Genomic DNA, 72089 nt, shown 5'->3' on the forward strand with positions numbered 1-72089 from the left:
TAAAATTGAGAAGTATATAGTACGAGTGTTTACCGAGGGATCAAATACATCACCAACCAAAGTTCTAGGCCAGGCGACAAAGGACTTAAATGCCTCTTCCATAGTGAAGAACTCATTTGTAGGCACAGGAAGAACGACATCTGGTATGACAACTTCATCCACCATGACCTTGACCTCATCTTCTGCAAGCTGTACACCATGCACTACAGTGGCTGTCTCATAAACTGTACCACGAGCCACTAGCATGGTCCCAGTATCAGAGAGAATATATAACTGACATGGACGAGTGTCATCCATGTCGTCCCCTAGGGCACCGGCAGCTGAGCAACTTCCTCTACCGCTTCTACCTGTCAAATTAAATGTTAGGTTATACAAAAAGTAAATTAATAAACAAAAATCATTAAGTTTACTTGTAGGGGGCAAAACATCTTTCGCTACAGGAGATGGCGGAGGACGATTGTCATAATCTTCATAACTATTCTATTTGTGTGATTCTTAACCGATTAGACTTTATCTTTAATTTTTATCTTTTTATTTCTTTTCATCTTTCTATCTTATTTTTTTTATCTTTCTATATTTTCATCTTTCTATCTTCTTATTTATTTTATTTTATTTTATTTTATTTTATTTTTTCCTTTTTTATCCTTTTATATTTCTATCTTTCTATCTTTTCATCCTTTCATCTTTTTATCTTTTTCTCTTTTTATTTTTTTTTTATCTTTTTATCTTTTTCTCTTTTTATTTTTTCTTTTTATCTTTTTATCTTTTTCTCTTTTTCTCTTTTTATTTTTTTTATCTTTTTATTTCTTTATCTTTTTCTCTTTTTATTTTTTTTATCTTTTTATTTTTTTCTGTTTATCTTTTTATTTTTATTTTTATTTATTTATTTATTTTTTATCTTTTTATCTTTTGATTTTTTTTATTTTTTCTTTCTATCTTTTTATCCTTCTATCTTTCTTCTATCTTTTTATTTTTTTTCTATCCTTCTATCTTTCTATTTTTTTTTATTCTTTTATCTTTCTATTTTTTTACTTTTTTATCTGTTTGTGCTAATTGGGTGCTCTAGTGTAGTGTTCTTTAGTATTTGCAAGATCAAATTCGAAAATCTGTACTAGGAGCACATTATCATCAAGAGAAGAAGCACAACATCTACTGATGGATGCCAGGTAATGGAGTATCTATTGAAGGATACTATGCTATCAGACACTTACTGATGAGTGCTGATGAAAAGGATTAGCATCTACTGATGGATGCTAGGTGATTAAGAGTATCTACTGAAGGATACTATGTTTGTATACACCTACTGATGGGTGTTGGTGATAAAGATATGCGTCTACTGAAGGATGCGGGAGGATTTTGGGTCAGGCTCGTGATGTTAAACAAGCGCTTATTGGGAGGCAACCCAATTTCTGACTTTTTCTTTTGGATTTGAATTTACTTTGCAGGAATGACAGCATCTACTGATGGATGCTGCTATGATAAGGGTGATGAATGATAGAGTCTACTGATGGATGCTACTAAAGGCATCTACTGATGGATGTTGATGATAAGGATTCGCATCTACTGATGGATGCTGGAAGATTCAGATGAGAGCATCTACTGATGGATGCTGCAGGATGAGGATTTTTTTTTGTTTAATTGAATTTTTTTTTTGTTTATGTACTTGGTTTCATGAATTGTGCTGCAATGGTTGGTATGATGTGGTAAATTGTTTGAGATGAGTAATATTCTTGTGTTTGCTCTATTGTTCTATGATGCATGTTGAGTTAATGATTGTTGAGGCTTTTTAAGCATAGATGGTGGTTGCTCATAGTTTTGTTAAAAAACATATGCATGATTAATATGTTGGGCAAGATGTTTATCAAATATTGGAACTTGAGTTAACCTGTGAGAGATTAGACTCCAGAGTTTTTGATTGCTTTGGAAGCATGATTGAACCACTTGCTTGCTTGTTACAAATGATCAGGGCCATGTTTTTCTTCTCCCTTAGAGCCAATGTTTATAGGTGAACCCAATAAAGATCAATGTTTTCTCTAACCTTTGCACCTTGAGCCTAAATTTGAAAAGTGGAAAAACCCTTTTTGACATCCTTACCTTGAGTTAAGTAGAGTATGTTTTGTAGTAATGGAAAATGGTTCAAGCTTAGGGTGAGAAACCGGAAAGAACTTTGTGAAATTCATTAAAAAGCATTGGGCAAAAGCAAAAAGAAAAAGAAAAAGAAAAGAGAAGAAAAGAAAGAAAAGAAAAGGTTGAGCTCAATGAAAGGAAAGTTGGGAATAAGTTGAAGATTTGGTTCTCACATACAAGGAGAAAGAGAGTTAATTGTTAATATGAATGAATGAATTGTGCACTCTCTTAACTCAAGGATTTTCTTGCCTAGAAAAACCAATTTTTTTCTTAGCCCAGCCTCAATACAAGCCTTGAAAAGTCCTTGTGAGGATAACTTGCTTGTGAGTGTGTTTGATATGTGGTTAAATGAAAGGCAAAGTTGATTCATGTGAGATTGTTATAGTAGAGTGTAAGAGTGTCACCTCACTATACACTTTTGAGTGCTTGAGTAAAATACTTTTGAGTGCTTGAGTGAAACACTATCTTTGGTGAGGAATAGTTCCATGCACTTATGATAACATTCTTGCTTAGTTGTTGATGAGGCTTGCATCTGTTGCATATGTCTTAATTATGTGAGCACCATAGTTGAAGCTTGATTGGCTAAAGCATCATTATATCTTGACTTATCTTTCTATGATGAGCATTCATGAGTGATTTACCTGTCCTAAGAGAAAAAATGCTTTTTAGTGTGCTAGACCATTGTAGTATCATTATTTCATTTAAGCCAGGTTTTGTTTTGCTTGAGGACAAGCAAAGTTCTAAGTTTGGGGTTGTGATAACAGTTGAAAAACTGTTACTTTTATACTTAAAATTGATATCAAAAACAACCTTTATGACTAGAAACTAGCTTGGAATCATACTTTTGCTTATGTTTTTGGAAATAAGAGAGTTGGACAGGTTTTATGCTTAATTTCCTTGTTTTTACAGGTTTTTGAGATGAATTTGATGAAGAAGTGAAGTGGGACAAGAAAAGGACACAAAAAGTGAAAAAGAAGAGAAGCCGCAAGTACCGCTCAGCGCCAATTACCGCTGAGCGGCGCTTTCAAGGACCCGTTGGCACTGTTGAGGGGTAAAAATGCAGTTGAGGGGCAAAATAGAAGAAACGTACTTGCCGCTGAGCGGTAATTACCGCTGAGCGCCACTTTATTGGGCTTTGGGCCAATTTTCTGTAATTTTTATGATTTGTTTTGAGCTTGGACCCGTTTTCTATTATTCTTATGGGCTTGGGCTTAATTTTCTATAATATTTAGGAGTCTATATAAGGCTTTAGTCTTCCTAGGGTTAGTATCTTTTAATGGCTTAAGCACAAAAACACACTTTTCACCCCTTGGGAGTAGATTTGGGGATGGTGACGGCTCTCCTCTTCTCTCTCGGGTTTTTCTATCCCTTTCATTCTTTCATTCCATTATTCATCTAGTTCTTCCAAGACAATGGAGGGTTAAGCCTTATTGTTGTTGGGAAAGATGTAACCTTCTTAAACTCTTATGTATTGAATTTGTTCTTCAAGATCTTTTATAAGATACATGCTTTCTTTCATTAATTGTTAGGGTTTTCCTCTTTGCTCAAAGCATGCATTGTTTAATTCATTCGATGTCATGATTATTGATTTTGTCGATATGGACACATACAGGGAAATCTAGAACTGGGAAATTCTCCCAAAAGCAGTATTGCCTATACATAGGGATATGAGGGTTGGTTGCCTTTAAGCTTTTGTGCTTCAGAATTAATTATTATGGATGCTAGGAATTGTATGAACTCAAAATTAAGGATAGGCTTTCTTCACCGAGACATCGGGTTTAAGGTAATTTAGAGAGTGGCATTAACATTAATGAAAAGAAAGACAATTTCATAAATGCATGAGAGTAAATTAGGTTAAATCTAAACCCCAACAACAATATCATCAACTTCATCCATTCTTTCTTGTGTTTAACCTCAATTGATCAAATTGCATTCATGCATTCATGTTTATTTTATTGCATTTGCATTCAAAATCCCAAAAATATGTTCTTTAGAGTCTTAATGAGTTGAGTAATCACATAACTGCTTAGTGTCATGAGTCTCTTGGGAAAATGATACTTGGTCTTACCATGTTTTATTACTTGATACAATTCGGTTACACTTGTCGAGGGTTAACAAGTTTTTGACTCCGTTTTCGGGGATTGAAGATGTATTCATCAATATGGACGCGAGGAAGACCCAAAGAACTGTCGTACGCCTATGCCAGTCCCAGCAGCACGCACCTGTCTTGGGTGCTCAGCTCGTCTAATAGTTGTGGCAAGAATATCCTAACGTCCTTCTTGTGTGAATTGACCTTGGGAGCTATGCTCAACCAAGGAGTCCTGTCACATAAAAAAACTTCAAAATCATTTGAAATATCTATGTAATATATATAACAAAAATAATGTAAAAATATGAGAAATGATATCTTACAATTCTTTCAGATATCTCTCTAGCAGAGTCGGAAGTGTAGGAGCCCGATGGTCTTATACGGGCTAACTTCCACTTCTCATGCCGAGATGGTGGTGAAGGAGGAGGAGGAGGGTCACCACCCTCAGAAAGTGGAAGTCTACTATCTGACTTCTGCTTCATCATTTTTTCCTCAAGCTTCCTATATCCACCGCGAGACAGTAGGTGTGGATTTTTATTCTAAGCACTTAGTCCCTATGCTTTTGACCTTTTTTTCTGTGACAAAATGAAACAATTGTCATAAAAAAGAATTATGAATGATGAATTGAATGATTTTACACACTTACCTGCCACGCCTCGGATGAACGAAGCTCTACAAACTAACGCCATGTTTCTTCGTCAATTGCTGAATATTTGGAACATGGAGTTTCATTACTTTTTGGTCCAAATATATATTTGGACGTCAATTTTGTCTTAAACCCTCGAAATCTTTCTGCAGTTGCAGATAAACAAACACCTATTCCTTAAGCTCTCAACATTTGGCATATCAAATGTCATCTGCAACAAAGAAAGTAATAACCTTATATCAATACAAATTTATCAATATAATGAATCTAGAATTTGGAGCAATATTGCTTAACTTACCAATAGATCTTGCCAGATGAGAGTCCGATCAGCCTCAGATACATAGTCAAAGGATGGAGTAAGTATAGAGATACGATCACGTGCTAGTACTCCAAGGTAAGATCTAAATACATCTACATTTGGGCTAGATGCAACTCTAGTGACCACGTCAATAATGACAGGTGTCCTCTCACCTGCATTTCTTCTAAGTATAAGCTGTCATAACCTCGTCGCTCCTCTCGTCCGTCTAGAAGTGGTGTGGATTTCATCGCCTGACGAATGAGGTGACTCAGCCATATATCTGTCACAATAAATAAGATGAAAGATTAATAAAACACTTATAAAATAACATATATTATTTAACAAAAGCCATAAATATTTACACAAACATGAAATTCATACATAATCATATGGATTGGTCATATATATATTCCCTCATTGTGATCTTCTCGTATTGCTTGTATATCATCAATTAGAGGGTCGTCATCCAAATTTATTGTCGTTTTAAATGGATGGTTGTCAGCAATATGAAGATTACTTAGATTCTCTTCTTTATCTTCAATTTGTCTTTTTCCTTGGAGAGCAACATACCAATGGTCAGACGTAGGATCTTTGACATAATTAGTAATGCACAACAACAATATATTCAAGCAAATTAGTAATTACATATGCAACATGTAATACATTCTACCAAATAATATATTGAAGCAAGACTAAATAAAGTCATTTCAATTAACTTTAGGGTTTAGGTACTTTACTTTATTTCACTTGTTTATATCATTTTCTCAAACCTTATTTGAATATTGTTTAGCTTATAATCTTATCATCAAATATCAATAGCAAATATATCAATTTCACAACAACAATTATCAAACAAATATCCATCTTAATCACCAAAAAATAATAAAAGTTATAATATGACTAATTAACAACAACAGCATATCCATCAATTTCACAAGAACAATTATCAAACACATATCCATCAATTTCACAATAGTTATCAAACACATATCAATCTAATGACCAATATATCAATCTTCAACCAATTATTATCAAACACAGCAAAAACATAATGAACCAACCTCAATGCAGGCTGCAAGATTGAAGCAGCGGTGGAGGAAGCTGCGGCGGCAAAAGAGTAGGAGCGATGAAGGGTGTGGAGACAGCACGGCGGGAAGAGCCAAGGAGGACCGTGCACGGCGACGGGCCAAAGCAGCGAGGGCAGAGATTACACTCCTTGTGCGAGAAAAAGGCAATGAGAACAAGGGCAAGGACGTCTTCACAGCGTAAAGATGAGGCAGCGGCGGCAAGGCAGCAACAACGATTGGAGCTATTCTGTGACAAGAGGAACCGCGAGCACACTGTAGCAACGGCGACAGAGTAGCGCCCCTGTAGTGGTGGCAATGGAGGCAGTGGAGGTTTTGGATGCAGCGACGATTGCTAGCTGAGGAAGGAAGAAAAACAGTGCGCGTATAACTTCTTTGAGATATGTAAATATGGAAGGCATAATGCCTCGGTTACGTAATTAACCGAGGTAATAACATAAGTACTGCCTCGGTTATTCATACCAATCGATGCCTAAACTGAACATATACGCCTCGGGTCTCCGAGAAACTGAAGCATAATACCTTCACCAGTCATTTCACTTGATTAACAGCATAAGAGTCAGTCCACGTGGAAGCTTTCTGCCTCGGTTGTCAGTGGAACTGAGGCAGTATATTAATTTCAGAATATTAATTTCAGAAAGCCTGTTTTGCATGTCAGAAGTTATAGAGCATTCTACCTCGGTTAACTCAACAACCGAGGCAGTAGGCTTATTTTAAATTAGCTATCATTCCAAATATCAATTGGAGGTGGGAAGTTTCAGACCATTCAGCATCGGTTGGGCGTTTAAACCGAGGTAATACAGATGTTATGCTTCGGTTCATGTTGAACCGATGCCTATAAGTTCACTGAAATTCCAAAAAGGCCACCGCGTTTTCATATGCTTCGGTTTTGATAAAATCGCTGCCTATAGGGCGCGTTCGTAAACAGTTTTTTTACTAGTGTCAAGCTCTATTCTTCAACTTCTAGGGTTCTATCTTTCATTCTTTCACTGTTTTTCATCTAGTTTCACCATGTCTATGGTGAACTAAACCTCCATTGTTGTTGGGGAACCGATGTAATCCTTTGCAACTCTCATGTATTGAATTGATTATATATTTCCTATGCTTTGCTTCATTAATTGTTAGGGTTTTTCTTCTATACTCTATGCATGCTTTGTTTAACTCATTCAATTGCATGATCATTGATGTTATTTATATGGACACATATAGATACATCTAGAACTGAGGAAATTCTCCCAAGAGCAATATTACCTAGACATAGGGATAGGAGGATTGGTTGCCTTTAAGCTTTTGTGCGAATGTAATGCATGAATAATTACTAGGGAGACAAGACACTGTAAACTAGTGATTAGGAGTAGGCTTTCTTCACCGAGACATCGGGTTTAAGGTAAATTAGAAAGTGACATTAACATTAATGAATAAAGATGAATTCATGAATACATTAGAGTGGATAGGATGAATCAGAAATCCCAACAACATCATCATTTTCCATCTTTTACATCAATGTATTTTGCTTCTTTCGATCCAATTGATCAACACATGCATTCATATTTATTTTTCAGTATTTGCATCTAAACTTACAAGATTTCGTTTACAAGTCTAATTTAATCCATAAATCACATAACTGTTTAGGCCGTGAGTCCTTTGGGAAACGATACTTGGTCTTACCATTTTATTATTACTTGATACGATTCGGTACACTTGTCGAGTGTTAACAATCTACACCTTCTGGATTGCCTGTTGCATTAGCTCCTCCATTAGCTCCTTCATCAGCCACTTCCCCGCTCAGTTCTATCGTGATATCTGCCTCAAATTCTTCATCTGGACTCTCTTTCAAAGGCACCAGTTCCCCTTGGTATATATCTTTCATAACATCAAAATCAACCCTCTCAATGGACATGTTGAGAACGTAAGGGATTTGCCGCATTGCCTTTTCGAAGCCTCGGATGTGTTCTTCATAAATGGCTTTATGCATTTCTTCGATCTGTAAGTCCCGGGCTTGGAATTTGGTAGCAATTGAATCCCTTTCATGCCTAACCCGGCGGCTAGCTTCACCAAGATTTTGGTTGAAGGTAACCAGTTCCTGCATTTGTTCTTCTAATTTTACAACCGTTTCTTCCAGCTCTTGGTTTCGGCTCTTAAGACCACGGGTAGTTTCTTGAGCATCCCCAATTATGCGTTCAGCATCTGCCAGCAACTGGGATGACTCAGCCTACTTCTCGTCACATTTAGCGTGGGCAGCAATCGCTTCTTGAAGTCTCAGCCTTAAACTTACATTTTTGTCCATAGCATTGTTTAACTGACTGCGTAACTTACCTCTATTAGAGGCATAAGAAAGATTCCAATTAGCAAGAGCTGCTCGGCAAGATAATTCAAGGGCAGAGTCAGCTAGTTGTTGATTAGACATGTTCTCTACTACGCCAAGTTAAATTTTATTTTATGCCCCAGAAGAAAGGTCGAACTCCAAATCCCATCAGGAAGTGGCCGTGGAGAGGAGGCGGTTTTCTTGCCTTTTTTCTGAGTAACAACTTTCTCAGCTTCCCGACTGCTCTTCCTTTTTCTATCTATCGGGTTTGTAGCAGGAATGGTGTTGACAGGCACAACTTCTGTAACAACTAGCTCGGGGGTAGGCTCAAGGGTTGTTCGAGTAGGAGTTGTGGTTGCCCTGGTAGTAATTGAATCCCTTTCATGCCTAACCCGGCGGCTAGCTTCACCAAGATTTTGGTTGAAGGTAACCAGTTCCTGCATTTGTTGCTACGCGCCATGGAGCCCCATGAGTGGCAGAGGTACTCGGCGGTTGCTTTGATGATTCTCCTGGGCCAAATTTTTCTATTGCATCCTTCTTCGGCTTTTGAGCTGCCATCACACCTGAAAAGTAGCATGAAATTTAGCTCAGTTATAACCAGGTCAAAAGCAAAGTAACAACTAAGACATATCATACTGAAAACCTCAGCATTGAAGTCGTCCCATGCAAGGTGTAGTTTATCAGTTTCCAGGAAGGGAGCTGGCGAGGCAAGCTATCAAGGGTGTTGAGCATTTCCAATTCCGCCGGGGTCATTTTTGATCGGGCCCAAGAGGTTATCTTAATGGGATCTTGGGTTCAATAAAGAGGAAATTTTGGTTGACCGTTCTCAGCAAATAAATATTGGCGACCCAAGTCGGTGATTTCTACCTTGAAAAAAAAATTTATCTTTGAAACCTTTGAAAGACGAGAAAAAAAAAGCTAAAATAAGGAATTCCCTTGTTCAGTAGTGATACCCATCCTCGTTTGGCAATTGGCCGGGTGCGAAAATAATGTAAGAAAGTAGCAGGGGTGGGCGTTAAATCGGACACTTGGTATATTATTGCGAGCGCCTGTATATACGCCCAGTATTTGGATGAAGTTGTTAAGGTGCTATATTCAACGCTCTCAACACGCCCATTTGAAAATTGCTAAATGGTAGTCGTACAAACATTTTATGAAAATGATAAACATAGGTAAAAAAGAATTCATTGGTATGGCTACCCTTTCCGTGGAAAACTCGTTCGTTTCCTTTATAGGTTATTAACCTAATCAATGGACAAAAATCTAGGGTTTTTATTATACAGTTACGCTCAGCCCAATCCTTGAAATGTACTGTAGTGGTAAAGTAAGTAGCAAATTCACTAACGTCGTGGGACGCCCACTCGTAGCCAGCAATACTAGGAGGGTTTCCCTAGAAGCCTCTTCCTCTTCAGGGCCCTCGACCATGACGTTACCATAGATGAAAGCCCTCTCACCACTAAACAGCGTGTCTTTTGTTTCCTCTTGCTCATTGGGTTTATTGTAGGAAGACGATGACTTGGGCACCACCGTAGGTGATGCACCATCATTGTTGCCTCGCCTTCCCCTTCCACCGACTCTTTGGGTGAAGATAAGTTTACAGTAGTCATTATTACCTTTTACTATGGATAAATCGAACGTTGTGCTATGAACTTATCATTATAAAAGTGAAATGTCGTAATGGGCCTACCATATTTAAAGGCACTAAATCGCGAATTGAAAACCCTTCTTAGTCGTAGGATGAAGCTTCATCCAATGGATTAGTTTGGACGACTCTGTAACTTCCAACAGCACGGGAAACAACAATGTTCATCCAACGGTGCACCATTCTCATCCAACACGTTTAAATTTTTGCCTACGCTATTTTCTTGGGTGTGCGAACACATGAATTTTTAAAGGGTGACGAGGCTAACAGGCGAAATAGTTAAAGCTACTATAAGTCTTGTCGCCAACTATAGTCGTCTGGGACTTGGGGGCAGGTGTATAGTATGATCTAGGATCTGGACAGTATGCCAGGTGATCAAGCAGTGCCGACGGTAAACACATTTTGTCAACCGAACGGTGTTGGTAGGATAGCTAGCACCGTTCGTTATATTGGCTTCATATTATAAACTAAACAGGAAAAAAGGGCTTATGGGCCTATGTAGTGTTGGGCTGCAATTGGGCCAACACAGACATTAGTATTATTGGGCTAATATTAGCTTAAAGTCCATTATAAACTCTATAAATAGAGAGGTAAACTATAGAGGTAAGTTTAGCTTGATTGAATTTTGATACTTAATTGTGGATAAAGTTCATTAATTAAAATTTGACTTGAGCATCGGAGTGCCTTTAACAGGTATCACCGCTTGGCTTGTACTGGAAGAAGACGGACCAAGTGATTCAAAAGAAAGGAAGAAGAGAACGTGACAACGGGAAGGTATGTTTCTCGGTCCTACTCACAGAGATAAAATGATTTTTTTATAATTATTTGGTTAAATTGAAAATTAAATGAATATAAAATATTTTGTTATAGCTAGAATATGTTTTTGCACATTATGTATTAGAAATTTTTGCTACACTATTATGATTTAAAAATTAGTTTTAATATACATGTTTACCTGATTTTCATCTCTACCTGTGTTATTGTTTATTTCACAAACATTACCATGGCAAAAGAAATGATTAAAGATAATTTGGTAAATATGTTGAAAGGTATGGAGAATTTATTGAATACTGTTATAACTTTAGCTCGTGAAGATATTGCACGCCTAAACAACTGAAAAATTGAATTAATATTAAGGTTGAATGTTTCGGTAGGTCCCTATTTTCGTCCAGAATCTCAAATAGGTCCCCTACTTGTTCGGTGTCTCAATTGGGTCCTTATTTTTGTAAAACTGAAACAAATAGAGGTCTTCCATCAAATTGGACAAAAAACGTTTAAGATGGTGTTACGTGGCATGCTGAGGGTATTGTTTAATCTGACATGGCATTAAAAATGTGTGAAGTGTATTTTGTATGAAAAAATGGAGTGCAAAGAGGGAAAATCAAATTTAATTAAGGGCAAAGTGGGCAAACCAAATTAAATTAAGTGCAGCCCTTTCTCTGCCATTGACAAATCTAAATCAGATTGGGAAAAAAAGCGAACAAGCAAAATATTCCCAAGTTTCAAGTCACAGTGCACAAGTGGTTCTGGTTTTGTCTGGTTTACGAAAAGGAGCCCAGTTGCAATCTTTGCAACAATTCAGAATCTCAGCTACCAAGGAAGAGCTTTTTTGTTGCCCCTCCAAAGAAGGCAATCTCTGCAGCAATTTTGAATCTCGTGTTTTCCACACCTCCTACTGAAATTGTGCTTGTCCATGAGCTGCATCTGGTTTCAATATCTTCACTGCAACTGGTGTGTGATCTAGTTCACATTTGTAGACTGGCCCATAACCACCTTCACCGACCTTGAGAGAGTTTGAAAATAAATTTGTTGCTTCTTCTATTTCCTCTATAGTATAATTTTGTACCTGGCGGGACAATGTGAAAACATATTTGTAGTCTTCTTCTTATGCCTAGATTCTACAGTCATTCTCTTTCGTGCTTTCAACTCTGCAATTTTTTGAGATGTTTGTGTTGCTTCCATGGTAGCTACACATTTTGCTTTCTCCTTCTCAACCATTGACAATGGTGATAAGATAGAATATTTTGGACAAAAATGAAGATAGGTTAGTTAGAAAAAAAACTGTTGTCAAAAAAATGTTGTCAAAGTATAATTATCCAAAAATATTTAGACAAGTTAACACAGAGATGCATCATACCAGGTCAATTATTGAGAAGAGACAACGTGTATGGGGAATAGTCAGATAGATCTAGACCAAAAATTAAGCAGAATGGGTTGGGTCGAAGATTAAGGCAGATTAAGTTTGACGGTGGAGACTGGTTGACCCAAAATGAATGTTTGACGGTTAAGACTAAAGGTGCTTTAAACATTTAGGGTTTCTTAGGGACTTGGCAATGTTGAGAGAGGATTCTTTTGGTTCTTGGTTCTTTGATTCTTATCAAAGATTAACATCTTTGTCGCAAATATTTAATTTAGGGTTTCTTAGGTGCCTTAAACATTTATACCTATATTGTGGCTTTTCCATCTTTGTCTTATGAACCATAAGTAAAATTTAAAAAAGTCGAGACGGACGGGAAAGGTCATCAAAGAGATTTGTCAGAATTCTTGGAACAACAAAAATTTTCTTAGGGACCAACGATATGGTAACAAAAATAAATTGTATTTTTCTTATCAAAGATTAACATCTTTGTGGCGAATATTTCTTTTAGGGTTTCTTAGGTGCCTTAAACATTTATACCTATATATAAGGACACCAAATACATATGTAGACATTTTGGAAGTCATAAATTTGCATTTGCAATGTTGAGAGAGGATTCTTTTTGTTCTTGGTTCTCTGATTCTTATCAAAGATTAACATCTTTGTGGCAAATATTTCTGTTAGGGTTGCTTAATTAGGTGCCTTAAACATTTATACCTATACTGTGGAGTTTTCATCTTTGTCTTATGATATAAAAAAATACTATGAATAACATTATTAGGAAAATACTATGAATAACATTATTTGCATTTCTTAATTTATAACGCTTTGAATAGATTCTTTATTACTTAGAATCGATTATATTAACTTAGCAAAATTGAGAGTGAAATTATATGAATATAGAGGGGCACATCAAACTTTTTAACTTCAAGCCCACCAAATCTCACCTTCTTCGCAGGTGATTCAAAAGTAGACAATTTCTAGGGAGCAGGACGTCATTTGTTTTTAAATGAATCAAACAAAATTTATTCAATGATGTTTGAACGTTGAATTCGGTGGGGGCTTCCACGTTCATAGAAGAAGGTGAAGTGTGGCAGTTACTAAGCATAATTACACGATGTACGTCATCAGTTCATCTATAAATATAGCATGCATTTCACATAATCCTTGCCTCCTGTTTCCGTATTGAACATATTATGATTCATGTTTTTTATCTCCTTTGCATTTTCTTTTCCTTAGATATCTAAACATGACTGTTCTTTAAATTGCAATTTGCTCTATTGAATGTCAAAGTGCCTCATTCATGTCTCAGTTCATATGAAGGTGGCCTTTGATATTCAAGTGAACAAAATGCTTTTTTGTTCTTCCACTTTCCAATGCTGAAGTTCTAGTGCCTTATTTTAAGCTAATGTTCTTCACCTAGGAACCCTCGCGTTTCCAATCGAACAAAAATGATCTTTTTTTTTCTCCCACGAACCCTAATACGAAGCCTCAATCTTCTTTCTCCAATCTAATTTCGATTTCTCAATTGCAGAGAAAGGGTTGCACATAATTTAATTTGTTTTGCCCTCTTTTCCCTTAATTAAATTTGATTTTCCCTCTTTGCACTCCAATTTTTAATGACATGTCAGATTAAACAATACCCTCAGCATGCCACGTAACGCCATCTTAAACGTCGTTTGTCCAATTTGACGGAAGACCTCTGTGTGTTTCAATTTTACAAAAATAAGGATCTAATTGAGACACCAAACAAGTAAGGGATCTATTTGAGATTCTGAACGAAAATAGGAACCTACTAAAACATTAAACCTAATATTAAAAGTCTCACGTTATATAGAAATAAGACTAATTTAAAATACATAAGTACAAATCTTATTTTACAAGTTTTGTGAGATTAAGTTCATTTAAATTTCACTTCTTATCATACTTTCAAAGCCAAATTAAAATTTATTTTAACAATATTTGTTGTTTATTTGTTGGTTAAGAACCGAGCAACCTTGGAAGCAAAAGAAGTGATTCGAATGCACAACTAAAACTGAGCTTAATCTTCTCTAGTAAAAGCAAAACATGAAATACCAATATCCTTCCTTCAAGGATTCAATTGCGCAATTATGCAAGCTACTAATCTCTTTTATGCTCTTTTCAGTATCTATTTTTGTGTTTATTTTCATCTTTTGTTTCCATCTTTGTGAACTTTGTGTTTTTTGAAGGAGATTGTCACTATGACTTGGTTACAAAGAGGTTTTGGTGATGCATAGTAAATGCAAAATTAAGTAATGATATTAGAGAGAGATTTTTTTTTTCACGTATATCGCAATCTAAAATAAGGAAAATGGTAATAATTATTCCAACACACTTGATTAAGGAATCGCAAGTAAAAATGTAATATCCTTTCTTCTATGATTTCTAATGCAACTTGACTAATAATTTTATTATCGATCGATTCCTTTACAAGTGTTTTTAAAGGTAGTGGTAAGTAAGGCTTATTAAATAGCTACATTTGACCTTTATGATAGATATTATACTTACAACCCATTTTACAAAGCATTTCTACAAAAAAAAAAAATAATATATTATATTAGGCTAGCACATTTAATCAAAATAATTTATATCTTATATATTTGATCAACACATGTTAGATGCTTTCTCCGGATTTAATCTTTAGTAAAAAATTATTATTATTATTATATATATATATATATATATATATATATATATATATATATATATATATATTTGAAATCAGTGTCGGATTATTCAAATATTCAAGTGACATTTTGTGTTCTTATAAGAAGATTTTCTGGTTAGGACAATAATTCTCCATAATTTCTTAAAGGTTTAATACCCAATTTTGTCCCCAGTTTGGTTGGCAAATCTCAATTTAGTCCCTCATTAGCAAAGTGTTTGAAATGAGTCCTTACTTGTAAATTTGTGAGTCAAATTAGTCCCTTCCGTTAAATATAACCAAACGGAGTTAATGGGATGATGATGTGGCAGTAGTTAGTGGTTACTTGTGAAAATATAATTGTGTTTGTGCTTACGTGTTGGTTAATTAGAGAAGAAATAGTTTTGGTGTATAGGCCCAAAGCTCCTTCAGATTAGAAACTAGGGTTTCTTCTTTTTTCTCTCTTGGGACAAAGTTTAGAGTCTCTTCTTCACTCCCAATTGTGGCAGCCCTGCCTTCCATCAGCCCAACACCGCCGCGAATCCAACTAGCCAGCCAAAACTGTCGCCGGCGACACCGATCGTCGCCGGAGTCACCGTCGACCACTGTGCCAACCTCTCCTCTCCTGCCTTTCTTCGCGCACGAGAGAAGTACTCTCACCTCTCCCTGTTGCGCCCTCACCGTCGTGCCTCCCACCATTCTCCGCTGCCAGAGTCGTCGTCGCAACTGCATCAAACAAGGTCGTCGTCGTCGGGATAGTCGCCGACAACGCTTGTTGCGGCTAGGGGAACCATCAGAGTTCCCCTTTCTTTTCTTCCAAACGTTAGGGTTTCTCTCCTCCTTTTCAACTCCGCAACACTCACCAGGAGCTATGGAGACGCCACCGTGGTCCGCTCATGTCGGGTTCATCACCGGTCATGAATGTGAGGCCAAACTCTTGGTTGGGGTTTCTCTCTTTACAGCGCCGCTGCCATTGGAGACTAAGCCCCTAATCGTCGCCCACAGCTCCACCGAGCTTGGTTGGGGTTTCTCTCGTTCTCAAATTACAAGGCATCATGGCATGGTTGGCCACACCACTAGCTTTTTCTCCGAGTCCTCCCAAGAAAACGGTGTCGCCATCGTTCATTTTGCGCTTGTTGGGGACTCGAACGATGCCGTTCTGGAGCGCGCGAATCTCGAGGATTGACGATCGAGGTCGGCGTTAACGCAACGAAGTAACCATTGGGTGCCCCATTTCAAACAGGGCAACGAGAAGTTGTGCAGTGGCTTCGATCTTTTGGGTCTCGTGACCATCGACGAAACGATGATCACACTAAACAAAAAATTGAACTCTTTTATTCCTCGTCGAGTTTTTCTTCTTCGTGTGTACCTGTGTGTCTGTGAAGTTTTATGGGGTTCTTTTTTGTGTGTGGTGTGTTTCAAGCTGTTTTTTGGGAGGCTTGAGGAAGGAATGAATGATGGGGTTGAATGTGAATTGAATTTGCAGAGAGAATGAAGGTTTGAATGATTTGAGAATTGAGGATTGAAGATGGAGAATGAGTTGGTTAGGATTGTTAATCTGTTTTTGGTGTGTTATGTTTTTGGTTGAAAGTAGGGGAAATAAGAGAAAAGTATGATAAGAAGGAGGGGAATGGACATTCGATGGAGGTGAAGATGGTGAAAAGGTGTTGGTAGTAGCTGTGAGTGGCAAGAATATGAGTTGTTATCTTGATTGAGAATGGAGAAATTGATTTTAAAAAACCCAATTTCTTAATAAAACCATTTCTTCTCTAATTAACCAACACGTAATCACGCACACAATTATATTTTCACATGTAACCACTAACTACTGCCACATCATCATCTCATTAACTCCGTTTGGTTATATTTAACGGAAGGGACTAATTTGACTCACAAATTTACAAGTAAGGACCCATTTCAAACACTTTTCTAACAAGGGACTAAATTGATATTTGCCAACCAAACTGGGGACAAAATTGAGTATTAAACCTTTCTTAAACTATGGAACAAGGTTAAAAAAAGTAGTCTTTTTTTTCTTGCATTTCCACAACTTCTTCACACACCCCCTAATTTTGAAAATGGTCATTTACTCTTCATAAAAGTGACTTTTAGATAACTTGTTTTAAAAAATTATTGGAACAAGCTTTCCGAAATTTCTGAAATATGATTTTTGAAATAAAACTTTCAAATAAGATTTTTAGAATAAGATTTTCAAAACGTATATAATACTTTTCAAAACAAATTTTTAGAAATATATGAAACATGTTTTGGGAAAAAAAATTGAGAACAAACTTTTTTTTCAATGGTCCTCTTATTTTTTTTTTTTTACAATGTTCTCTCTTTCTTGTTCTTTATAGTGAAAGCGAGAATTACAGTGACGACAGCATACCAAGAAGCAAAAACCATGCAAATTACTCACATTGCGCGATGGATTTTCTTTCTCGGGTTTATATCTCATACATTTTTCATGTATTTCTACTGTTATTTATTTGAATGTCTTTATAAGGAAAAAAGCAATCGAGATTTGCATTCAATATGCTTAATTTTATAATGAATTCCTCAAGATCAATTGCCAAACATATAAAATCAACCTTTAAAGGATGAAATCTTCCCCAATTCCAATGATACAATTGAACCTTGAGGACTTCCAAAACTTCTCAAACATATACTGCTTAAATATCAGGTAATCGTCCAGCTGAAAGCACTGTACACTCAGTTCTTACAAATAAGAGAGGACAAAATTTGTATAGCATAATAATCTATTAGGGAAAAACAAAGAAAAAGAAAAAGGAAAATGAGACTTGAGTCAAGGGATATTAACACCAGAAATGTGAATGAAAATTTCACTAAAATTTAGTACCATAGAAGCCGTTTGGTCCTGGGACTGAAATAGGTCGTGTGACAGGAAAGCCAGGTTGCAGAAGTGGAATGTGGCTTTGAAGTGAAAAGGGCTGATGTCCACTGGTTAGGACAGGAGGGGGCACACAAACTGGCATTACTGGACCAATTGTCCCTCCTGCTTTTGCAAAACAGGACCATTATCACAAGGGAAATGAAAGTCCTTCTGTCCAAATTCTTCAACTTCAATGCCAATATCAAAGGAAACTATTCTCTGGTTTAGAAATATTTTTTCATAAACGCTTACAAGAGAAGAAAATAAATGAATTTTGCTTCTCCTACAAACTATAAATTCAGTTTATGCACTCTAGTTTTTGGAAGAGTTAAATGAGAGCTTCTACGAATATACTTAAATTGATTTTAATTTATCAGAGAAGCTTATAGGTTTAGTGGTCAGGTTTATTGTGAGAAGAAATACAGAAGGCAGGTAGTTATAAATTCCTAGTAGGTAGTTATAACCTCTTGCAGTTGTGTTGTGTAATTATCTTTTATATTTTCTGTGTTAGATAATGGTAGGCAGTTTTTAGTGGGTTGTAAAGGGAAATTATGGAGAGACCAGTCCTCTCGAAAGACTTGGAGCATTGTATGTTGAAGTTCTTCTGTTTTTATCACTTGGGTATAACAGTTGTGGTTTCTAATTAAGTTCTTCTGACTAATATATTTTTACATCTATTTAGTGAATTCTGGATACCTATCAATTTGGTATTAAGAGCCTCTTTCTTGGTACAGTGAGGGCGTGTGAGGAGTATGGTGAATACAAGAATGGAATCTAGATTAGATGTTGTGGACAAGATGTTGCAGGAATTAATCCAAGATAAGGACAAACACGAAAATCAGTCTCATGAGCGCTTCCGGTGTTTGGAGGACAGGATTAGAGGCTTAACAGCCATGGTTGAATCGCTATCTTGTAGTGCTACAAAGGATGAAATTGCTTCAATGATGAATGTTGGTCAAGGGTCACGTTGGGAGAAAGAGACAAGTCATGATTTGTCTTCCTCAAAATGGCAGACATTCCAGTTTTTGTGAGGGAGGAGGCATATGGTTGGACTAACCGTCTTGAACGTTATTTTCGATTGAAGGAAGTCAGTGAGGAGGAATGCATGCAGGCTGTCATAGTTGCAGTCCAAATCCTATCTGGGAAGCATTCAAGGTGGCAGTTGTCCGTCGTTTTCAAACCACGATGCTTCAGAATCCTTTCGAAATTCTGATTGGCTTGCGCCAATCGGGGTTGGTGGAGGAGTATATAGAGCAATTTGAACAATATGCTGGGTTTTTGAAGGGGATCAGGATTATTTGGTTGGCATTCTTTTGAATGGGTTGAAAGAGGAAATCAAGGCTGAAGTTATACGAACCTAGCACTCTTCCTAAGTTAATGATGAAGGCTCAAATAGTGGAGGAAAAGGTTCGAATCATCTCAAAAGGTGGACCTTTCCATGTTCAACGCTATAACTATGTCTCCAAACCTATTTCAATGACTCGCAGTTATTCAAAGGACAAGGGCAGTTCATTAGTGTTAGGTATTCAAGATGAAATCCCTAACGAGCTCTCTAACTCTCACTCACTTACACCAACACGGAACATAATAGAATGAGAAAGAATGGAATTGCATTCACACCAACAAATCAAGAATACAATGTACCCAGGAGCTTAACCTCCTTCACCTGGTTCTAAGACCGGTCAACTACATACAAGTCACTAACTAACTTTCAGAAACAAATACAGGGTCCTTATATAGACCCTGTTCCCGCCCTCTTAACTGTTATTCTGTTAGATAACAGTTAGGTATTATTCCTCACCCTTCTCCTCTCATAAACCCTCCAAGGCCTAACAATTAGGCTTTAATAATTCCAACAATGATCGAGGGGACAGCAGCACTTCTGCAGGAACGTTTCATAGTGTAAATCAGTCAACTCAAGCGCCTTTTCGGAAATTGTCTCAAGAGGAAATACAAGATAAGATTAAGAAGGGCTTATGTTTCACGTGTGATGAGAAGTTTGGTCCTAGTCATATTTGTAGAAATAAACAATTGCAAATGTTACTTATGTCTAAGGAGGAATTATCTGGCCTAGATACCCTTCAAACTCCTATTGATACTCAAGAGGAAGAGACAAAAGAGATAGGTCAGATTTTACAACTATCTCAATGTACCATGGCGGGACTTACAACCAGGAAGTCTTGGAAACTTTGGGGGACAATTGATCATGAGAAAGTAGTGGTTTTGTTGGACTTTGAAGCCTCACACAATTTTATTTCACCAGATCTGATTGCCAGATGTGGGTTACATCAAGAACCCATTCTTCCATATGTGGTAGAGGTGGGTGATGGACATAAGGTGCATTGTCACGAGAAGTGTCATGGTTTTATTCTAGAAGTATAGGGCCTGAAAATTCAACAAGAATTTTTTGTTTTCACATTGGGGGGTGTGGGGATGTTATCTTGGGTTTAGAATGGTTGGCTTCATTAGGTGAGGTAAGGGCTGATTTTGGCAGTTTACGACTAACAATTGGTAAGGGGAACGACAAGCACATCCTTGTGGGTGATCCCACTCTTTCCAAATCAGAATCTTCTTTCAAAAAGTTGGTGCGTGATTTTAAGAACACAGGCTCATGTTATGTGATTAAATGGGACCAAGAGAAGGAAGAGAGTGGCAGTATTGTTCATGTACAACTTCTCCCAATTTTGGAGTCCCATAATGACCTTTTTCAAGATCCAATTGGCCTTCCACCTAGTCGCCCTTATGATCATGCTATACATCTTCATGAGGGAGCATATATTCCTAATCTTAAGCCCTACAAATACTCTCATCAACAAAAGAATGAGACTGAACGCTTAGTCAAAGAAATGTTGCAGGCGGGAATCATCAAACCAAGCATTAGTCCTTATTCAAGCCCCATCATATTGGTCAAGAAGAAAGATGGAGGGTGGCGGTTTTGTGTAGACTATCGGGCTCTCAATAAGATCATTATTCCCAACAAATTTCCTATTCCTGTCAGAGGAATTGTTGGATGAGTTGGCTGGTGCAACCATATTTTCAAAACTGGATTTAAAATCTGGTTATCATCAAATTCTCATGATAGAGGAGGACATTGAGAAGACTGTTTTTCGAACCCATGAAGGCCATTATGAGTTTTTGGTTATGCCTTTTGGCTTGACTATGTTCCAGCCACTTTTCAGGCTTTAATGAATCAGATTCTTAAACCATTTTTAAGGAAGTTTGTCCTTGCTTTTTTTATGACATACTGGTTTATAGCCCTACTATGGCTACTCATATGACTCATCTATAAGAGGTTTTAAAGTTGTTGCAGTGCATCATTTAAAACGTAATCATAAGAAGTGTATATTTGGCCAACTACAACTGGACTATTTGGGTCACATCATTTCCAAGGATAGTGTGGCTGTAGATCCAACTAAAGTGGAAGCTATGACCAATTGGCCATTTCCAAAAAATGCCAAGGCTTTGAGGAGATTTTTGGGGTTAACCGGATATTATAGAAGATTTGTGAAAGGGTTTGGTGCCAAACCTCTCACAGTTATTAACTAAGGAGGGATTTTGCTGGACGCTTGAGGCTCAACGGGCATTTGACGCATTAAAGATTGTTGTTTCTAAATTGCCAGTATTGGTTGTTCCACATTTTTCCAGATCTTTCACCTTGGAAACAGATGCATCTATCAAAGGATTGAGGGCTGTTTTATTGCAAGAGGGTCGGCCTTTGGCCTTTTGAAGTCAAGCCTTGTCCGACAGGGGTCAGCAAAAATCAGTGTATGAGCGGGAGTTGATGGTTATAGTCCAAGTAGTTCAGAAATGGAAACAATACCTCATGGGCAATCATTTTGTTATCGTTACAGACCAAAAGAGCTTGAAATTTCTCACGGACCAACGCTTACTAACAGAACAACAATTTAAATGGGCTTCCAAGCTAATTGGCTATGATTTTGAGATACGTTTTCGCCCTGGCAAGGAGAATCACGTGGATGATGCTTTGTCCAGGAGACAATATTTTATGGCTGTCTTTGTTTCAAACGGATGAGTGGGAGACTTGGGAAACTGAAGTTCAACATGATCCTAAGCTGGTTTCTCTCATCGAAGAATTATTGTTAAATCCAAAAGCTCGTGAGCGGTATGAGTTGAAGAAAGGAAGGTTGTTCTACAATGGGACATTGGTGTTACCTAGGAACTTTTCTCGCATTCCTAGTATCATCAAGGAGTTGCATGAGTCTCCTATAGGAGGCCACAGTGGGTACTTTAGGACTTTTAAAAGGGTAGCAGGGGTACTCTACTAGGAAGGGATGAAGCGGGATATCAAGGAGTTTGTGATGTAGTGTGCAGTAAGCAATGCAATAAAACATAGACATTGGCCCGTATAGGTCTGTTACAGCCACTACCCATTCCTACCCTGGGCAAGGATACTATCTTGGTTGTGGTGGATCGGCTTACCAAATATGCCCACTTTTTGGCACTCACTCATCCTTTTACAGCAATTCAAGTGGCTAACTTATTCATCAAAGAAGAGGTAAAACTCCATGGGTTCCCTTCCACACTAGTATTTGACCATGACAAGCTTTTTCTAAGCACTTTTTGGCGTGAATTATTGAGACAGGCTGGCACCAAGCTAAAGTTTAGCACAACCTATCATCCCCAATCAGACAGCCAAACAGAGGTTGTTAATCGTTGTTTGGGGACTTATCTACGGTGTATGACAGGGTCTCAACCCAGAAAATGGCCATAGTGGTTGCCCTGGGCTGAATTCTAGTTTAATACCAATTATAGTGCCTCTACAAAAATTGCAACCTTATAGATTAAAGTCCTTGGCAAGATGACCAAATGAAAAATTAAGTCCAAGGTTCTATGGCCCCTACAAGGTGTTGGAACGTATAGGGGTAGTTGCTTACAAGTTAGAACTTCTTGCTCACTCCAGAATCCATACAATCTTCCATGTGTCTCTCCTCAAGCGCTCAATCCAACCAACAACTCCTATTCAGTCCCTCGCATCTGCACTAATGGAGGAATTAATCCTTGATATTTCTCCCCAAGCTCTTTTGGATACCTGATTCAAGAAGGATGGTGACTTGGAGGTTTTAATCCAGTGGCAGCATCTCCCCTCTTTTGAAAATAGTTGGGAAGCAACAACTACCATCAGCAAGGAGTTTCCTGCTTTTCACCTTAAGGACAAGGTGAAACTTCATGGAGGGGTATTGATAGGTTTAGTGGCCATGTTTATGTGAGAAGAAATAGAGGAGGCAGGTAGTTATAAATTCCTAGTAGGTAGTTATAACCTCTTGTAGTTGTGTTGTATAATTATGTTTTATATTTTCTTTATGTTAGATGATGGTAGGTAGTTTTTAGTGGGTTGTTGATAGGAAGTTGAGAGTGTATGTAAGGAGGAGGAGAGGTTAGTTAACAGTTAGAGGGAGTTAGTTGCCTAACTGTCTTAACAGTTAGGAAGAGTGGGAATATACTTTTGTATAAATTGTTGAGATGGGGAGAGGAGAGGGACTTTTGGCAATTGAAGTGTATAAACAGACTGTTAGTCTTGTTGGGGGAGATTAGGCTCTCAGATTACTTCATTCTTGTATTCTTTCTTGGAGATCAATAAAAGTCAGAGGTTATACAGAACTTATGCTCTGTTGCGTGTGTTAGTTGGGTGAGAGATAAGGTTTCTTTATCAGAAACCTATCAATTTGGTCCGACCTGCCGGATACAAATTTTGTTGACGCTGAGGTGAAGTGATGAAGACGACGACGGGGGCAAGATTAGAAGCGATTGAGATAACGGTGGAGGGAATGAAGGCGGAGTCGACGGCGGTACGTCGCGATTTACAACAAATTATGAAAATGCTGGAAAGACAGGGAAATCACGCGGAGAGTAATTCGGAGGATAGCTCCGTGAATGATAACCGACACAGAGGGAATGAGGAGGCCGGAGGCGGTGGAAGCGGCGAAAGAAGTGGAACGCAAAAGCCTTGGAGGAAAAGGGTTGAGTTACCTACCTTTGACGGGGACGAGCCACTCAGTTGGCTCAATCGGGCAGAAAGGTTTTTCCATATACAAAGAGTGACGGACGATGAAGAAAAGGTGGAGGTCGCCTACGTAAGCATGGAGGGCAGCGCGGCGTACTGGTTCACTTTCTGGAAAGAGAAGGCGAGAAACCGAACGTGGAACGGGTTGAAAGAAGCCATGATTAATCGCTTCGGTGGTGGATTCAGGGGGACTGTATTCGAGCGACTGGCTACTCTGCGTCAGGAAGGAACAGTCGAGGAATTCGTGCGTCAGTTTGAAGTCTTGATGGGGCAGACAACGGGGATTCCAGAGGAACAGGTGATGGGTTACTTCTTAGCCGGGTTACGGGAGGACGTGAAGGGTCAGGGTGCGGATCCAGAACCCATCGGCGTTGATGGAGGCGATGAGGATTGCGCGCGACGTAGAAGATGCGATGATGAAAGCGCAGGGAAGCCAGGCTAGTGGACCCAAGATGAACCCATTAGGTGCGCGATCAATGGGTATAGTGACGCGATCGGAATCGGTAAAAACAGCGACGAACCCGTTTGGAAGAACCGAGGGTGGAGGACCAGCGAGGAGAGAGGGAGCGGCGGTTAACACCGTAGCGAGGGGAAGCACGGCGATTGGGGGCGAAGGTCGAGGCCGAATGGTTCGAAACTTACCCTACCCCGAGTTTCTTAAGAGAAAGGAGGAGGGGCGTTGCTTCCGATATGGACCAACCCGGGAACCTTGAAGTTGACAGGGAAAATTGGTGAACGGAGAGTGGTGGTGCTCATAGACAGCGGAGCGAGCCACAATTATATCAGTAAGAGAACCACGGAGGAGCTGGGCTTGCCGGTGATCGATACGGTACCATATCCAGTGAGTTTGGGTGACGGATGTCGACGGATCACCCAAGGACGATGTGAAGGGCTGATTATCCGACTAGAGGGGGTGGATGTGGAGGAAGAGTTCCATGTTTTTGAGTTGGGGGTGTCGACGTTATTCTGGGGGTTGCATGGTTGGCTAAATTGGGAGAAGTTCGGACGAATTAGGGTAGCATGACAATGGAATATATGGTGGGGAATAAACCGATCACGATCAAGGGTGATCCAGCCCTATCGCGCCAGCTGGTGAAAGCCAGATCTTTGTGGAAGCTGGGAGATAACGCTGAGTCAGGAGCATTGGTGTGGGGTCTAAGTGCAATAGAGACAGCTGAAAATGGTGAGTGGGGAACAGATGTGACAGGCCAGCAGCAGGCTGAACTGGAAAAGCTGCTGCAAACCCACTATCGCTTATTCCAAGATGTGCATGGGCTACCTCCAACACGTCACATACAGCACCGAATCAAATTGAAAATGGGTGTAGACCCTATAAATGTGAGGCCATACCGCTATCCTCACATTCTGAAAGGGGAAATCGGAAAACAGGTGGATGATATGTTGAAGGCCGGAATCATACGCCACAGTACGAGTCCGTTTTCCAGCCCGGTCATCCTCGTGAAGAAGAAGGATGGGAGTTGGCGCTTTTGTGTGGATTACAGAGCTCTAAACAAGGCCACTATATCGGACAGATTTACTATTCCGGTGATAGAGGAGCTGCTGGACGAATTAAGAGGGGCCAAGTACTTCTCAAAGATCGATTTGAAATCTGGGTACCACTAGATCAGGATGGAGGAAGAGGATGTAGCCAAGACCGCCTTCCGCACCCACCTGGGACATTTCAAGTTTCTCGTTATGCCGTTCGAACTTACGAATGCGCCGACCACTTTTCAGAGTACAATGAACCAGCTGTTACAACCGTATCTTAGGAAATGGGTGCTGGTGTTTTTCGACGATATTCTCGTCTATAGTCCAAACTGGATGGATCATTTAAAGCAGCTGGGTATGGTGATGCAGCTGCTGGAACGAAATGGGTGGGTGGCCAATCGGAAAAAGTGTGATTTTGGAAGAAGGAAGATATGTTACTTGGGCCATCAAATTTCCGAACAAGGGGTGGAAATGGACGGTGATAAAATTAGAGCGGTGGTTGAATGGGAAGAACCCAGAAACTTAAAAGCGTTGAGAGGGTTCCTGGGGCTCACCGGTTACTATCGGAGGTTCGTAGCGGGCTATGGTAAAATAGAAAAACCATTGACAGAGTTACTCAAAAAGGGAAGATTCACGTGGAATGAGCAGGCGAAGCAAGCTATGGATGCTTTAAAGGCAGCTATCACATCGGGGCCCGTTTTGGAGTTACCTGATTTCAACCAGGAGTTCCATATTGAATGTGATGCCTCAGGAGGAGGAATAGGAGCAGTGCTGACCCAAAACCAGAGGCCCATCGCCTTCTACAGTAAGGCCTTGTCGGAGAACACCTTAAGTAAATTGGTCTACGAGAAGGAGTTAATGGCTTTGGTGTTAGCCATCCAACACTGGAGACCGTACTTGGTGGGAAGAAAATTCACGGTGCACACAGACCAGCGTAGCTTGAAATATTTGTTGGAGCAGATAATAACTACCCAGAATCAGCAAAACTGGTTAGCGAAGTTGATGGGTTATGAATTTGAGATTGTGTATAGGAAGGGTAGTATGAACCAGGTTGTCGACGCTCTTTCGAGGAAGTATGAAGGAGAACGGGAAGAAAGGGAATTGCAAGCTATCTCTAAGCCATTTTGGCCAGACTTCCAAGAGATCTTGAAGGAGGTAGAGGAGGATTCCGAGCTACAGAAGGTGATTGTTGGTCTGACACGTGATCCCAACTCGGATGGGGCGTACACTTTAGAGAACGGAAGACTGCATTATAAAGGCCGACTGGTAATATCTGCAAACTCAACTTGGATCCCTAAGTTACTTGAGGAATTTCATGTGACAAAGACTGGGGGGCATTCGGGAGTCTACAAAACTTATAGAAGGATAGCCCAATCTTTGTATTGGGTGGGTATGAAGAAGGAGATTACAGAATTTGTGGCAAGTTGTGCAGTGTGCCAGCAGCACAAATACGTAACAGCATCACCCCAAGGCTTGTTACAGCCTTTACCAATTCCTCAGGCAGTGTGGGAGGAAATTAGCTTAGACTTCATCGTGAGACTACCTAAGTCACAAGGATATGATGCTATTATGGTGGTGGTTGACCGGCTGAGTAAATATGCTCATTTTTTGGCATTAAAGCATCCGTATTCTGCAAAGACAGTAGCTGATGTATTTGCTAAGGAGGTAATAAGGTTGCATGGGATCACAGTGTCGGTGGTGAGTGACAGAGATCCCTTATTCTTGAGCATTTTTTGGAGGGAGCTGTTTAAAATGCAAGGGACTAAGCTCAAAATGAGCACATCTTACCATCCGGAAACGGATGGGCAAACGGAGGTTGTGAACCGCATAGTTGAAGGGTACCTGCGGTGTTTTTGTTCTGAACAGCCCAAGAGTTGGTATCCAATGTTACCCTGGGCAAAATTTTGGTACAACACAAGCTACCAAGGGGCAGCAAGATGCACGCCATTTGAGACCGTATATGGAAGGCCCCCTCCCTCTTTCAGTCGGTTTATCCCAGGAGAAACACAGGTTGAAGCTGTAGCACAAGATCTCATGATGAGAGATGAGGCCCTGAAGCAGTTGAAATTTCATTTAAGCCGTGCCCAGGATTTGATGACACACCAAGCTAATAAAAAGACAAGAGAAGTGGATATAAAGGTGGGGGATTGGGTATATCTGAAGATAAGGCCCCACAGACAGTCTGCCATGCCGGTGCGACTACATCCAAAGTTGTCAGCTAGATATTTTGGGCCATTCAAAGTATTACAACAGGTTGGCAATGTGGCTTTCAGGCTGGAGCTTCCCAAGGCAGCGCGAATTCACTCAGTGTTCCATGCTTCTCAATTAAAAAAAGCGGTGCGAGATCAAATAGTGGAAAAAGGTTTACCCGAGGAGTTGCAGGCAGCAGGACCTGCTTTTTGGTCAACAAAGGTCCTGGAGCGCAGACAAATACAGCAGGGAGATGAGGTGTGTCAACAGGTGCTGGTAGAGTGGCAGACCGGGGTGTAGAAGGGGCGACATGGGAAGATTTAGCAACAATCAAGGACCAATTTCCGGAGTTCAACCTTGAGGACAAGGTTGAAAATGGAGGGGAGGGTAATGATAGGAAGTTGAGAGTGTATGTAAGGAGGAGGAGAGGTTAGTTAACTGTTAGTTAACAGTTAGAGGGAGTTAGTTGCCTAACTGTGTTAACAGTTAGGAAGAGCGGGAATATACTTTTGTATAAATTGTTGAGATGGGGAGAGGAGAAGGACTTTTGGCAATTGAGTATATAAACAGACTGTTAGTCTTGTTGGGGGAGATTAGGCTCTCAGATTACTTCATTCTTGTATTCTTTCTTGAAGATCAATAAAGTCAGAGGTTATACAGAACTTGTGCTCTGTTGCGTGTGTTAGTTGGGTGAGAGATAAGGTTTCTTTATCAGAAACCTATCAGTTGTAAAAGGGAAATTATGGAGAGACCGGTCCTCTAGAAAGACCTGGAACATTGTATGTTGAAGTTTTTCTGTTTTTATCACTTGGGTATAACAATTGTGGTTTCTAATTAAGTTCTTCTGAGTAATATATTTTTACATCTATTTAGTGAATTTTGGATACCTATCAGAAGCTCAATTCATTAAATCTTACGTTCTTTTCTTATGAGTTTATAATAGATTTATAGAGAGATTTATACAAACATGATTATATACAGTTCTAGCATAAGCATAGTTTCATTTACTACTATGGTGTCAAAAAGGAAAATGTTAAGGAGTTTCCTAGAACACTTGTTAAAGATTCAAAAAATGAAAAGTACCAACTTTCCAATATATAATGTTTTACTTTTTATTAATTGTTTTTCTAAGTATACATAGTAAGTTCCCTTTTAGAATCTCATTAGTAAAACTCAACAGAAAAGTTAAGAAATTATTGAGTTCATGTCAAAATGTGTTAGTTATTCATTCACCGTGTAACTAACGAGTTTATTAAGATGATACAAATAACAATGATAAATTTGGATCTTTGACCGCATATCTCTACAAGCATAGCCATGAAAGTAATCCTTGACAAGGGCTGGTTATGGGCATAACAAGATAATGCAGTAAAGAACCTTTTTTTTTTTCTTATAAAATTAAGATTTTACCTTGCTGCTTTGGAAATGGTACATGATGATTCAACAGAGGGCGAGCCGAGACTGGTGCAACGGTCGGTGTTCCATGAATTAAATCCTTCAATCATAAGTAAACGTGTAAAATGACTAAGCTAATAATGGTCAAAACTGCAATAAACATTTCTAAAGGAAAAAAAAATCTACAAATTGATCTGACCGACCATGTAAATATTAAATCCTTAGTGTTTTTTTAACATATTCTATGTAATTAATTTATTCCAATTTTGGGTCAACTTTTTTTAACTTGGACAAATTGAATTCCAAAAGTTACAGAGCAAGCTATCTTACGTGGGAAAGTGACTGAACATATACTAACTGGGGGGAACGTCCAATCATTACCTGCATTCAGAAAAAGGTAAACATATGGTTGATTCTTCAGCATATAAATACTGATTATCTTCTAAACCAATTATAAGAATTTACATAAGAAAACTCAAATTAGATACATGGAATATAAGATATTTTCGTACTTACAGCAGGAGAGCTTGGTTGCATATAAGCAGGTTCAGACAAAACAGGAGTGTAGTGTGTAGGATACCGGAGGGGTTGGTTTCTATGCGGCAGATGTCCAATAATCTGTTGTTAAAGAAATTATCAAATTAACTAGAATGTGTACTGAATAATATATAGTTTTAGATTATTCCTGCATTTATGACATTTGCTATCGAATAGACATGCCCATTCAGGCACAGTGCAGATGAGATAAAATATCAGAAAATTTAATTTATACATACAGGTTGTGAAAACTGAGAGCCACTTCCACCATTTCCCACTGGCAAATTACTATATTGTGCAACCTTTACAGGCACTGAAGGCCGAGAAGCAAAAGTGTTGAATCCAGCTTCTGGTTGAATACTACCAACAGGTACCACAGGAGAGCTATTTTGTACGTATAACAAATTTGCCACAGAAGCTGATGATATAGGATTCACAAAAGATGGAGAGAAGGTTTTGGCAGCTGGATTGAGCTTAAATTCCTAAATGATTGTCAAGAAAAAAACAAGTTAAAAGCATACCAACACCGACTGAATGAAATTACTCATTATCTTAAACTTGGCACTAGCAATCCTATTACGCTGTTTGCAAAAGAAACTATACTGAAAATTTGAATCAATATACTAAGGATTTTAAAATGGTGGATTCCATTAGCTAAGGATCAAACCATGAAAAAATAATGGATCACTAATCAATATGTTTAGAAATAATGTAACTAACAGAGGACTTGAGAGATGAATTATATGATTTGTGGAAAGTCCGATGGATGATCGATGTCAACAGATAAGATTCCAAAATGAAACCCCACTTAAAAAAGATTCATCTAATAAGAAACAAAAATGCATTTGATATGATTTACAGTGATGTATAAATCCCCAACCTACATCTTTTTCTTTTTATCCGGAGCTGTTTGCCCAAAGCTTTTAAAGTAAGTTAAACTGATTTATTTACCTTAGCATTTCTGGTATAATCTGTACTCCTTGGAACAGATATTTCAATGGGCTTAGCTGTATGTGACTCTGTGATGAGATCCGCACCTTGGGTTGAATTTGTAGAGATAGACTCTGGTGAAACAGACCTTTCACCAAACCAGTCATTGGCTTTAACAGATGCAGGAGCACTGCAGCAGAATAATCCTCCATTAGAAGGATTTGATGTCCTATCTGTGCCTCCATGCTCAACAGCTACCTGTTGGCCTATACATGTATCAGCTGTAATTTAAGTACAAGAGAATTGAATAAGAAAACAGAATCATGTAAGCAATGTCATAATCTTTTTCTGGGATGAGGGGATTTAAGAAATTCAGGCAACCATAGTCCATACTAAAGCCCAAATCAAATTAGATTTAGCAGGAGTTGTTTAACTAAAAAGGTATTGGTAATATAACGTAAAAAACTATTGGAAGAAAAATAGAAAGGTAAAATGTTTTTTCCTTAGATATCTTAGAAACATATCTTATCTTTATTTTATATCTTTAGTTAGTTTCTTATTATTCTTTATTTGTATTTTGAACTTAGTCCATATTTCTTTTATTATAAATATAGTATCCGAAGTGTATATTCAACATAAGGAAGACTAATCTTATACATAGTTTTCACTATATTGAACGTGGTATCTAGAGCCAAGTTCTTTTAGGAAAAAAATTGTCACATTTACCACTGCACAACTGCCGCCACTGCCCGCGACGGTGCCGTCTACTGCCGCTAGAGTTCTAGTTTCAACTAGTGACCACAAGATTTTAATTGTCTTGACCAAGCGACCACTGTGCCGTCGACAACACATTCATCGGAGCTCCTACATGCTCTGAACTCCTTTCGAAGTTTTGGATTGACTCCCTTTTCCGCCGTGAGTGGTGATGCATCCCGTCTCCTCTCAGGTAACGATTCAAAGCATCAAGGTTGCCCCTTTTTCCTCTTTAAGGTGCCTTGATTGGAGAATCTTGAAATTTTAGGGTTTCTTTCTCTTGTTCATCCAAGGCTTCGTTCGCTACGGTCTCTTATGATCTCTCTTCTGTCACTAGTGTATCTGGCCCATCCATATATACTTTTTCTCCAATGGCAAAGATAGCTTCTATTATTTTATTTATAACCATGGTGGCTCTTTAATAATGTCGTTTTTAACAACTGGAGTACCTTAACAACGATTTGCATGAAGAGATTTATAGGGAACAACCTCTCGGATTTGTTGCTTAGGGAAAGTTTTCTGGGTTGGTGTTAGGATACAATATATATGAGAGAAGAAGGTATAGGAGAGAAGGAGAAGGTCGAACGGTGGAAGCAGAGAGAGGTCGGGCCGAACGATGGAAGGCGGAGAAAGGTCAGGCCTACCGGTGGAATGCGGAGAGAGGTCAAGCCGAACGGTGGAAGGCAAGGAGGGGTCAAGCCGAACGGTGGAAGACGGTGAGAAGTCGAGCCGAACGGCTGAAGGCGATGAAAGCTCGAGCCGAACGGGGGGAAGCAGCGAAGAACCTGAGCCGACCGGTTGAAGAAGTTACTAACCTAACTGCTCGCAGTTAAGATAGGCGGGAAATATTTAGTATATTTAGAGCGATATTCAGGGATATATATTCTAGGGAAAGATTTTATTCTAGGGAAATATTTTATTTAGAACAATATTCATATTTTATTCTAGGGAAAGATTTTATTCTAGGAAAATATTTTATTCTAGGGTAACATTTTATTTAGAACAATATTCATATTTTATTCTAGGGAAATATTTTATTTAGAACAATATTCTAGGGAAAGATTTAGCATAAGATGGGCAGGAAATAATTAGTATAAATAAAGCTAGAGGCTATTGTTAGGGTTATGCTTTTTGTTGTAATTAGAGAAAATATCTTTATAGAGTCTTCCAAATTAGAGGAAATAGATATATAATCTTTTATTTTATTGTTTTCCTATTTCCCTTTTTAGGAGAATTAGATTATTACAAATAGAGGATATGAGAATGTATTTTTCATGATTGAGAATAATAAAATCAGTCCTATTTTCAACTTGGTATCAAAGCTCCCCATCTTGGGGGCTCCATTCCGTTCCGCTCCACAGTCGCGCCGCCGCCGCTGCCGCCGTCGCTGGTTGGGGTCGTTGATAGGGCAGAAAGGTGCACCCAACATCGGCGACCACAACACCGGAAGTCGCTCCGTGGGAGAAACCGCCACGCGCCTCCACCGTCGCCAGCGCGTGTAGCCCACGTGCCCACCTCCGGTGAGACCCACTCGCCTCCGCCGCCACAGATAGGGTCGCTGGAGCCTCCTGAGTCTGTTCCTGGGGTCGGTGACGACACGTTTGACCTGTATTTGAGTAGATCTTAGTTTTAAATTCTGCTCCTTTTTTCTCAGTGTGACCCACACGCCGTCGTCGTCTCAGAAAAGGTCACTGGAGACTCCTGGTTGCCTTCTACGAGATGTCTAAAGTAAAATTTATTCCTTTGTGCCTTCATTAAAAAATGATCTCGAGCCCTTGAAAGCAATGGTTGAATCAATGAGTAAACCCTCTGGATCATGTACTCTATCCATAAAAGGTAGGATTTGTCTCAATACTATTGGTCATATGTCTGAAGGTATTTGGATCCTTGATTCGGGTGCAACTGATCATGACACCTTTTAGTGTGTCCTTCGACTCATATGGTAAAAGAAATAACGAACAACTTATTACAGTTGCGAATGGTCAGGGTATACCTATATGCAGCTCTGGGAATATAATTTTGGACTCATCTATTTTATTGAAGGATGTTTTACATGTTCCTCAATTAGCTAATAGTCTTATCTCTGTGCAAAAACTCACAGGATTTAAATTGTTCAGTAACATTTTTTCCAACTTATTGTGTTTTTCAAGACCTTGCCACGGGGAAGACAAGTTTAACTACTAAGGAGCAGAGTGGGTTGTATTTTTTAGAGTTTGATGACCAAAGCAACACGAAAATCATGAATCAACAAGCAACATCTGAGACGTGGGCAAAATCCCAAATATAGGTACATCATCAATGGCTTGGGCATCCTTCATTTAGTCTTATCAAGTCCTTTTTTCCCCACTTGTTTACCAAAGAGTCTGTTGAGTCTTTTAATTGTGATATTTGTCAATTTTCAAAACACCATCGTGCATCTTATCCTATTAGTCATAAAAGAAGTATTTCTCCATTTGATTTAATTCACTCTGATGTTTGGGGTCTTGTCATAGATTCTATTTCTGGAGCCAAATGGTTCGTTACCCTTATTGATGATTGTACCCATGTCACGTGGACATACCTTATTAAAAATAAATCCGAAGTTTTTCAATTTTTTGTTAATTTTTTCCATCTTGTCCAAAATCAATTTGGAAAAAATATCAGAATTAGGTCTGATAATGGTACTGAATATTTCAATCATGAATTTCTCAATTTTTTGTCTCAAAATGATATTGTTCATAAACTAACCTGTGTTAACACCCCTCAACAAAATGGGGTTGCAGAAAGAAAGAATCGTCATCTTCTTAAACTAACTAGAGCTCTTCTTTTTCAAATGTTTGTTCCAAAAAATTACTGGGGAGAAGCTGTGTTAACTGCCACATATCTCATCAACAGGTTACCCACTCGTATCTTAAATGGCATTAGTCCTATAGAGTCTTTATTGTCTTTTGTTCCTTCTTCTTCCCTACTAACGAGTCTCCCTAGTCGAGTCTTTGGATGTGTTGTTTTTGTTCACTCTCATCCTAACCGTTGTAAACTAGATCCCAAAGCTCTTAAATGTGTCTTTATTGGGTATCCTTCTAACAAAAAAGGTACAAATGTTATCATCCTCAGAGTCGTCGCGTCTTTATCACCATGGATGTCACCTTTCATGAAACACAATCCTTTTATGTCAGTCCACCACTTCAGAGGGAGAAAGCACTTGAAGTGGATGAGCTCTCCTTCTTGTCATTACCACATTTGTCTTTGCAGGATTCCCAAGACCTGAGCAATGAAGCTACCATAGTCCACAGTGAGGAAGAAGAGGAAGAAGACAGATTTTTTGGCAACAAATATGAAAGAAGAAAACAACCCATTTTGACTCTCGAGCAAGAAAAATTGTCTAATATGGAAATGAGGATCCCTGAAGATATCAATGAGGAGGAGGTAAGTATTACAGAGGATTTACCCATTGCATTGAGAAAGGGAAGATCATGTGCTAAATATCCTATTTCTCAGTATGTTTGCACTAACAATCTCTCTGATAAGCACAGAAGTTTTATTTCTGCCATTGATGCCACAGAAATTCCTACCTCAATCTAGGAGGCCATGAAAATTGAACATTGGAATCAAGCCATGAAAGAAGAGATGAATGCATTAGAAAGAAATTCAACTTGGGAGATTGTTGATAAGCCAAGAGACAAGAAGGCAGTAGGGTATAGAAAGATATAAATGTAGATTGGTGGCAAAAGGATATACCCAAACATATGGGATTAACTATATAAGGAGACATTTTCCCCAGTGGCAAAGATGAATACAATTTGAGTTATTCTCTCTTTGGCTGCCCATTTTGGATGGGACTTACACCAGCTAGATGTGAAGTATGCCTTTCTTCATGGAAATCTGGATGAAGAAGTGTACATCGAGATTCCCCCAGGTTTTGAAGTGAAAAATGAAAGAAACAAGGTATGCCTCCTAAAGAAAGCATTGTATGGTTTTAAGCAATCCCCTAGAGCATGGTTTTGAAGATTTACAAAAGCAATGGTTTCTTTGGGATACAGACAAAGCCAAGGAGATCATACTCTATTCATAAAGCACTCTTCTACAGGTAAACTCACTTTATTACTTGTCTATGTGGATGATATGATTATTGCAAGAGATGATGAAACAGAAAAATTAGCACTAAATGATAAATTGGCAACTAAGTTTGAAATGAAAGACCTAGGAAAACTCAAATATTTTCTTGGAATAGAGGTTGCTTACTCCAAGAACGGAATATTCATCTCCTAAAGGAAATATGTACTTGATCTCCTCAAAGAAACAGGAAAGCTGGAATGTAGAACCTCAACCGTTCCTATAGAAAAGAATCACAGAATTGGAAGTGAAGAAAGTGCTCCTATAGAGAAGGCCCGATATCAGAGATTGGTAGGAAAATTGATTTATCTATCACATACAAGACCAGACATTGCTTATGTTGTGAGTGTAGTGAGCCAATTTATGCATGATCCAAGAGAGAGACACATGCAAGACATTGACAAAATTCTCCAATACTTGAAGTCAAGTCCAGGAAAGGGGTTATTATTCAAAAGGGAAGACACATTGACTATGAAGATTTATATTGATGCTGACTATGCAGGTTCTATTACTGACAGAAAATCTACTCCTGGGTATTGTGTATTTCTTGGAGATAGTCTGGTAACATGGAGAAGCAAAAAGCAAAATAGAGTATCCCGTTCTAGTGCAGAAGCTGAATTTCGAGCCCTTGCTCAAGGAATGTGGGAAGGACTCTGGATGAAAATCATTTTGGATGATCTTAAAGTCAAAGTGGAGAACCCGATGCAACTACACTGTGACAATAAGTCTGCTATGAGCATAGCCCATAATCCAGTACAACATGACAGAACCAAACACATTGAAATTGACAGACATTTCATCAAAGAAAATCTTGACAAAGGATTTGTGATTACAACTCATGTTCCTACAGAACTTCAAATAGTAGATATTTTTACAAAAGGGCTTCCTCCAGGTAGATTTCAAGATCTTGTAGGCAAGTTGGGAATGATTGATATTCATTTACCAACTTGAGGGGGAGTGTTGTAATTAGATAAAATATCTTTAGAATCTTCCAAATTAGAGGAAATAGATATATAATCTTTTATTTTATTTTGTTTTCCTAGTTTCCCTATTTCCCTTTTTAGGAGAATTAGATTATTACAAATAGAGGATATGAGAATGTATTTTTCATGATTGAGAGTAATAAAATCAGTCCTATTTTCAACTCTTTTGATTATTGAGTTTGTTGACAAGCGGCTATGCTCCCAAGTAATTGAAGGAGATTATGCTCCCAATTATTGTTTACTTTTGTTTATTCAGATATTACCATCAATAAAAAGGATTCATTCGTCCATTATCATTCGTTCATTGTCTTTTCTGCCTATTGTGATCGTGTTTAATTACGTCTCCTACTCGGATACGTAACAATTGGTCCGACTTGCCGGATAGATACAGAGGAGAAAAGGGCGTGATGGAGAGGACTATCGGATTTGCGGTTGATAGAATGAAGGTTGCGACAATGGCGTTGCAACAAGATTATGTAGCAATACGCCAAGATTTGCAAGAAATCATGAGGATGTTGGGTGGTCGAGCCCACAACCAGGACGGCCAACATTCGGTCGATAATCAAGCTTTTGTTAATGAGAAGAGAGGGAGGCAAGAGGAAGATGTTGGAAGGGAGAGAGGATGGACGCCATGAAGTGCAAACCAGCTGGAGGAGGGTAGAACTACCCACTTTCCAAGGGTTTGATTCGTTGGGATGGATCTCTACGGCAGATAACTTTTTCGAGTGACAAGGTGTGGCAGAGGAGGAAAAGGTGCGCCTAGCCGACATTAGTATGGAGGGAAGCGCTGGCTATTGGTTCAGAGCTTGGACGGAGAAAGCCAAGAATCGTTATTGGGATGGTTTGAAGGAAGCCCTGATGATAAGGTTTGGAACCATTGTTGAGCGTTTGGCGGCATCCAAACAGACGCGAACAGTGGACGAGTATGTACATGTCTTCAAGCTATTAGCAGGCCGAACGACGAGGGTGCTGGACGAGCAGCTGTTAGGATATTTTCTTGCGGGATTGCAAGAGGACATTCGGAGCCAGGTTCAAATTCATGACCCACAGGAACTAATGGTTGCAATTAGAATCACCAGAGATGTGGAAGAATACATCCAAGCTCCGAACGGGAAAGGACTACTAGAACCGAACGGTAGAGGACTGACGGAGCCTAATGTGACAGAACTGACAGAACCGAACGGGCAAGCATTGCCGGATCGAGACGAGAAAGGACTATCGGATATCCTTAGGAAAGGAGTGCTGGATTATGGAAAGACTTGGGAAGGAAGTGTAGATGGAAGAATCAAGGCCCTGGAGAGAACGATGGATTCTTTGAGGAGGTGGGCCTGCGAACAGAAAAGGGGGCTTGCAGTTTGTGACACCCTGGCAGAGGGAAGAGAGCAGCGTGAAGTATTGAAGGACGTCGAAGACCATTTTCTTAGGAGTTACGAATCTAGAAAAGTGGTGACCAGAATGCTAGAAGCTAATAGAACCCAAGAAGAGTGGAAGTCATTGGAGGAGGAATTGCCACCACCCAAACCTCCAGACATGAATTGGAGGGCAATTTCCTGTGGGTTTCCTTCATATGATAACACGATGATGAAAAGGAGCCAGGAGATCAAGTTTCACGGTTCCAACCTTGAGGACAAGGTTGTTTTGGAGCGGGGTGTATTGTTAGGATACAAGATGATGGAAACCTAATTAGGCAAACCATCCAAAGGAGTACGTACTCATGCTAAGGCTAGGAAAGGGAAGTTGAAGAAGAACTTTTAAAGGCTCTTTCTTGATTTTCTTTCTCTATGTCTTAGAAGGATTCCTTTTTAATACTATATAGTTGTTTTGTTTTGTAGGATACAATAAAGGCAAGAACCATGGTCAACCAATCAGATTTGGTAAAAGCATTAAGGAATCAGCACTATGGTCGCTCAAGCGCCCTCAGACGGGGGGGGCTCCAGCCCCAGCAGAGTAGCCTGAAGCACGTTTTGGCAGCACTGTCCATGTGACCCAGCATGCTTCTCGTGACCCAGCTGACTTGGCCTTCAGGCTTGTCTTTTATTTTGAATTTTGGAGGGAATTTAGCTCAGAATTGAGGCCCTTCTTCACCTATAAATAAGAGGGTCTCCCCTTTGTATTTTCTCACTTTTGTATGTAATGAAATGCTACAGAATTGTTTGCTCAGCCTCTTATATCCCTTAGTCACCTCTGAATTTCGAATTAAGATACTCTCCTCTAGCTTCCTTCCTTAGTAGGAAGGCCTTCTGAGCTGTGAGGCCTCAACCACACACTTCACTTCACCTTTAAACACTTCAAACACTTCACTATTTTTCATTTTCCGCTGCACCTATTTCCATGGCTGTTCTACTCTGGTTTGGAACTCCTCCTTGCGTGAATCCAGCTGGAAGTAGCTTCCATCACAAGATATATGAGAGAAGAAGGTATAGGAGAGAAGGAGAAGGCCGAGCGGTGGAAGCGGAGAGAGGTCAGGCTGAACGATGGAAGGCAGAGAAAGGTCAGGCCGAATGGTGGAAGGCGGAGCGAGGTCACGCCGAACGGTGGAAGGCGAGGAGATGTCAGGCCGAACGGTGGAATGCAGAGAGAGGTCAAGCCAAACGGTAGAAGGCGAGGAGGGCTCAGGCCGAACGGTGGAAGACAGTGAGGAGTCGAGCCAAACGGTTGAAGACGGTGAGAGCTCGAGCCGAACGGTGGGAAACAGCGAAGAACCTGAGCCGACCGGTTGAAGAAGTTACTATCCTAACTACTCGTAGTTAGGATAAACAGAAAATATTTAGTATATTTAGATCGATATTCAGGGAAATATTTTATTCTAGGGAAATATTTTATTTAGAACAATATTCATATTTTATTCTAGGGAAATATTTTATTCTAGGAAAATATTTTATTTAGAACAATATTCATATTTTATTCTAGGGAAATATTTTATTTAGAACAATATTCTAGGGAAAGATTTAGTACAAGATGGGCGAGAAATTATTAGTATAAATAAAGCTAGAGGCTATTGTTAGGGTTATGCTTTTGATTATTGAGTTTGTTGACAAGCGGCTATGCTCTAGTGAGGGAGGTTATGCTCCCAATTATTGTTTACTTTTGTTTATTCAAATATTACCATCAATAAAAAAAGATTCATTCGCTCATTGTCTTTTCTACCTATTGTAATTGTGTTTAATTACGTCTCCTACTCGGATACGTAACAGTTGGTATGTCATCTTCAATGTCGTCTTCACAAATTATTAATAATTTGGTATCACTGATATTTACATTAGTCTTTATTGATTATATTTGTAACAAGTTTGGTATAAACAGTTGTATGTACTAGCTTGAGGGAGAGGGAGACGGTTAGATATATTAGATTATTAGATATCTTAGATAGATATCTTATCTTTATCTTTTATTTGTAGTTACTTTGTTATTATATCAGTTCTTAACATGGTATCTAAGTCGTGGATTAGAGCCTATCCTAATCATATTTGTGTTTGTTGGGTATATCATTCGATCCGCCATTAGACGGTTATAAAACCACCTATTAATGTCTAGTCTCACACATGATATGTATATACCTCGACGTGACGGGTTGTGTTGAATGTCCCACATTGACTACAGATAAGACCAATTTAGAGTATATATTTGGGTGCAAACGTCACCTTATAAGCTGGTTTTGTGGACTTTTTTATGCTTAAAATTCACTTCTTGACATTATGTAATCAGAGCTTTACTGATACCAAGATAACAAAGGATGCCAATGCACAAAAAAGTTCAAATTGAGAACAAAGGTAGCCTTTTCAACAGCAGGTATGTATAAGACTTGAAAAAGAGAATGATTTTATTATTTTCAATCATGGTAATTACATTCTTCTTACCTCTATTTGTAGCAATCTAATCTTCTAGAAAGGGAAATAAGGAAACAAAAATAATCTAGAAGATCATACACATGTTTTCTCTAATTAGGAAGATTTTATAGATATTTTCTCTAACTGAGAAGATTCTATAGATATTTCCTCTAATTACAACACTCCCCCTCAAGTTAGTAAATGAATATCAATCATTCCCAACATGCCTACAAGATCTTGAAATCTACCCGGAGGGAGACCTTTTGTGAAAATGTCTAGTATTTGAAGTTCTATAGGAACATGAGTTGTAATCACAAAGCCTCTGTCTAGATTATCTTTGATGAAATGTTTGTCAATCTCAATGTGTTTGTTCTTGTCATATTGTACTGGATTATGAACTATGCTCATGGAAGACTTATTGTCAAAGTGTAGTCGCACATGGTTATCCACCTCGACTTTAAGATCATCCAAAATAATTTTCATCTAGAGTCTTTCACACATTCCTTGAGTAAGAGCTCGGAATTCAGCTTTTGCACTAGAACAAGATACTCTATCTTGCTTTTTGTTCCTCCATGTTACCAAACTATCTCTAAGAAACACACAATATCCTGAAGTAGATTTTCTGTTAGTAATAGAACCTACATAGTCAGCATCAGTATATATTTTCATAGTCAATGTCTCCTCCCTTTTGAATAATAGCCCATTTCCTGGACTTGACTTCAAGTATTGGAGAATTTTATCAACTACTTGCATGTGTCTCTCTTGGGTCACGCATAAATTGACTCTCTACACTAACTGCATAAACAATGTATGGTCTTGTGTGTGATAGATTAATCAATTTTCCTACCAATCTCTGATATTGGGCCTTCTCTACCGGAGCACTTTCCTCACTTCAAATTCTGTGATTTTGTTCTATAGGAACTGTTGAGGTTCTACATCCCAGTTTTCTTGTTTCTTTGAGGAGATCAAGTACATACATCCTTTGGGAGATGAAAATTCCGTTCTTGGAGTAAGCAACCTCTATTCCAAGAAAATATGAGTTTTCATAGGTCTTTCATTTCAAACTGGGCTGCCAATTTTTCTTTTAACGCTAATTTTTTTGTTTCATCATCTGTTGCAATAATCATATCATCCACATAGACAAGCAATAGAGTGAGTTTACTTATAGAAGAGTGCTTTATGAATAGAGTATGATCTCCTTGTCTTTGTCTGTATCTCAAGGAAACCATTGCTTTTGTAAATCTTCCAAACCATGCTCTAGGGGATTACTTAAGACCATACCATGCTTTCTTTAGGAGGCATAACTTGTTTCTTTCATTTTTCATTTCAAAACCTAGGGGAATCTCCATGTAAACTTCCTCTCCTAGATTTCCATGAAGGAAGACATTCTTTACATCCAACTTGTGTAAGTCTCATCCAAAATGAGCAGCCAAAGCGAGAACAACTCAAACTGTATTTGATAAGACCTTTAAGGTGTATGTTAGGAAGAAGGTTCAAAATCAGAGGTTTCTTGAAAATTAAGGGTGGTTGAGTAGTTTAGGGCAGTTTAGGGGTGGTTAGAGGTAGTTATTAAGTTTAGTAATGGGTATCATTTAAGGAGGAAATGGTTCCTCCTAGTGGGTGGGTTGTATTTTCGTTTTTGGCACAGGGCTTGTCCTGTGTAGAAGGGACTTATTTCCCTTGGAAGTTGTTGAATGTTTTTTGTGTTACGTTTTCTTTAATTAAAGTATTATCTTACGTTGTGCAGTAAGATTTGAGTGCTTATTTCTTTACTGAATCTGAAAATCTGGTTTCTCGATCCCAAGAAACCTAACAATTTGGTCCGACCTGCCGGATCAGTCAAACACCATGGAGAGTAGAATGAGTACATTAGAGAGAGCTTTTGAGGAGAATAGAGAGGAAACTAGGGCCAACTTTCAAAGATTCGAAGATAAGATGGTGGATATCTTGCAAAGACTCAAGAACATGGAAAGAGAGTCCGATGGAAGCAGAGGTTCTATGTACGAAGATAGAGTGGGAAGAAGAGAAGAGGTTGAGGAGGAATGGGAGGAAAATAAAAGGGAGAGCCAGCGAGGATGGATGAAAAGAGTAGAACTTCCTTCTTTTGAAGGAGGGGATCCAATTGGGTGGATAAGTAGGGCTGAAAATTTTTTTGAAGTGTAGGAGGTTTCACCTAGGGAGAGAATCAAGTTGGCCTTCATCAATATGGAAGGTAGAGCTAATCATTGGTTCAGTTTTTGGAGGAAGAAAACCAAAACACCAACGTGGGAAGAATTGAAGGAAGCATTGATCAGAAGGTTTGGGGGAAGGGATATATCTTCAATATTTGAAAACTTGGTTGTTGTCAGACAGAAAGGGGAAGTGGAAGACTACATACAGGAATTTGAGATTTTAGTAGGCCAAGCAACAAATGTGACAGATGAACAATTGTTGGGGTATTTTTTTGCAGGCTTGCATGTTCATATTCGAAATCAAATCCAACCACACAATCCCAAGGATCTATTGAGAGCCATGAAGATCGCTAGAGATGTGGAAGGAGTTTCAAGTGAGGTAAGACCAGGGGAGAGAACAACAACTAGAAGTAATTCGTATCCTAGTCGTTTTCAAGGGAGTGGAGGAATAGTTTCTCGAGTAGAAACAGTGAAAGAGAACTAGACTGAACCGGGAAGTTCCAGTCATGTTAGCACGGCTAGAAGAAATGGAGGGGCAGTAACCTTGGAGTCTAAGGTGGGCAGTACGAGTACACGAGAAAACAGAACCAGAGGATGCCGTAATTTACCTTACCCTAAATATGTCAACGAAGGGAAGGGGGTAGATGTTTTCCATGTGGAGGACCATACAGTCCTAGTCATAAATGTCTAGATAAGAACCTTCGGGTGTTAATTTTGGCGGAGAATGAAGAGGAAGAGGAGCCTGAAGAGGGAGAAGATAAGGACCATCCGTAATCAATTTCCAGATTTTAACCTTGAGGACAAGGTTGTTTGGAATCCGAGGAGTATTGATAAGACCTTTAAGGTGTATGTTAGGAAGAAGGTTCAAAATCAGAGGTTTCTTGACAGTTAAGGGTGGTTGAGTAGTTTAGGGCAATTTAGGGTGGTTAGAGGTAGTTATTAAGTTTAGTAAGGGTATCATTTAAGGAGGAAATGGTTCCTCCTGGTGGGTGGGTTGTATTTTCGTTTTTGGAACAGGGCTTGTCCTGTGTAGAAGGGATTTATTTCCCTTGGAAGCTGTTGAATGTTTTTTGTGTTATGTTTTCTTTAATTAAAGTATTCTCTTACATTGTGCAGTAAGATTTGAGTGCTTATTTCTTTACTCAATCTGAAAATCTGGTTTCTTGTTCCCAAGAAACCTAACAGTATTCATCTTTGCCACTGGGGCAAATGTCTCGTCATAGTCAATCCCATAAGTTTGGGTATATCCTTTTACCACCAATCTATCTTTATATCTTTCTATTATCCCATCTGCCTTATGTTTCACTGTGAATAGCCATCTACATCCTACTGCCTTCTTGTCTCTTGGCTTATCAACAATCTCCCAAGTTGAATTTTTTTCTAATGCATTCATCTCTTCTTTCATAGCTCGATTCCAATGTTCAAGTTTCATGGCCCCTTAGATTGAGGTAGGAATTTTTGTGGCATCAATGGGAGCAATAAAGCTTATCTGCTTATCAGAGAGATTCTTAGTGCAAACATACTGAGAAATAGGATATTTAGAACATGATCTTCTTTCATTTCTTAATGTAATGGGTAAATCCTTAGTAATACTTACCTCCTCCTCACTGATATCTTCAGGGATCCTCACCTCCGGATTAGACAATTTTTCTTGCTCGAGAGTCCAAGTTAGTTGTTTTCTTCTTTCATATTTTTTGCCAAAAAATTTGTCTTCTTCCTCTTCTTCCTCACTATGGACTATGGTAGCTTCATTGCTCAGATCTTGGGCATCCTGCAAAGACAAACATGGTAATGACAAGAAGGAGAGTTCATCCACTTCAAGTGCTTTCTCCCCCTAAAGTGGTGGACTGACATAAAGGATTGTGTTTCATGAAAGGTGACATCCATGGTGATAAAGACGTGACGACTCTGAAGATGATAACATTTATACCTTTTTTATTAGAAGGATACCCAATAAAGATACATTTAAGAGCGTTGGGATCTAATTTACTACGGTTAGGATGATGAGAGTGAACAAAAACAACATATCCAAAGACTCGATTAGGTAAACTCGTTATTAGGGGAGAAGGTCCAAAAGACAATAGAGACTCTATAGGACTAATGTCATTTAAGATACGAGTGAGTAACCTGTTGATGAGATATTTGACCATTAACACAGTGTCTCCCCAGTAATTTTTTGGAATAGACATTTAAAAAAGAAGAGCTCTAGTTACTTCAAGAAGATGACAATTCTTTCTTTCTACAATTCCATTTTGTTGAGGGGTGTTTACACATGTGAGTTCATGAACAATACCATTATGAGATAAAAAAATTGAGAAATTCATGATTCACATATTCAATACCATTATCAGACCTGATTGTTTTGATATTTTTACCAAATTGATTTTCGACTAGATGGAAAAAATTAACAAAAATTTGGAAAACTTCTGGTTTATTTTTCATATGGTATCCCCACGTGACACGGGTACAATCGTCAATAAAGGTAACGAACCATTTGGCTCCGGAAATAGATTCTATGACAAGACCCCAAACATCAAAGTGAATTAAATCAAATGGAGAAGCACTCTTTTTATTACTAATAGGATAAGATAGTGTTTTGAAAACTGACAAATATCACAATTAAAAGACTCAACAGACTCCTTGGTAAACAAATGGGGAAATAAGGACTTGATAAGATTAAATGAAGGATGCCCAAGCCTTTGATGATGTAACCATATTTGGGAACATCATCTCATACTCGCACTAGTAACATTAAATGTTTCAAGTGTCTTGGTAGAGGTCACATTGCCTCCCAGTGCCCCACCAACAGAATCATGATCTTAAGGGGTGATGATGCCTATAGTAGCCAAGAAGAAGAAATTGAAAGTGAAAGTGAGAGTGAGAGAAGAGGCGCAAAGAAGCAAGTAGAAGGCACAAGTGAGGATGCCCACCCTTGTGAGGGAGAACTTCTTATGATAAGAAGAATTCTCCATAACGAACCTAGTTCACAAGAGTCCACACAAAAGAACAACATTTTTCACACTAGATGCAAAATCTTAGACAACACATGTTCTCTTATTGTGGATAGTGGTTCATGTTCAAATTGTTGTAGCACTAGGTTGATTAACAAGCTTGGATTAGCTACTTCAATGGACCAATGAGAACAAGGAAATGGAAGTTAATCTACAAGTGATTGTTAAGCTATCCATACAGAATTATGAAGATAAAGTGCTATGTGACATTACCTATGGATGCTTGTCACATTTTGTTGGGAAGGCCTTGGCTTTTTGATAAAGAATCTTTACATAATGGCCACACCAATGTGATAACCATCAATCATAATAAAAGGAAGTTTGTACTTCATCCTCTCACACCTTCTCAAGTGGAAGAGGATCAAGCGCAAATGAGGAAGAAAATAGAAAAAGAAATAGAAAAAGAAAAAAGGTAAAAAGAAAATAAAAGATTCATTTTGTTCTAAGTGTCAAAGCATGATGCACAAGTCTCAAGAGTGCCCCCAACAAGCAAATTATGATGTTAAGGGCCAAAGATTTGTGTAAAGATGTAAAGGTGTCCTTACCATCTTCCTCTAGAAGCATGGCAAGAAAAGACCTCAAGGATCCTTGTGTTAGGAATAGGATCTTCAAGAAACATGCTCCTACCTTCCAAGACCTTAATCACTCATTTGATTCAAGGTATATCTTTCTTGGGAGCTATATCCTTCATATACTCACTATTATAACATTTGTTCCAACTTGTGTTATAAAATGGGTATTTGACCCTAGTGGAGAAGCCCACAAAAAAAAAACAACTCCAAAGAAGATAAGGAAGTTTGCCTTGTTGATTTGAGGGCAAATCCTTTTCAAGAGGGAGAGAATGATAGAAAATCCCTAGCCATGGTCAAGCACTTTCAAGAGAGTGGAAGTCATCCATGAAGATGACATCAACTCTACCTTGTGGGCCACCTTTGGAGCCATCATGGAGCATAGATTGAAGAGTAATGTTGTATTTGGTCATGTAGTGTAGGTTTGATTAAGGCTTGTATTAAGGCCTAAGTAGTATAGGATTTTCCTTAAGTTGGATATCCAAACAAAGTGGATAGTGTGTGCCATGTGTCATGCTTCCATTGGAGAGGATTTGCTTTTTAAAAGGTAGCCACATGGCACCCTAGGAGTGGAGAGGATTTACTTTTAGTAGTGGCCACATGGCACTCTAGGAATGGAGAGAATTGTGTTTTGTGAGTGGTTACATGTCTTCCCATCATTGGAGAGGTTAGAAGGCCTATTTTTTTGCCAATGAGAGCAAAGGTGGGAGATCATGCTTTTAGGGTTAGAAGGAGACACCCTTGGCCTATAAATAGAGGTGCACCCTTGTATTTCATCTTGGAATTAAGTAATGTTATGCTACCAAAATATGGCTATACTCTTCCTTTATCAAGACTATAACAACCCTAGAGGCCCTTCTAGTCACCTTCCTCCTTGAGTTGGCCTAACCAAACACTACACCACCACCACCATATCTCCTAGAGGCTTTGAGCTTCTACCCCATCCATACCTTAGCTCATCATCCTTGGACCATTTACCACCATATTTCTGCACCATTCATCCAAGGAAACACACCTACATGCACATCTCCTAGCTTTGGCCCAACCTAGCCAAGGAGGTTGCCATCAATAGGTTTGTTGGGCATATCATTCCAACCGCTATCAGACCGTTATCTGACCACCCATTAATGCCTAGTCTCACGCACAAGATGTATATACCTCGACGTGAGAGGGGTGTGCTGAAAGAGTTCCACATTGACTAAATATAAGGCTAATTTAAAGTATATATTTAGGTACAAACCTCACCTAACAAGCCAGTAGGTTGACTTAGATTTAAAATCCACTTCTTAATATTATGTAATCAGAGCTTTACAGATACCAAGATAGTAAAAGATGCCAATGCACAAAAAAGTTCAAATTGAGAACAAAGGTGGCTTTTTCAACAGCGGATATTCATAAGGTTGAGGCCCATGCTATCAACATTGCAGCCCAAATAAATAGGGCACCAGGAGGCCTTCACATTTGAGTGACTACATCTAAAATGTTCTCACAGCATAACACTAATTTGTTACAACTGTGATGAAGTTTCAATAATTCCTTTTTCTATATTCCTTTTTAGTTGCCACAAGTGCAGAGAGTCAATGCTTGTATTGTACTGAACCTATATATTCTAACATGACTGAATGAAAAAGACATGGAAGAATCAATCTGTTAGAATTCATTTTGTTTGTTGTAGCTCTAAATCCTTCCTCTAAGCCGACAAATAAATCTTTATATCAAGGTCAAGGTTTCAATTTGCAATTGCCGTGTGGTTGTCACAATTCTTGACACTGAGGAAAATTGTGGGCAAATGCAGCCACAATTACAGTAGCAATGTGTCTGCACTAAGCCCAAAATTTTGAAGTTGAGTGAAATCCCATAATTTTGGAATGCCTTTTAAAACCATAATCAGGATAACAAATTTGGTTATCGTGCACATCATTTTACATGCAAAATTTGCTAAAGTGCACAACACAAATATCCAGAATCATTATACTTATGCCATCTCAGTATACACTGACTAAGGATAATTTTGCATACAGTAGATTTTGGAGAAATCTAACTCACTTTCATGCCTTGAATTGGGACTTTGAATCTTTTCATCCTGCCGAATATCAGAGCTTTAGAAATAAAAAATTAAAACCATCAAAATTTATGGAAATCCTGCCCAATGTGTCTACATACATTTTTTTCATTAAAAACCTCAGACTTCTGTATGTGGTCATGGGCTTTCCCTTCTAAGTTTGACCTTTCATCTCCGACTTGTCTGTAAAATAAAAATTGGCAAAAACACAAGAATGAAATAAAATAATTGCATAAATTTGTAATTTTACAATACCTTTTCTAGCAAATCCAAATTCTCTAGTTAAAAAAACTGGAATCCATTAGGTAAGAAGATACTTTTACTCCAGAAAGAAAAATCTTAACAGTTACATGATATATTTATATAAAATAAATACAATTGCAAAAATGTATATTAACCTATCATAGTTTAAGTTTTTATCATTGAAAGTAGAGTTTTCCCCACTCTGTAATAATTTAAGTTTTTAGCTCTGAAAAAGTAGAGTTATCCCCATATTTATGTAACTAAAAGTCCATTTTCTTTTCTTTGTTCTCCTTAAAAGGGTCTCAGTTGCAGGGGACATTAAAGAGCATGAAAGGATGGACTCTAGAACATTACTGAAATAAGTCAAGAAAAATGATATTCACAAAAATGTATATCTAGCTTTTGCAAATAAGGACTACTTCAATGTCCATTTCCAAATGAAAACAACAAAGCATAATGCTCCAAATAGGTATACTGTTAGGGGTTGGAAGGTATACGAGAGAAGAACGAAGTATATGAGAGAAGAAGAAGGACATCGAACGGTGGAAGGCGGGGAGAGGTCGAGCCAAACGGTGGAAGGTGGTAAGGGAGAAGAAGAAGAGCACCGAGCGGTGGAAGGCGAGGAGATGTCGAGCCGGACGATGGAAGGCGGTGAGGAATCAAGCCAAACGGCTGAAGCCTATGAAGACTTGATTCGAACGATGGTAAGAAGTGAAGAATTGGAGCCGATCGATTGAAGAATCCTAACTGTTGTAGCAGTGAGGATGGGCGGGAAATAATTATAGTAAATGAACTATATCATGGGAAAATACTGAGTATAAGATAATTATAGTAAATAGAGCTATATTATAGGGAAATATTCAGTATAAGATAATTATAGTAAATAAGGCTATATTCTAGGGAAATATTCCGTAGAAGATGGGCGGGAAATACTCAAAATAAATAGGGTTGGAGTATATTGTTTGGGGTATGTTTTGATTATTGAGTTTGTTAACAGGCGGCTACAATCCTGTGAGGGAGGTTATGCTCCCAACTATCCTTTGTTTATAGAATTCTATTACCATCAATAAAGAGAAATTCATTCTTTCATTATCTTTTCTGCCTACTGTGATCGTGATTAATCAGGTTTCCTACTCAGGAACCTAACAATTGGTCTAACCTGTCAGATCCTGTTGAGAGGAGTGAAAGGCGTGATGGAGGGAAGAATGGAAGGAAGATTGAACGTTATGGAGGGAAGATTGGAAACGATTGAAATTGCGGTTGATGGAATGAAGGCTGAGACAGTGGCGTTGCGACAAGATTTTGCAGCAATGCGCCAAGAGTCTACAACAATGCGCCAAGATTTGCAAGAAATCATGAGGATATTGGGTGGTCGAGGCCACAACCGGGACGGCCAACATTCGGACGATAGTCAAGCTCCTATTAATGAAAACAAAAGGAGGCAAGAGGAAGACGTTGGAGGAAGAGAGGGTGGACGCCAGGAGGAGCAACCAAATTGGAGGAAGAGGGTAGATTTACACGTTTTCTAAGGAATTGATCCGTTGAATTGGATCAATAGAGCTGAGAAATTTGTTGAACTACAAGGGGTGTCGGAGGAAGAGAAGGTGTGCCTTGCCTACATCAGTATGGAGGGAAGTGCCGAATATTGGTTCAGATTTTGGAGAGAGAAGGCCAGGAACCGTTCGTGGGCGGGCTTAAAGGGGGCATTGGTGATCCATTTTGGAGGAAGAAACAGGGGATCAGTCTTCGAGAGAGTGGCGGCCAATAACCAATCGGGTTCCATGGAAGAATACATCCAAGATTTTGAAATCTTGATGGGCCAGACAAAAGGAGTAGCCGAAGAACAGCTGATGGGGTACCTTATGGCAGGGTTAATGGAGCGGATTCGTAATCAAGTGCGGTTGCTTGACCCGCAGAAGTTGATAATCGCCATGAGAATGGCATTGGACATGTAGGAGCTCCACGGGGGCACGAAGGCTCGGGGAGGAACTATGATTAACAATCAGTTTTGGGGGAAACTGAATGGTGCGGTGACGCGGATGGAATTAGTTGACCTAACCAAAGCCGAGCGGTAGCTACTGTGGAGAGCCGAGCGGGAGGCACGGAGATTGTGTGGTCCTGAAGAAAGGAAGGAACCCAAGGGAGGGGATAGGTTGATCCGGTTTCGACAACAAGGGAAGAAACATGAGGAATTTTCCCTATGCGGTATTTGTGAAACAGAGGGAAGAAAGGAGGTCCTTCAGGTGTGGGGGATTGTTCGGTCCAAGCCACCAATGTCCAGAAAGGAGTCTTCGGATGGTTATACTAGCAAAAGATGAGGAGAAAAGTGAAGAAGCTGAGACTGAACTCAACCAGATGCAGATGGAGTTGTCGGCCTTCTCAGCTGGGGGCCTTACCCAACCAAGGACGATGAAGTTACATGGACAGATAGGGAAGAAGCAGGTGTTGATCTTGATGGACAGTGGCGCTAGCCACAACTTCATAAGCAAGGAACTGGTAAAAGAGCTGGGATTACCCGTGGTAGATACTCCACCATATCTGGTGAGCTTGGGAGACAGAAAAAGAAGACAAGAGGGTGTTGTGAAGAGGTTTCACATAGGAGAAGCAGAGGTCACGAACAAGTTCCATCTTTTTGAATTGGGCGGAGTAGATGTAATCCTGGGGTAGAGTGGCTCGCCAAATTGGGAGAAGTAACCCTGAATTGGAGGGAACTGACCATGGTGTTCGGTCACGAGAGGAGGAAGGTGACCATAAGAGGGGACCCTACTTTAGCTAGAAGATTGGTTGAACTGGGAGCATTGTTCAAAATGAAAGAGGTGGAAGCCTGGATGTAAGTGTGGTAGTTAGGGAGGATAGGAAGGAGTGAGGAAGAAGGAGATGACCAGGGATTGACAGAGGCGCAAAGATAGGCAATAGGTCAGATTTTAGACCAATATTCAAGGGTATTCCACGAGCTCAAAGGATTACCTCAGGACAGAGGCATGGTACACCAGATACCGCTGAAGGAGGGGGCGGACCCAGTAAATGTAAGGCCATATTGATACTCCCACGTGATGAAAGGCGAAATTGAGAAACAGGTGACCGAGATGCTTAAGACAGGGATCATCCGGCCGAGCACCAGTCCATACTCAAGCCCAGTTATATTAGTTAAGAAGAAGGATGGCAGTTGTAGGTTTTGTGTGGACTATAGAGCTCTGAACCGAGCCACTGTACCTGACAAATTTTCCATTTCTGTAATAGAAGAGTTATTGGATGAATTGAGGGGAGCTCGGTATTTCTCTAAAATAGATTTGAAGGCAAGATACCATCAGATTCGGATGGGGGAAGGGGATATTGAGAAGTCGGCTTTCCGGACTCATCAAGGTCATTATGAGTTCATGGTGATGCCCTTTGGCCTCACCAATGCACCTGCAACCTTCCAAAGCGCTATGAACAGTCTGATGCAACCCTATCTGAGAAAATTTGTTTTAGTGCTCTTTGATGACATATTGGTTTATAGCCAATCTTGGGAGGAGCATTTGGAGCATGTGGGGTTAGTGTTGAGGAAACTGGGGGAGAACAGCTGAGTGGCCAACCGGAAGAAATGTGAATTTGGCAGAGTCCAGATAAGATACCTGGGCCATTTGATTCCAGAAAGGGGGGTGGACATGGACCAAGAGAAGGTGAGGGTTGTGCTGGATTGGGAAAACCCAGAACATTGAAGGCTTTATGGGGGTTCCTAGGGTTGACAGGGTATTATAGGCGTTTCGTGAAGGATTATGGGAAGATCGCCAAACCGTTGACCGAGTTGCTTAAGAAGGGGCAGTTTACATGGACTAAGCGGGCTGATGTAGCCATGACTATATTGAAGGAGGCCATTACCACTGCACCGGTATTGATTTTACCTGACTTTGACCAACCTTTCCATATTCAGTGTGATGCATCAGGAGGAGGAGTAGGAGCAGTCCTCACACAAGGAAAAAGGCCCATTGCTTTCTTCAGCAAGGCTTTATCTGAGGGATCGTTGAATAAATCGATATAGGAGAAGGAACTTATGGCTTTGGTCATGGCCATATAACACTGGAGACCCTATCTATTGGGCCATAGATTTATGGTTCACACTGACCAAAGGAGCCTTAGATACCTATTGGCGCAGCGCATCACCACCGAGAATCAGCAGAATTGGATTGCAAAGCTCCTAGGATATGATTTTGAAATTATGTATAAGTCTGGGGTTACCAATAGGGTTGCCGATGCCATATCTCGAAAGAGGGAGGAAGTTACGGAAGAAGAGAAAGAGTTGAGGGTTGTGGCCAGGCTTTATTGGCAAGATTTTGGGGAGATCTTGAAGGAGGTTGAGGAGGATGAGGCATTGAAAAGGATAATGGGAGACATTAAAAGGGACCCAACTCGAACCCAGCTTTTACCATGGAGCACGATAGATTGCACTACAAGGGAAGGCTCGTGATTTCGGCTCAATCAGCCTGGGTACCTAAGCTAATAGCTAAATTTCACATGACTTAGACAGGGGGCATTATGGGGTCTATCGAACTTATAGCAAGGTAGCTCAATCACTTTATTGGATAGGAATGAAGAAAGCAGTGACTGATTTCATTGCAAGCTGCCTGGTATGCCAGCAGCATAAATATTTGTCATGCTCCCCACAAGGGTTGCTACAACCTTTGCCCATACCCAACGTCATTTGGGAGGAGTGAGCATGGATTTTATAGTGAAGTTGCCTAAATCCTAAGGGATGATGTCGTACTGGTGGTGGTGGACTGTCTTAGTAAATATGGGCATTTTTTACCACTGAAATATCCCTATTCAGCCCGCACCATAGCTAAGGTATTTGTTAAGGAGATTGTCCGGCTGCATGGGGTACCAATATCTATTGTTAGTGACAGGGATCCACTGCACCAAACGGTGGAAGGCGAGGAGATGTCGAGCCGGACGATGGAAGGCGATGAACAGCTGAAGGCGGTGAAGGCTCGATTCAAACAGTGGAAAGAACTGAAGAAATGGAGCTGATCAATTGAAGAATCCTAACTATTGTAGCAGTGAGGATGGGCGGGAAATAATTATAGTAAATAGAACTATATCATGGGGAAATATTCAGTATAAGATAATTATAATATATAGAGCTATATTATTGGAAAATATTCAGTATAAGATAATTATAGTAAATAAGGCTATATTCTAGGAAAATATTCCGTAGAAGATGGGCGGGAAATATTCAAAATAAATAGGGTTAGAGTCTATTGTTTGGGGTATGTTTTGATTATTGAGTTTGTTAACAGGCTACTACAGTCATGTGAGGGAGGTTATGCTCCCAACTATCCTTTGTTTACAGAATTCTATTAACATCAATAAAGATAAATTCATTCTTTCATTATCTTTTCTGCCTACTATGGTCGTGATTAATTAGGTTTCCTACTCAGGAACCTAACATATACAATGTGGAAATGCCATTGACCTATGTAAGATTATAAATTTAGTTTCTACTAAGAAGGGTTTCACAAGCAGTAAACTATTGATTCTAGCATGAAGTGTTTTTATGTTAGTTTAGTTTCCTTTGATCTTATCATGAAATACATTATTTAGAGATCTTTCTTCAGAAACAAAAATGGATGACCAACTTAATGTATCTCCCTCTCACGAAAGTGAAATTTGAAACACAACACTTTTCCTATTGTGCTCAATAATTTTAACCCACATATCATGATAAAATATATCTCAATACCATTTTGTAGCACCTCAACTACTAATTAACAAGGTAGCTTTAACATGTCCAAATCAAAGGGCTAGGTAGGAAGCGTAAGCCCCCACTACAGGTATGCAAATCTTGATCATGTTATGTATGTATGACCAAAGCTGATGAACAACACATATAATCCTGTTGGACACAAGTCACGCCACCTGACACCTGTATTCCTTTTGTAGCCTTTTCCTATATTACTGTTTTTCTAAGATAAGCTGTGAATCCTAAGCTTTCATAACAAAAAATTTAACCAGAACTTTAAATGGGCAAAGCTTCATGATCAACATTTTCATAATGAAGAGGTTACTCGAGGAGAACAAATTTACACAAGAGCCAAAGGAGAAACAGAAAAATTGATGTTGAACAAAAATTATAGGTATACATATTTTGCTCGATAAATAAAAACATGGATCCTTGAGCAACCAGAAAATTGAAGTTGTGAGAGCATTTAAACACATTAACTTCAGTTTCAGCCAATGGAAATTAGCAAATGGCAGGAAAGCACCCACTTATTCAAACGGTAACTTTTGTAGAGAAGACTACTCAACAATGGCATGTCAGGATGTGTGTATAGGGTGTTCGAGGGGACATTTTTGGCCATAGAAAAAGTGTAAACCAAAGGATAAGAAGGCAATAGGCAAACAAAGAACATAAAACGAATGCTTCCATAGGATGTCGGTTATAAAACAGTAAAAACTAACTCAAGTATGCATAAAACACATCTCTCCATGCATGTGAACAAATTTGATTGGAGATACCATAGTACCTTGATTGATTAACTTGTTTTGCATCCATTAAGGGCTTTGTATGATTCTCTACCTCACACGTTAGACTCTCAGAAGATACATTATGTGCATCAGCGTCTTCATCATCACCAGTTATGTTTTCACCAACACCATCTGCAGGAAGCATTACTTCCTATGCACAAAGCAATACGTACATTAGTTAATTACACTCCAGTTCGATATGTTTGAATGCATATGTGGATACCTTGCAAGCCGTGCCTTACCTTAGCAACAACTTGCACAAGATCACTGGATACAATCACCAATGTATCCACAAAGCCCTCAATTCCAACATTGGTGTTGCCTTTTCCCTTCTTGGTCATCCTTGCTTTCTTTAAAACAATACCTGGTTATGGCATAAAGCAAAGGAATGATGAGTTTTAGTAATATGAAAGATGTTCACTAAAACTCAAATGAGGCTTTATGCCAAAACTTAATAATTAAAACATTAAAAAAATATCTGACTTTGCTGATAACCCATTTTAATCTGTCTATATAATCATAAACAAGATGATTTAATGCTCTTCTTACCCCCAAAAGCTAATTAAACTTCTCATGTAAACGAGTTCACTCAGTAATCCTAGATCCAATACTAAAACAGCAGTTATATTATTCATTTAGTCTCAGCAGTTATCTCATATTCCATTTCAGTTCTTATATTGGAAAGTAGCAAGTTTTAATTTTGCAAAGTTTTTTATTTTGTAGAGAATGATTACAACCAGAAAAGTTTTTATAACGGTTTTATATCATTAGAGAGTTTTATCTATTAGTATTGATAGCAACAAAATTTAACTTTTATGCATCATAAGGACCGCCGATTTCTCATCAGGGACTGAAACTTAAAGTCTAAAGGAAATAAATGAATAATTTAACCTAAAACAATGCTACAACTAGAAGAAATAAATTCGATGACAGAATTTATTCCATATCAATTCCTCATATTTTCTCGGCTAAGAACAAAATAATTGAAGCTAAAAACAATCCACAATTTCAGGATCTATGATTAATGCTTCAACAGAAAGAAATGAAAGACAAAGAAAGGCACTCCAGATGAAAACCCCAGTGAAGAAAGGAAAGAAATAGGAACAAGAAGTGAACCATAATCGGAATGAGCAGAAGCAGTGTGGAAGATTCCAGAATAAACAGAACCATCCTTGACATGAACATCTACTGGGAGACCTACGATGAACATGGTGGTAAAAAGTAAGGGCTCGCTCAGCGAATCAAAAGAAGGTGAAGAATGATTATCTGCGAAGAAGTCCCTGTTTCGGCAACCCATTTCCGATTTCTTTTCTTCTCTCCCGCTCTCTCAAGAATCTTCTGCTCTTCTGTGTTGCAATTGGATGAAGAGATCTCGCAATTGCGAAAAATGAGTTTGGTTACGAACAAGCACGATGCATACACGTTTTGTTGTTGTTGTGATTCCTTATATTATTCATGCCATGTTCTCCTTGTCTCTTTTCTCTGACCTAAAACTAAGTACCAGGATTGTTGTACACTTTCCAACATTGTCACTGTTTTCAACAGTAATTCCATTTATTTTCTGAGTAAGCATTCTTCCATATATATAATAAAATATATTTGTTAGTCGTAGGTAATTTTATTTTATATTGGTCTTATATTTTGTGTTTTTATTTGTGCTGTGAAGTTTTCACATCAATTGTTTTCTTTGAGGTTTCATGATGGGCGATCACATCAATTGTTTTCTTTGAGGTTTCTGTTCTCGTGTGTAATGAGGTGTGAGATGGTTAAAAAATTTAAATATATTACTGGGATATATAAACTTAAATTAATTAGCTTTTAATTTGTTATTTAGATAAAGTATTTTAATTACTATCATAACAAATTTTGTCTCTTTATTTTTTTTTTCTTTTCTTCTTCAGCAATGTTTTTTTATCTGGGATCTATTTTTTTTCTTTAATGTTCATTTCTTTCATAATAATCTGATTATGCTATTTAGTAATTGGAAAGTTGAATATTATTCCTAATTAATTAAATTTTAAAATTTTTGTTTCCTCTAAATATTATCTATTCTCATCTTCTTTTTTATTTTGTCATCAATTTTAGTAGTATTATTTGAGAAGTAATTCTTTTAATTTAATTAAGCTCGTACCAAAACTTATATATAAATACTTTATTTTATATTTCTGAATCTTGAGTAGTTTTCTTGCTTGAATCGGAAATTTATCTAGAATAAGAAATTTCATGTCAAGAAAGTTTTCTAATTTTTTTTTATCTCAATTAAGTTTGAATATTTGAAAATTAGATTTATGTAGTTTTTTTTTTATATTTTATAAAGAAAATTTTTATGTGACAAGTTAACATGTTAAAGTAATGTATTGTGATAGTGTCACATATTATTATTATTATTGTCAAATGTCATTTTCTTATTATTACTTTGATTCATGTATTTGTTTATTTAATTTAGTTTTAATTTTCTTAAAAATGAAGTAATATTGTTTATTTCTAAATTAAGACTAAATTTAATTTTTATATAGATATTATACTAATATTTTTATTAAAAAAATTAATATTTTTACTATTGAAATTATTTTTAAACTAATTATATTTAAAAGTATTTTAAACAAAGGTGATTATGCATAACATTCCAATGTATCCTAATATTATAAAAATATATTGTTGAAGGAAACGAGTTGTTAATCCAAGACCAAATAAAATTGCGTTTAAAAACTTTTCAAAATTGACCTTGTTGAAATAAAGGTCTAATAGTTAAAATATAACATCGGTCTTGTTGTCTAATAGAAGTATATCATTTAGGGTTAAATATGTTTTTAGTCCCTAAACTATTGGCCGTTTCTGATTTTCGTCCATCTTTCAAAGTAAGGTACAATTTGGTCCTCATTCTTTTCGAAACGTTCGTTTTAGTCCTCGGAATTTTGGTTTTAGTCCTCATTTGTTGCTAGATGAGGACCAAATTTTTAAACAGTGTTTAGTTTTCGAGGACTAAAACGAACGTTTCGAAAAGAATGAGGACCAAATTGTACCTTACTTTGAAAGAGGGACGAAAACCAGCAACGGCCAATAGTTTAGGGACTAAAAACATATTTAACCCTATCATTTATAGGAAAATAAGAACTCTAAACCAAATGAACGAGAGTCAAATACACTTTAAGAAAATTTAGTAACACTTGAGATTGAAAGTATAAAATAATTCTTGAGGGCTTAATTGAACCCTCTCATAATCTTCTACTTATAAAAATAAATTGATACAAGAATACATGATAAATAGAGTAATTCTAGACATAATATAATCATGATAAATAGGGAATATAATCATGATAAACAGTCTAACTCTAGACACAATATAATCATGATAAATAGGGTAACTCTAGACACAATATAATCATGATAATTAGGGTAAATATTCTAACACTCCCCCTCAAGCTAGAGCATACAAATTATATGTAATGTACCAAGCTTGGAATAAATAAACTCACTCCAACAAAATGAACTTGTCTCGAATGTCGAGACAATAGACATGGTAACTTTGGCTTCGAACAAGATGCACATATGCTTTAGACCATCAAGAGAATGTCTATAACAAAATTGGACTCACAAACCAGCATAACCAAAGAGACTCCTCATAAGCTTATGGAGAATAATATTGGACAACCACGAAACTTCATCTAGCATCGTGAACATTCAAGTAGGATGACTTTGACAAAGTTGATTTCCATCAAAAGTGAATGATGAGTGGTAGACAACGACAAACTGCAAAGACTAGATTGCCATCAAGTAAGGATGGGGCCTGCATGGCTAAAAGCGACAAAAATGCAGGCACTGCTATCCCTGACTAGTTGGGGCCTGCAGTGGCTGAAAGTGACAAAACTGCAAGGACTGCCATCCTGACTAATTGGGGCCTATAGTGGCTGAAAGCGACAAAACTGCAGGGACTGCCATCTTTGACTAATTGGGGCCTGTAGTGGCTAAAAGCAGGGACTATCATCTCTGACTTGTTGGGGCCTCTAACTAGTGTCTAACTAGTGGCTGGAAACATAATCCCCCTCACTACAGTGACTAAATTGCCATTACTAACTGATGGGGCTTGCAGGGACTAAATTTTCATCCCTCACTGATGGAGCTTATAGGGACTAAATTGCCATCACTGCCTGATGGAGCCTATAGGGACTAAATTGCCATCACTGCCTAATAGAGCCTGCAAGGACTAAATTTTCATCACTGCCTGATGGAGCCTGTAGGGACTAAATTGTCATCACTGACTGATGGGGCTTGTAGTGGCTGGAAGCGACAAAACTACAAGGACTGCCATCATTGACTGACGAGGTGATGGGGACTTGCAGTGACTGAAAGGATAAAATTGTAGGGACTACCATCACTGATCGATGGGGCATGCAGTGGCTGGAAACATATTCCCCTCACGCCAAACGACGGATGCCAAACGACGGAAATGACGACGCACCCATGACAAATCGTGAAGGTGAAAAATCATAATGGTCTATAGCATTGACTCTCCTTGGAGACTTGTAAATAAATGACACAAGTCATCAGAAACATCACAGCTGCTACAATATGCAAAGCGAAACACACATTAAAGAGACTAAGGAACAATGCTGAAACAAAGAATAGTTTTTTTTCTTTTGGTCCAACGAGACGAATGACAGTGACAACCAGGGATGGGTCGCGCTCCTCGATGCACACAAAACTCCTAACTTCGCTAAAGAAAACGAGATAGCAGCGGCAATGGAGGTTGAATAGATGTGGCGCATGTGGCAGTGCTTGGATGAGAACCAGCCCTCGACACAGGCATGGTTGACCATGGCTCAAGGAGGCGATCCAAATCCATTGGTCGTCGGACTAAACTGTGGCGTGTTACCAATAAGGAGTATTGGTAAAACCGGAAGATGTGTTTTGATGATGCTGCAACTTATAGATTTTGGATGTAGTAGGAAAATATTTAAAAAAGCAACTTGTAGATTTTGAATGTAGTAGGAAAATGTTAAACATTGTAATTTTTACTAGTATAATCGATTATAGTTAAGCAATAATCGATTATCACAAGTCATACTTGAATAATCGATTATCACTTCATATAATCGATTATCACATTTTTGAAAACCTGTAACGGACTTGAATAATCGATTATCACTTACAATAATCGATTATTCATGGCAGTTGAGAGCTGACCTTTGGCACTCAGTGTACTTGGCTATATAATTTGATTTGGAGAAATCAGAAGGTAACGTTTTTTGAACTGAGAAAGCTTAGAACACTGTGTGTCAGAGGAACGTTCTTAGAGAGCTTTTTGTTCATTGTTCCCTTGCTTGGTCTTGTGAAAGGAGAGGCTCGCGTATCGTGTGTCGATAGTCGGAGCAGACTCTCTTCAAGTTAGCAAGGTGCTCTGCCTGGCCTTGTGAAAGGAGAAGCTTGTGAATCGTTGGTCGATTGCTGGAGCGGTTCTCTTCAAGTTGGTAGAGTGGTTCTTTTCATTTTATTCCTGTTCATTATCTTGTAATCTGTTAAACCATTTTTAGTGAAAAAGGTTAATCACTAGTGATTAACGACTGGACGTAGAATCTTTTGATTCGAACCAGGATAAAAATTCTGTGTTGATCTTCTTATTCCCTACACTCATATTATTTTACGTATATCAACTGTTTGATTAATTTTCTGAAAGAAAATTATTTTTACTAAAAGGACAAAATTAATTTTAATTGTGATCGAATACGCTTCCCGCTCTCTGAGTTTTAATTCCGCTGCGCTATACTCTTCGAAAAATACCCCCTCCGATACCATCATGGCGGTGGTCGGTGGTGGGCATTAGCGGACGACGTCGGAATGACAGTAAACAAAGGTTGATGGTGACAAACTTATGTGGACAACTCCTCATAGTGGAAAAATAGTGCCAAGTGGACAAGGACAAACAACGCCAGACAACGGCAAACAACACCATACAGCGGCAAACAGTGCCAGACGATTGCGGACAGCAACTAGGGTTTAGAGACTAGATAGAAACCAGAACATGACTGCTCATTGAGGTATTTAAGAAAAGATGAAATTTTTAAGGCCGCTGGTGGCAGCGCTGGCCATCGGAGACAACAAAGATAGTGTAGGAAGAGACTTAGACAACCTGCTCTGATACCAACTTGAGATTGAAAGTATAAAATAATTCTTGAGGGCTTAATTGAACCCTATCATAATCTTCTATTTATAAAAATAAATTGATACAAGAATACATGATAAATAGGGTAACTCTAGACATAATATAATAATGATAAATAGGGAATATAATCATGATAAATAGTCTAACTCTAGACACAATATAATCATGATAAATAGGGTAACTCTAGACACAATATAATCATGATAATTAGGGTAAATATTCTAACAATAACAATGAAATATTTTCAAGAAAAATGTTAAAGATCGAGAATGTTTACATAATTGTTCTTAAAGCAAGGAAAAAAAACATTTGGAAACTCTCTAGAAATATGATCCAAGTTGAAGTATCGATGCATCTAGCTCTCCTTCATCAAAGTTGTACACTAAGACTTAAATCATCATCTTCTCCCATATTACGCACGTGATCATGCGTAGTTAGAAATTACTGTCAAAAAATATAACAAAAATAATCACTAAATATCATTGATATCACATACATCACAAAACACAATCATTGAAATAAAAATTGTATTAGATCTCTCAAATAAAATGTCAGAACTTAAATAATCCTTGTAATATCCTTAAAGATAATCTTTTAAATAAAATAAAATAAATCTTTTAAAATATTTAACAATCCAATATATCTTATCATAATAAAACAACTATTTCAAATTAAATAATGAATAAACATTATATATATATTTCAAATTAAATAATGAATAAACATTATATATATATATATATATATATACTATTGTAATTTTCTAGTTTCTTACATTCTTGCCAAGAAAATAAAAATTTGCTTGAAAATGAAATTTTTAGGTTATTATTTCAACTTTACAAATTTAAAAAAGATTGCAACAAAACAAAATTTACATAAAACTTATAAAACTTCACCTCTTCTGAACCTCTAATTGTAGCACTTGTCCTTTATTACCGAATTAGAAATATGAAATCGAATCTACAACTCTATCACAAATAATACCCACATTCCAAATCATATTTTCACACACATACCTAGAGATTAAACCAAATTACTTATCAAAACTCATCAATTAGAACACAAACAATTAATACAAAGCAGAAACACAATTCATTTAGAACCATACAGACTATGCACAACATACGCATAATTAGCTCACTCCCCACATCTTCTAGGACACAAAACCATTGCTTTGATATCAACTATAATATCCCTATATTGTCTAATATTCTAAAACCATATTATTTTAATAAAGTGAATTGTTAATTCAAAACTAAAGAAAATTTGGGTGAAAAACTTTTCATAATTTGCCTTGTCTAATAGCTGAAACACGAAGTTTAATAGTAAAAATACAATTATGGTCATGTCGTCCAATGCCTAGTATATTGCCTATAGGAAAATAAGACATTTTAACCAAATGAAGAGAGTAAAATGTCCTTTAAGAAAATTTATTAACACTAAAATAGTTTTAAAGAAAATCTCCAAGCTTACATCAATATTCTTGCAAATGCAAGGAAAGAAAATTAAATTGAAAGGTTCTGAAAAATGTTATCATCTTGTGTCTTAGCTCACACTCAATTCCTTCATCAAGTTGTCATAACACAAACCAAGTTGTGTCAAATACAATCTCATTTAATTCAAAGAAAGACTTCTCATCAATTATAAGTTTTTCATCTAGATCTACTAACTCAACTATGAGTTTTGTTAAGATTGGACATTTTTCTATCATCAAAGAATTTAGACTTGAAAATTCTAAATGACCACTATAGATTAATGACCACTAAAGATTTTTCTCAAATTTGAGAGAGACTTTAACTTCGTTTTGTTGAGTAATGGAAACTTAGTTCTTGGACCAACTTCATGAAAATGAGCCTAAAAATTGGTGTACGGTTTGTTGCATGCCTTTATAATTAATTCTCTTAGTTGGTGAAGCTTTTCAGATAGGTACCAATAGACTATATATTTGGAAAAGGGACAATCTTTGATGTGTAAAATTTGTAGGCTTCCAAGGTCGATAGTTGTTGGTCTATTATATTTCTATATTTTTATCATCATAACTATTTTTATTAGTTTTAGTTCTTTTAGTTTTCTAAAATATTTGTCATCTTCGACCTTTTTGTCATCATGATAAGAAGTGTCAAAAGAGGTTAGGACAATGCCCTAACTTGCATTTCTCAATGTTGATAAGTTCAAGTTTATACGACGTTCATCGATAAAATAGATAATCGATAAAATAGACAATAATATTTTTAAATGTCCTTAAGCCCAATTTCCATATTGATTCTTAAATTCAGTTTTCACACTAGCTCCTAAACTAACATGTCTTACCCTATCAAAGTCAATTTTCTCTGACCCCAAAAATACAGAAGCAAAAACAAAATTAAAGGATTCATGCTCATACATATCAAGGTTTTGTTACAAAAATAAAAAATGAACACAAACAAATAAGCTTCCTTCTTTAATATGCATCCATGCACCTTGTGAAAGAGAAAATTAAGTTTTTATACATATTGAGGTCTCAATACCCTGATTTTGGCACAAAAGTTTACACGCCTTATGTTACATCCAAACAAAAATCAAAAACAATTTTTTTTCTTATTATGTATCAGCATAATCATCCATCATGCACATATCATTATCAAATTCAAAAAATAAAATCATAACATGTGTCAACATTATCATGCATCATGTCATCTATCTTCCAAAACTAAACATCTTTGGAATCAAAACTTGCTACATTTATATGAATGGTTGTCAAATCCTTCTTTTTATACAAAACTGCTACAAACACAAATTTACATGGAAAATAAGGAAAATTGATGACAATCATCCATGTAGTAAAGAATTCAATGTTGGTTTAATAACATCCAAGTGGTTAAGTGAGAAGATAGAAAACACTATAATAAAAAAGCTAGACATTCGTAACAAAGTTGTTAGGAAGTGGAATGTTTGTGTGACTAGGTCAATGGCACTTAAGGCAAAAGCATTAGCTATAGACCATATTGATGGTTCATTTAGAGAACAAATTAAAAAACTATATGACTATGTGAATGAGATTTTTAGATCCAATCCTAGTTTTATTGCAAAGGTTAAAGTTGAAGAAATTGATGGGACAATTTAGAGGCGTGTCTCGCAAAAACCAGGCAGGTTTGGGTTCTCTCTGATGGGAGCTACCCTTATAACGTGATTCTCGCTCAACACCTTTCCTTTCAGCTGACATAGTCACATATTTTACCTTGTTTTGATACTCTTTTACTTCCTCCAACTGCATGAACTTGGCAGCCCATTATCTCAGCTCATCCATGCTTGTAAGCAACACCATACACAAATCATCTGCATATAGGGACCCGACCTTAATGTACATGATGGTATCGTTAGTAAAGTAGAAACTAATCTGAGTGGTATTAACGAAAATGTGTTCATTCGGGTCGATGCTACCGTTATACCGATCTAGGATAAGTTCCTTCAATTGCTTAATGTCATTTATGAAGGGGTATCAACGACTCCCTCCTACTGTTGAGGAGTTGTGTGTCTTTGAAGTGAGGTTGTACTCGCTTTCCTCTTCACTTCCATAGATAGGATCGGTGCGAGGTGAACCTTTTTGCAACGAATTTGTGTTATCAAAGGGTTTCCTTCTCCTTTCCCTTGTCAGTCGTTCCTTCAGCCTCAACCTTTAATTTTAGCTTGGCATTCTCCTACCTTAGGGCGTACATCTCTTCAAAATTTCTTTTCTTAAATTTGACGAACTCCAGTTGCATATTTGCCTAGGCTTCCAAGATAGAAACTATGTCTACCCAAGAGGATCCTACTTCTCTTGCTCCAATCATTATGCTTCTTTTAGACACCATAAAACTCTCTTCATAGAATACAAGCCGGCCCCATGGTAGATATCAAATGTTCTTATAAAGTTGAAGATGCATCCTACAAAGACTCCAAGGGTACTCCAAACACTTCAAACCTTCAACCTCCAAGGTATTGGTCCTCCTTCTCCTTTAGATGTGTAGGGGTTATGCCTATAGAAGATATTTTGACACTCAAGTCAGCACAATACATCAACAAGCAATAAAAGAAATAATTAATGAACATAATTAACATACCTCAAAAGATGTGCTATTTATGCTACTGTTTACGGGTCTTTACCTGAATGGGTATGGGCCCATTGGTCCAAATACTTGTTAGATTCTGAATTATTACAATTAACCATGTACCATTATGATTAGGTGGCTTATGTGATGTCACACTGATTGAGTATAAATGGATTGAGTACATGTCAACTTAGTAGTCTGATAAGTATTCGACCAAGAACGAGTCTAATACTAACATGGCCAAAGAATGTTCAGTCATATACAATACAGATAATGACTCTTCTAAACTTCGTTATTAATAGCGAGTTAGATAGATTAATCATAATACAATTGATGTGGTGAATCCGTTAAAGTATGAGAATATATGATCTATTACTTCGGTCTGGAGGAACAAACAAATTTACTTTTCCTATTTATCTAACCTTTTTGAATTGTTTTAGTTTTCCATTTTATTAGAAGTCTTATTTTTCTTTCATGCTTTACCATGTTTAAATTCAGTTTTAGCTCTTTTTTATTTTATTTTATTTCCATATAACTTTCTTTATTATTAAGCCTTAATCAAACATTTCAAAATTTATCTCAATTGTTCCATTTTTTTTTCATGTTTTTGACCTAAATTTATTTTTGTTTAATTAATGAAGATATTTAAATGGATTAAAACAAACTTTTAGCACGGAGTTTTAATATAAGTTATGTTAGTTTTCATTGAGTAAAACCATTAGATACAAAGTTTTTTATATCTCTATCATTTCAAAACGAAATTAATTACATGAAAATAATTTCATTCTTTTTCAGCAAAAAAAAAAATGAGAGAAAATTTGAATTGAGATTAAACATGTAACATCCCAAAATATAGTATAAACTATAAAAGAGAGTCATCACATACATGATAAGGTAGAACAGTTGTCCATTCTAGAATATAAAGTATTCTCTTTACAGTTATCAAAAAATAACTATAAATTTAAAACTTTATATATATACATTAAGATACTCAAAACTATCTACAAGATTCAACTAAACTAACTACTCCGCAACATCACTCCATCCAATGCCTGCTCCAGGGATACCTCATCTCCCTTTGCTCACATCCATAGGATGATCATTACAGAAGAAAGAACACCAATACATACAAAACACAAACACACAACAAGGTAAGCTAGTTTAAACAAGATTAATCATATATTCAGTTACTAAGTTTCATACAATCATACATATTCATTCACATCACATAAACTCTTCATACATGACATTACACTAACTTTAATTGTCCAGACTTAAAATGATTGTCGAGCTATGACGGGTCGAGCACTCGTGGTGGCTTCTACTGCTTTGCAAAGTCATTGCCAATGGGTTTCACCCTACCACACTCACGAGGTTAGTCTGTACCTCGCCTTGGAGCATACTAGAAGCCCCCAAGACTAAGACCTCCTGCTACTCCTCACGACATGGATCAATCCTTTCTACTTCAGAATGAAAGACCATTGGAGTTTTAGGATAACCTCTAAGACTAAGCTCCTGCATTCATTCTAAACATACTTGAATCTCAACAAGAGAGTTCACTTTGGATCACAACATAGAGCACCACCATGTAACCTCTCCATTAGGTTCATGGAATTACGTCCATCAACCATACTTTGAAATCACATACTTTGAAATTACCAACTTTCACTTTGGAACATAAATCATAACAATAATCAATGATGTAATGTAATACAACTCAAACATGCTCCATAGTGTACTCAAATATTCATTTAAAACAACTTAGAAGTAAAAGAAAAGAGTAAACTATACCTGGACCATTCGCACAACCCACGCATTCACAGAGCGAATCTAGATGTATCTCGCACAGCGACCCAACTCGTTGTGCGAATCCTCAAACAAAGACTCACCCCTCATAACCATTCACGCAACGATTAAACTCGCTATGCGACATCTCTTAGAGCTTGAATTGAACTAGGAACTTAAGAACAAAACTACAAGACACATGCAATAGAAGAATTTGCATGATTTTGACTCAAGAACATGCGGTGAAAAGGGAAAAACAACTTACCAGCTAGAATCAAGAAATTGATCGGTCAGTTGTGTAGCCCTCTACGCCGTGAACGTTTGGGTACCTCCTGATCATCAATCAGACAACTCAAATGTGAGAAACTCTTGAGAGATGTTAGAGAACTTTGAGGAATAGTGTTCTAGAGAGATGAATTGTATTTAGATAATGAACCAAGCTTTAGAAAGTTCTATTTATATTATAAGATTATTTTAAATTAAAATTGCTTGTCTCATTATTTTAATACATCGATATACTCTAATACTCTATTTTCTAGGTTCTTACAAAACACACTTCCTAGACCTATGTAGATTTTTTTTTTCTAGTGACTTAAATATTGTATTCAAGGAGAACACTTTCTTGAGATCACCTTCGAAGTTAGTATTATACTGTGCTGAAAAGTTTTCCATGTAATCTTGTATCTGGATTGATTTTTTTTTCTTGATTGTAAGCTTGGTAGGGTTTCGAAGTTGATCATGTGATAGGGTTTCCCAAGTCTAAGGTCTTGTAGGGGTCCAATATCTTTGTTTTAATTATTAGGTTTTCTCTTATTTTTTAATAGATTTATAAAAAAACCTGAAAATTTAGTGGATAAGTCATGTGGTTAACCTGTGAGAATAAAGGAAGTTAAAGAATGAGGGTGAATTGAACCTTTTAAATTTTTTTTGAAAGTGATGAATGAAAAATTTTATTCAATCTATGAATAAGGAACTGAAACAAAAAACAACTACAAGCCAATCACTTTGGTGTAAGCATTTTCTGAACAAAACAACAATATTTTCAGAATATATCGACCAAGGAACACAATATTTTTATTAAAAAATTGAATGTATTTTTACTTTGTTTTCAAATGTAATTTTATAACTGTTTCGGTTGAATTGGTCCGAGGGTCGGTCGTCCTTCTTTGCTCTTCTCTTTTTTGATTGTCCAATGCTCTCCGAAAACGTAATCCACTCCGATGGGTGGTTGACCTGCAGAAGACACTCCGACGCTCAAGTCAGATATGTTTCATAAAGAGGTCTATATTCTATTATAATAGATTCAGATCCCGTTACCTGGGCATTAACCCTATATTTATAGGGCTTATAGCAATTGAGCTCATTAATTCATATTTGATACACTAGTGCAGAAAGGGCTTTAGATGTCTGTTCTTTTGGCTTTTTGACGTCCGACCTGTACCCGACGTCTTTGTGGGTGACGTTAGTCAAACGTCGGGGGTATGCCTCGGACGTCTATATAGACGTCCGTTGTGGTCAGGCCCGACATCTATATAGACGTCCGAGGCATACCCCCGACGTCCATATAGACGTCCGAGGTTTACCCCGACGTCTATATATACATCGAAAGAAGATACCCCCGACGTCCATATGCCTGAAATGGGTTGTTTAGGGATTAGGGGGTTGGACGTCGGTTTGTGCACTACCAGACGTCTATAGACATCCGTCAGTGCACCAACCGACGTCTATTGGGTGTTTTTTTAAAATTAATTTATTTTTGTATTAAAACCATTCCTGAAAAGTAGAAAATTATCCCAGAACAATATAGTATAGTATATATGCGTTTCTTATAAAGAAAGTTATACTTAATGTACAAAATAATCCAATACCAAAACTATCAAGATATAAACTTAAACTAAAACTAAGCAATGTTCAACAACAAATAAAATTGTTCCTAACTCCATCTTTGTAGAAGATAAGTTGTCCACTCCTGCCTTATCTGCCTAATTGTGTCCTCTGGTATAGAAGATGTACTCTTGAAGCGCTGCAAAATTGAAGAAAGATTCATTATGGTTTCATATATGTTTAAAGATGAATTTGATTTGTAATGTATTCAAGGTATGCATCACTACCTCATTCTAGTCATCTGTAATGACAGCTCGAATGATGGTCTTAATCCAACACATGACATAGAAGCCATATTCCCATGAATCTTGCTGCTGGTTACACTAAAATGACAAATTAAATAGTCAAGAATTTAGATCATTCGATAACATAGAAAATGAATTAGAACTATAAATGACTTACAACCTTTGGATACAAAATTTGAACTAGTTGACCTCGAGATTTACCAATAACTCTGTACAGATTGAAAACACAAAGTAAAATTATCATAACTATATTTATCATAAAAGTTTAAGGTGAACATCAAATTCAAAGTCATTTTTGGAGAAACACTTACCCTTGAAGCATGGTTCTCAAGTCATTTTTCATCTTCCTGTACAACGAACAAAACCATATAATTTTACATTGTTTGGGAATGATGACCATCAGCTACCAGTGCGACCTATCACGAAGGACAAATAGTTATTTAACTAATTAAGGAAACTTTAATAATGAAATTTTACATATAACAACACCTACCCATCAATGTATGGCACAAGGTATACGTCTCTTTTTTACTCATTCATCCATGTTTGCAAATAATGTTGTCTGTTTTCAAGTGTGTTACCAGAAGGTTGAATGGTCTAAGGTTCAACCAATCCGTACATGGAAGACCGACCTTGGTCTACAACGATTGTGTCCATGTACCTAAAACAACAAAGTTAAGTTGTTAGAAACTATAGGAATCTAAATAAAAGGAATATGGAAGACAAAATTAACTATCTTACATGCACCACAGTTGAATGATGGAAATATTCAACATCCTGTCTCCCCGAATCACCTCCAATGCATCCGGCAATGTGATATATACTGGCAAATGGGGGGGCAGACCAAATACTCTCAAATCCCAATATAGTTCTAATGGTGCTCTCTTCAACCTGGGTAATCTTGTCATTAGCTTTGATAGAGGATCATCCTCCGCTTCAGCCATGTCATCATCTTCATGTATGACTTTATCATGAATCGACTGCTTCTGAGGACGTGTGAACTGAAGATAAGAATTTCATCAAAGAGTTATCAACAAATATTTTTAAACTTAACATAGAAATACTAATAACAAAGACATTATACCTATGGAGTAGCGATGTGTGACATAATCAATGCTCTAGGCCAGGCTATAAATGATCCTATGGCCTCCCCCACAAAATTAATTTCTGGAGTGGGTACAGGCACCTTAGCCTGGGGATCCCGAATCTCGTCAATCGTCACACGCACGTGGTGGGGTAATATGGGAACACCATGAATAGTCTGCCCTCCCTCAAGCACTCGTCCGACAACCACAATGCGTGGGGGATCCCCATCAATCAACAACTCATATTGACCGCTATACTGAGTAGGTTCTACAGCAGAGCATGATCCTCTAGTGTTGACACGAGGTGGTGTGGGAGTTTCAGCGGGCCCCATGTTGCCCTGCGTCATGGAATGCAGCTTCTCTTCAAGCGCTCTTTATATTTCTTTTTGTTCTTGTAGCTGCTCCATGAATCGTTGCTCCATTGATCTCATGCTTTGTTTGAGTCTTTCCTCCCACTGAAGATCCATTTGCCTCAGTGCCTCCTGACTCATTGATTGAGTGGTTTTCTGTGTAGGGCCAAAGTAGTCACGAAGACCAATCGCCCCAGGAACTCCACGTACACGTCCTAGGTGCTCGGGCTTTCCAATGGCCCTTGTTAGAATGTTGTCCCTACCTTGGCCAGCAAATGTTTCCTGAGTCTGCTGCTCAACCAACTCATCCTGCACATAAAAAAACCAAGTTACTTAGAAGACATGTTGTGATAGATACACAATCAAACAATGTTTAGAATTTGAACTTACAATTCTTTGTGAGATCAAGGGAGCTGAGGAAGATGTCATGTTCCCATCAGATTTAGTCCGAGCAGCCTTCCACAGCTCGTACCTAGCAGGTGCAGGTGCTAGGTTCGGTGACTCAAGTCCCAAGGCATCCGCTCTAGACTTTCTAATTTTTTTTTCTAGTTTTGCATAACCACCTCATGATAACAAGTGTGGTGCATCATTTAGCCTTTGTCTTTCTTGGGCGGCTAACCTTTTACCCTGTGAAACCATGTATATAAATAAGTGTAAGATCATAAGAACTCAATGAAAGACTTTTCAGATGTTAAGAAACATACCTTCCATTCCTCAGACTCTCTAGATGTGCGAAAATGTATCCACTCCTTCTCTGTGAAGGTATACTGCTGACAAGGATTTTCATGTTGTCTGTCTCCAAAGACATATAGTCGTGTCAGCCTTGTCTTGAAATTCCTTCATCTTATCGCTATATGCGATAACACTTTCTTTCTAATTTGTATTGTGTTTGCAATATCGTAATGTTGCTGTTTAAAACAAAAAACATGTTATTGATAAGAAAAGATGAAAGAAATAAGTATATCAAAATTCTTTTAAGTAAACATACCTGAATATCTTGCCATAAGAGGTTCTTGTCGACCTCTGGGACGTCATCCCAAGTTGTATGAAGGATAGAGACATAGCTTTTTGCTAACTTACCCAGATAACTCCTAAACCTATCAACATTTGGCCCTGATGCCTGACCTGATCTGGGGTTAATGTCAACATGTCTCCTCTGCCCATCAATGCGTCCGGATGTCACATCTGCCAATCGTGTGACGCCTTGACCGGTTTGTCCCGATCCTGAGTTTGAGGCCGACATACTTGAAAAATTATACAAGGTTAGTAATAATTCAATTATGATGAACATAAATATAAAGTCAATACAAAAAATATCACAACCTATTAAGATATTGTTTTCTCCCAAATCCCTTCATTGTGATCACTACGAATTGCTTGGAGGACATCGGCAACGTCATCAATTGGGTCTTCAATGGGTTTAGATGCAACAGATGTTGTCTCAAGTATATCAAGTATCATCATGTCCATGCATGTTTTTTCCTTCTAAAACCACTGACCATTTTTTATTCGTTGGATCATTTACGTAGAATATTTGTCTTGCTTGACTAGCCATGATAAATGGTTCATCAGTGTAATTCATCTTGTTCAAGTCTACCAATGTGAAACCAAAGTCATCTGTCATGACACCAGAATTTATATCAACCCATTTACACTTGAAAACTAGGACTCTAAAAGTGACATAATCAACTTCCCATATTTCTTGTATTATTCCAAAATAACTCATGGATGCTGTGATTGGATTTTTGTCTTTAGAACTAGCAAAGTGCACAGCCTCAGCGTGTAGTGTGACGCCACTATTTTGAACTCTACTTTTGTCATATTCTACCTTTGTCTTAAAAGAAATATT

At 37.9% G+C, this 72089-nt stretch overlaps 1 protein-coding gene and 1 pseudogene across 5 annotated transcripts; one reads left to right on the forward strand and one right to left on the reverse strand.

Annotated features, from left to right (window-relative positions):
* Positions 1–17563: 17563 nt before the first annotated feature.
* Positions 17564–56209, reverse strand: LOC124822769 (uncharacterized). Of its 5 annotated transcripts, none has more exons than XM_047294823.2 (11): positions 55781–56206; positions 54907–55028; positions 54664–54815; positions 48019–48100; positions 47902–47938; positions 30471–30715; positions 29759–30001; positions 29499–29600; positions 29313–29363; positions 28998–29082; positions 17564–18010 (listed from the first exon to the last, which is right to left on the reverse strand). In XM_047294823.2, exons 1-11 carry the CDS (start codon positions 55959–55961, stop codon positions 17841–17843), a joined length of 1470 nt encoding a protein of 489 aa, XP_047150779.1. In that variant the 5' UTR covers positions 55962–56206; the 3' UTR covers positions 17564–17840. The 5 variants fall into 5 exon arrangements, with proteins under 5 accessions (XP_047150779.1, XP_047150778.1, XP_087948243.1 ...); XM_047294822.2 differs by having other exon boundaries at positions 30471–30730; XM_088092117.1 differs by having other exon boundaries at positions 17843–18075; positions 30471–30730; positions 55781–56209.
* Positions 49272–51201, forward strand: LOC148198519 (uncharacterized; annotated as a pseudogene).
* Positions 56210–72089: the final 15880 nt, after the last annotated feature.

The sequence above is a fragment of the Vigna umbellata genome, chromosome 5 (assembly GCF_029865625.1).
Source record: "Vigna umbellata cultivar VRB3 chromosome 5, Vumbellata_1.0, whole genome shotgun sequence".
In the NCBI taxonomy this organism is placed as follows: domain Eukaryota; kingdom Viridiplantae; phylum Streptophyta; class Magnoliopsida; order Fabales; family Fabaceae; genus Vigna; species Vigna umbellata.

What these genes read in the sequence shown, in the direction of transcription:
- LOC124822769 (XM_047294822.2), bottom strand. Translation starts at nt 55,961, where the DNA reads ATGGGTTGCCGAAACAGGGACTTCTTCGCAGATAATCATTCTTCACCT. An exon ending in TTGTGCAAGTTGTTGCTAAG is followed by an intron (nt 54,816 to 54,906) that starts GTAAGGCACGGC and finishes CTTTGTGCATAG; the next exon opens with GAAGTAATGCTTCCTGCAGA. An exon ending in AAACAAGTTAATCAATCAAG is followed by an intron (nt 48,101 to 54,663) that starts GTACTATGGTAT and finishes TTTATTTTACAG; the next exon opens with ACAAGTCGGAGATGAAAGGT.